This window comes from Equus asinus, chromosome 2 (assembly GCF_041296235.1).
Source record: "Equus asinus isolate D_3611 breed Donkey chromosome 2, EquAss-T2T_v2, whole genome shotgun sequence".
NCBI lineage: Eukaryota > Metazoa > Chordata > Mammalia > Perissodactyla > Equidae > Equus > Equus asinus.
The window spans coordinates 101,232,559-101,302,280 of record NC_091791.1 but is presented as its reverse complement, the minus strand read 5'-3'; the positions used below and the strand labels follow the sequence as shown (position 1 = coordinate 101,302,280).

Here is a 69,722-nt window from a genome sequence, read left to right as displayed (position 1 = left end):
AAAAACAAAGGCAGTTGGAATTTTAATAAGGATTGTCTTGCCTCTGTAGATCAATTTGGGTAGTATTGCCGTTTTAACAACATTAAGTATTCTAATATATGAACGTAGGATGACTTTCCATTTATTTAGGTCTGTTAATTTCCTTCAGCAATGATTTGTAGTTTTCAATGCATGTCTTTCATTAAATTTATTCCTAATTTTATTTTGTTTTATTCTTTTTGATGCTATTGCAAGTGGAATTGTTTTCTTAATTTGACTTTTGGATTGTCCATTGTTAGAAGGGATGTTGTATATTAATATCCTGCAAGCTTGCTGAGTTTATTAGCTCTAATAACTTTTTTGTGGATTCCTTAGAATTTTCCATCAAAAGACCACATCATCTGCAAATAGAGAAGTTTTGCTTCTCCCTTTCCAATCCTTTTATTTCTTTGTCTTGCTGACTAGCCCTGGATAGAACCTCCAGCACAAAATTGAACATAAGCAGTGAGAGTGTACACCCTTGTCTTGCTCCTGATTCAAGGAGGAAAACTTTCAGTCCTTCACTATTAAGTGTGATGTTAGTTGTAATTTTTTGCAGATGCCTTTTTTCAGGTTGAGGAAGTTCCTTTCTGTTCCCAGTTTGTTGAGAGTTTTTATCAAGAAAGTGTGTTGAATTTTGTCAAAACTTTTTCTTGTCTATTGAGTTGATCTTGTGGGATTTGTACAGTGTTCTACTAATATGGAGGGTTACATTGATTGATTTCTAGATTTTAAATCAATCTTGCTTTCCTGGAATAAATCCTTTTTGATCATGGTGTGTAATCCTTTTAATATGCTGCTGGATTTGGTTTTCTAGTATTTTGTGGAGGATTTTCGCATCTATATTGATCAGGGCCATTGATCTGTAGTTTGCTTATGAAATCTCTTTCTGGTTTTGATATTAGGGTATTACTGGCCTCAGAGAATGAGGTTGGAAATGTTCCCTCCTCTTCTATTTTTTTTTTTTTTGGAAGAGTTTGTGAAGGATTGGTGGTGTTAATCCTTCTGGAAACATTTGATAGAATTCACCAGTGAACCCATCCGGTCTTGGGCTTTTCTTTGTGAGAAGTTTTTTGATTACTGAGTTGATCTCTTAACTCATTACAGTCTGTTCAGATTTTCTGTTTGAGTCAGTTTTAGTCATTTGTATGTTTCTAGGAATTTGTCCATTTTATCTAGTTTATCTAACTTGTCAGCATACAATTGTTCACAGTATTCTCTTACAACATCTTTTATTTCTGTAAAGTTAATAGTAGTGTTCCTCTTTCACTTCTGATTTTAGTAATTTGAAATTGTCTCTCTTTTCTTTGGTCAGCCTAGCTAGAGAGTTGTTAATTTTGATGATCTTTTCAAAAAACCAACTTTTAGTTTCATTGATTTTTTCCCCAATTGTTCTATTGATTTTCAAACAATGATGTTACATCAAACAACCTTATTGGTTTACAGCATTTGTCTGTAGATTCTCTGACATAGTCTGCATAGATGATCCCATATTCTGAAATGAGGACAATTTGATATCTTCATGGTCCAACCCAACAACATGTTGATTACAAGCAGTCACATTCCTGACTTCAGAGAGAATGTTTCTCATATTTCAATGCTAAGTGTGATGCTGGCTGTGAGTAGACCCTTTATTAAACAGTGGAGATTTCCTTTCCTTGCAGGTTAGCTAAAAGGCTTTATCTTAAATCAATATTAAACTTTATAAAATGCCTCTAGATTTATTCTGTTGCTCATAAGATTTTTTCCTTTAATCTATTAAAGTTGAATGAATTTACATAAATAGATTTTCCAGATGTTAAACATTCTTACATTCCTAGAATAAATTTTACTTGCTTACTACATGAATTTGGTTTACTAAAAATTTATTTAGATTTTTTTTGCATCTATGTTTATAAATTAAATTGGCCTATACATTTTCCCCCATGTTTCTTGTGATCTGTTATTATTGTTTCTTTTCTTTTCTTTTCTTTTCTTTTCTGGTCAGAGTGGTTCCGTAATATAGCAATAGTCTGTTCCTTAAAGTTATGGCAGAATTTGCATGTAAAACCATCTGAACCTGATGGTGTGTTTTGGGGCAGAACATGGTAGATTTTTGTTAAAGATTCACTTACGTCTTCCTGGCCAATTACTCTGTTTATCATTAAAATCATTGTCATACCCCATTTAATGTTTTTTTTTCTTTAAATTCTACAGTAGTTGTTATACCAGGTTTGTTTTGGTTAGTATTTCCTATTGTACTTTTTCTCAACTCTTGATGTTTAAAGTTTCTATATCCATAAGATTACATATGTATTTTATAATTGAGTAATAGCCAGATTTTTTTAAACTATCTGAAAATCTCCGTCTTTTAACTGGAAGATGTAGTACACAAATTTATTGTGATTAGTAATATTAAAATTATTTATACCATCTTATTTATTGTTTTCTATTTACCTTGGTTTTCTTTATTTTTTCCAGTCTTCCACTTGATGGAGCTAGTTTTCTTCATTCCTCCTTTTCCCTCTACTGGTTCAGAAGTTAAACCGATACTTTATCATTTTAGCCATTTTCTTAATATATTAACATATTCACCTAATTTAGCACAATATAAGGTTAATAATTGCAAAAAGCACTGGAATAAAATGAGAAATTTAGAACTCTTAAACTCTATAACCACTGTCTCATTTTTTTGTGTGGTCTGTATGATATTCATTCTTCAGAATTCGTTGAGTTATTCTCATATTTTGGCTCCACCTTCCAAATTAGCCATTATTATTCTTGCACTTTATAATCAGCACCCTTTAAATTTACGAATGTATTTTCTTTTTTGTTTTTATTTTTATTATTTTTTTTCAATTTGTGTACAATAAAAGTCCCCTTTTGGTGTACAGTTCTATGGGTTTTAATTCATGTGTAGGGTCATGTGACCATCACCACACTCAAGGTACAGAATAGTCCCGTCATCTCAAATAGTTCCCAAATGTTGCCCCTTTGTCGTGAAACCCTTTCTCCACCCCTAACCCCTGGCAAGAGCTGATCTATCCCTATAACTTTGTCTTTTCCAGAATACTATATAAATGCAAGTATACAGTGTGTAATCTTTTGAGGATAACTTTTTATTTTTTTTAAAGATTTTATTTTTCCTTTTTCTTCCCAAAGCCCCCAGTACATAGTCGTATATATTTTAGTTGTGGTTCATTCTAGTTGTGGCATGTGGGACGCCGCCTCAGTGTGGCTTGATGAGTGGTGCCATGTCTGCACCCAGGATTCTAACCAGTGACACCCTGGGCTGTCAAAGAGGAGCACGTGAACTTAACCACTCGGCCACGGGGCCGGCCCCTGAGGACAACTTTTTAAACGCAGTATAAGGCCTTTGAGATCCACCCAATTTGTTGTATCAGTAGTTCATACATTTTTATTGCTGAAATAGTATTCCATTGTATCGATGCAAATATTTTCTCCCAGTCTGTAGCTTATCTTTTCATCTTTAAAGTGTCTTTCACAGTATCAACATATTTTCTAATTTGTATTGTCATTATTGCTTTTTTAATCTCATTCCTTCCCTTTGAGTTCTATTTTTTTAATTATCACAGCCCATTTGTTTGTGGCTCTTGCAATGAAAAAGACTGGTAAACTCTCTGTGGTCTTAGGTTCTTTAAAATGGTCCTCATTTCAAATTTACTCTTAAATAATAGTTTAATTGGGTATAGAATTCTGGGTTGATTTTTTCTCCCTGAAGCACTTTGAAAATGTCATTTTGACCTTAATTGTAGCCAGTTAAAAATAATAACAATTCATCTATTGTTTATTATTAATGTGTCCTTTATCTTTAGTTATGCTTATAATTTTCATTTTGCGTTTGATGTTCTACAGGTTCACTATTAAGTGTCTAGGTGTGAATTTACTTTTATTTATCCTTTTCAGAACTTATGGATTTCTTTAACCTGAAGAGTCATTTTTTTGTTTTTGTTTTTTAATCAATTCTAGAACATTCTTCGTCGTTGTCTTTTCTAATATTGCCTCTCCCCAGTCTCTCTATTTTCTCCGTCTGGAATAACTAATAGAAATCCCTTAGGCCTTCTCATTTAGTCATTATTGCCTCTTAATTTATATTTCCTATTTTCTATCAATTTATCTCTCTGCTAAGTTCAGGATAACTTCTCAGTGCTTTCAACTAGTTCACTAACTCTCTCTTCAGCTGGGAGTAATCTGCTGTTTAACCTATCCATTAAGTTTCATTTCTTTAAGTTCTTTGTTTTTTCCTAATCTACCTGTTCTTTTAAAAAGTGATCACCTACTCTTTCATTGTGGTTTCTATTCCTGCTTTTTGAGACCTTAAAAAGTCTTAGGTAGGGGCTGGCCTGGTGGCACAGCAGTTAAGTTTTCACATTCTGCTTCGGTGGCCTGGGGTTCGCTGGTTGGGATCCTGGGTGTGGACATGGCACCGCTTGGCAAGCCATGCTGTGGTAGGCATCCCACATAGAAAGTAGAAGAAGATGGGCATGGATGTTAGCTCAGGGCCAGTCTTCCTCAGCAAAAAGAGGAGGATTGGCAGTAGTTAGCTCAGGGCTAATCTTCCTCAAAAAACAAAAATCTTAAGTACATTTATTTTTAGAGTTTACTGATTGTCCCACTATCTTGAGTTCTTTGGGAATCCTTTATACAGTGTCTGCTGATTCTCTTTCATGACTAATCATTCCTTTTTTAAAAAAAAAAAATTGTGAGCACATCTTCAGTCGAGATTTTCATTTCCCTCTGCTAGGATCCAGGGGTTTCCTGTCCTCACTGTAGACCTAGGCTAATATCTTAGTTGGGGATTTCAGTACCATGACATGGTACAAATTCAGATCCCCAACAGAGCTCAGGCTTGAAGTTTAATTTCTCATGGGGAGACTTTTTAAATAATTTACATACAGAGCCTGAGTACTCAGTGGGCTTCCTTGCTGTTTCTGTGGGTCCTAGATGGAGCTATTCTTGCTTCATTTTCACTAAGGGAGCAGCTATTCCAATATCCCAGCTTGATACTGGCACCTTAGTTCTATCTTTTTACCTTCTTTGAGCCTTGACCACCTACCCTGTCCCAAAGCTAGAATTTTAAGGCCCTAGTTCCCATAGCTTATCTCCAGGTTTATTATCCCTCTGAACTACCATGACATCAACTCCTGTGCTCGCCATTTCAACCAGGGGTTCCTTCTTTATTTCTACCTCTTAGCGATTTCCTGTATTTCTCGTGAGCTTAACTAAACATTTTTGTTTATTTTCACATTTTATCCACTATTTGTAATCCATGTTTGTTGCAGGAAAAAGGGGTCTGAACCAGCTTACTTTACTATGATGCCTGAAGTTGACCTTCTCCTTGTCAAATTCATCTTTGTCTTGAGGTCCCAGTGCAGTGTCTGGCACGTACCATGCACTCAACAAATATTTGTTGAACAAATTATTGAAAAGAAATAATGATTGACACCTGCCCTTCTGAGTCCTCATTATGTTTGCCTCCAAACAGAACAACTCAAAGTTGGCTGGACATTATAATTATAACCACCTCCTTTAAATTTTTTTAATTGTGATGAAATACGTATAACATAAAATTTACTATCTTAACCACTTTTAAGTGTACAGTTCAGCGACCTGAAGTATATTCACATCGTTGTGCTACCATCACCATCATTCATCCACAGAACACTTGTCATCTTGCAAAACTCAAAGTCTGTACCCATTAAACAATAACTTTCCATTCTCTCCTCCCCTCAGCCCTTGGCAACCACCATTCTACTTTCTGTCTCTGTAAATTTGACCACTCTAGGTACCTCATATAAGTAGAAGCGTACAGTATTTGTCTTTTTGTGACTCGCTTATTTCACTTAGTATAATGTCCTCAAGTTTTATCCGTGTTGTAGCATGTGTCAGCATTTTCTTCCTTTTTAAGGCTGAATAATAGTCCATTGTATGTATACATCACATCATCTTTATCCATTCTTCCACTGATGGGCACTTAGGTTGCTTCCACCTCTTGGCTATTGTGAATAATGCTGCTATGAACATGGGTGTAAAAATATAAAATCGCCTCCTTTTTAACTTTAAAAGATCTCCCGATCACGCAGTTTTCCACATTTGGGAAAAATGATGAATTTTCCATTCCTGACAATGATTATATTATCTAAAAGGGTGTCACATTTAGAATTGCCCAGATTAGGTGAACCATCAAAATTACCTCAGAAACCAAGGAAACAAATATATTTATAACTCTCCATGACTGAATTTTAACTTTCCAAAGATAAGTATAGTCCAAATTTTAGAAGAACTGATTTCCAAAGAACTAGTGTTCATGGCCAATATTATATTTTCTTTTCAAAGAACAGTCTTCTGTCATCTTCAGATGTGATGACTTCCCACCAGGCATTGGGTTAATCCTTGAAATTAGATTTTAAAACTCTTTTGGTAATCTGGCAAGGGTTGAGAAATACTTGCTACTCAGTTGTGGTGAAAGCCGAGAGATGGTTAGTTCCCTGTGATGCCCGCCATGTATGTGAAGTGGGTGAGGTGACTGCATGTGCTGTACTTGTTCTCTGATCCCACATTTGGGATGAGTGGTTGTTCTCATGGGACCGGTGCCTTCTTAGTCACCCACAGCAAGCGAGTCTCTCAGCACCTGTGATCTAATCTCCATTCCAGTGAAGCTTCATCCTGAAACATCAACCCCCCTGGAAACTCAGTAACACCTTCAGAATGCCTGACCCTCACATCTCTTTTGACATCTGGTCCAAGGTTTGCAAATTCCAAGAAATAAATGGATGAGAATATTGAGGAAACCGGCAGTGCCCAGGGTCATCTCTATTTGGCTAATGGTGATGGAAGTCAGGTCAGCTGAGCTGCCAATGTGGCCAACAATTAAATTCTAATCTGAAAAAGAACTGAAATCCATAATGAAGATGTCTATTTCCTGTGAAGAGGGAGGGTCTAGAAGTCAAACTACAGATGGAACTATCGCTTTTCAGCTGTGTGGTTTCTGTGGTTTAACAGAGGTTAAACAAAACTAGAAAAAATAGCACTCAACCTCACAGGGTTGTCGTGATAATTAAATGATGCAACATTTAAGTGTTTGGTTTTTCGTGAGTAGCTGTTATAAAGTTATGTAAAACATTACATGTGAGAGCACTGAAAAATGTGAATACTGTTAAAAATGTAAGGGAAGTGTAATCATCATCATTCCTTCAGGTTTGGGAGGAAGCATGGTCAGGAAGTAGACACCAGGAGCAGAGGGAAGCTTATTGGAGAAGAGGACAAGGCGAGCTGGGCTGATGACGTATCTGAGTCTACTAATGACCAGATGTCCCTCATCAGCCCTCTGCTGATAAAGTCAAGCCATCTTGTGGTCACTGAACACCCCAGGCAAGATCTGAAGTAACCCACATAGGGCCTGAGACCCAGTATCTACACCTGTCCCAATTCCACCCATCTGGAACAGTGCTAGACAAGTAATAGACGCCTAATAAATACCACCTCCTCCCATATTTGTATCATATTACATTTTACTCATAGGAACTACACAACCACATTTCAGAAAATTTGGAAAACATGATAAAAAGAAAAAATTTAAAAGCCACCTGCAGTCTCTTCACTTTAGCAGAAACTTTATCACACTTTCATGTATCTCTGTCTTATTTTTTCTAGATGGATGCTTTTTATTTTTTAATATGCATGCTTTTTAAAGCCATAACTTTCATCGTAACTATAAAGTTAATTCTACCTTCTTCTCGCTTCCCTCCTTAAAATTATATCGCGAGCATTTTTTTTGCTCCTGTGTCAGCATAAACATAGATTTTAGAGTTGGTAGAAAATTTCATCCATTCAGTAGATGATGTAACTTTGCTCTTGTTGGATATCTATGTTGCTTCCATTTTTAAAAAAATTAAGAAATGACACCATGGACTTAAATGCAACTAGATTTTCCTGTAGTTAAGATCATTTTACTAGAATAGATCCCTAGAGAAAGAATTCATCGGCCAAAGGACGTGACTATGTTTATGGCTCTTGAAACAACTTGCAATTTTGCTTTCCAAAGAATTTAACCAACTTACAACCTCCACAAGTTACTGAGTGCCCATTTCATCATACCCTCTCCAGCACTGGGAAGGAGACATTTTTTTTTGGTATAGAGTTAATGATAGGTTACAATCTTGTGAAATTTCAGTTGTACATTAATGTTTGTCATTCGTGTTGTAGGTGCACCACTTCACCCTTTGTGCCCACCCCCCACCCCCCCTTTTCCCCTGGTAGCCACTAATCTGTTCTCTTAGTCCACATTTTTAAATTCCTCATATGAGTGGAGTCATACAGAGATTATCCTTCTCTAACTGGCTTATTTCACTTAACATAATTCCCTCAAGGTCCATCCATGTTATTGAAAATGGAATGATTTTGTTCTGTTTTGCAGCTGAGTAGTATTCCATTGTATATATATACCACATCTTCTTTATCCATTCGTCTGTTGATGGGCACTTAGGTTGCTTCCATGTCTTGGCTATTGTAAATAATGCTGCAATGAACATTGGGGTGCATAGGACTTTTGGAACTGCTGACTTCAAGCTCTTGGGATAGATACCCAGTAGTGGAATGGCTGGATCGTATGGTAGCTCTATTTTTAATTTTTTGAGGAATCTCCATACTGTTTTCCATAGTGGCTGCACCAATTTGCATTCCCACCAGCAGTGTATGAGGGTTCCTTTTTCTCCACAACCTCTCCAACATTTGTTACTATTAGTTTTAGATATTTTTGTCATTCTAATGGGTGTAAGGTGATATCTTAGTGTAGTTTTGATTTGCATTTCCCTGATGATCAGCGATGATGAGCATCTTTTCACGTGCCTATTAGCCATCCATATATCTTCTTTGGAGAAATGTCTGTTCATGTCTCGGGAAGGAGACATTTTTAAGTTTTGTTAATTCCATATGCGGAAAATGGTACTCCATATTGTCATAATTTCTATTTCTATTTTAAATAAAGCAGAAAAAATTTCCAAATGTTGGAATATCAGTTGTTTTTCTACTTTACTTATTTATTTGTTTATTTTTTTGAGGAAGATTGGCCCTGAGCTGGCATCTGCCTCCAATCCTCCTCTTTTTGCTGAGGAAGATTGGCCCTGAGCTAACCTCTGTGCCAATCTTCCTCTATTTTATATGTAGGACACCTGCCACAGCACGGCTGATGAGTGGTGTGTAGGTCCACACCTGGGATCCAAACCAGTGAACCCCGGGCCTGCCCAAGCAGAGCTCGTGGACTTAACCACTACGCCGCCAGCTGGTACCATGTTTTTCCACTTTTGTAAATTGTCTGTTTAATCCTCTTAACAGTTTAATGAATAATTTTGATGATTCCTGTAAGGGAGACAATTAAGTCTTTCCAGCAGAAAGAGCATTGATACCTCAAGGTGAATTAAACAATGTGAGCACTACTGCTGCTTCTGTAAAGTGGGCAACTGCTAGAATCAAGTGAGATACACCATGTGAAATGGTAAGCACTTGATAAAGGTAATGAATGCAGCCTTAATACTCGTACTCGCATTTCATCTACAGCCCAGAGCTCTGACTCACAATAGAATGGCTCCAAGAAAAATATGCTGGGGGAAGGGGCAAAATCAGCCCACAGGAAGAGACGTTGGAGCACTCCACATACTAGAAACCCAACAAGTTCCCACCAACAGATAGATATGGAATCTTCTCCCTGCCCTAATTTTCCTGAATAAGCTAAAGGTGATCCACATCACGCAAGACTTGGAGTTGACCTAGTGCAAAGTTGCCTTTGCTTTCAACCACAATTATCCAGACACTTGGCTGGGACAGCTAGTGCATATAAATAAAAACCTCTTCTCCTTACCGCGACCCCTATGCTAAGGGGGAAGCAAGATGACCCCCTCCCCAATGGCTATATATATTCAAAATGCACCTTGAATGACTGTCACAGAAAGTGTGACTGTGTGAAAGAGAATGTGTGAGAGGCAACTCTATGGCTCTCCTGTTGATAGTGTTTTTTCGTTTTTCATTTGTATGTTGGTTGGTTGGTTGTGTTCACAAGAATATTTTTTACAGCTATATTTAAACAGCCAGTCAGAAAATGTAAAACATTGTTATATTTAGGTGATGAGTGAATAAAATTTTTTTCTTCTCTCTATTTTTCTATATATTCATTAATGAGATATTATTCGATAGATTTAAAAATGTAAAGAATGTTCTCTATGACCAAGCATCTGAGTGATCAATGAAAAATATGATTTTTAAAATGTTTCCAAATACCTACATATTTTGAAATGTGAAAATGGAAGGAAAAAAACCCCAGCTTTACCAGCAGGAACTCTCCGGCTCTCTGTGTCGTCAGGATGCGGGCAACACAGAGGTCTGCCAGTCAGTCCAAGGTCGGACCTTCGGTGCACCTGCCATCCAGTAGAGAAGCAAGAATTTCAGCCTGAGTGAAGCCATTGCCAGTTCCTGCCAGGACACAGGGGGCAGGAAACTCACATGCTTACAGGACCTGACGGGTGACATTAACGAAGTAAGCAGGTGAGGGGGGGACAACAATATTTCACTTTCCTCTCTACTATTAAAAAAAAGATAACGTTGATGATAAATGGCCTTGGTGACTCTGACAAAGAGGAGAGGAGAGACAGGATGGACAAGACCCCAGTCTTTCCTGCAGGGGTGAGTGCTTCTCCACCACAAGCAGAACGGCAGCCCCATGTCCAAGAGACATAAAAAGCCCAGATTTTTATGTGAACGCTTTCAAATTTGTTGACAAGTACTCCAAATTTTTAAAATACTGTGGGAGACCACTAAACATGTCTGTACCCATTTGGCCCCTTGGCCACACAGTTTGCAAACTCTAGATTCACCCTAGATCCGTGGTTTGCTATTTTCTCTTTCATTTGGCAGTTTTCCAAAGCAACAGGGTAGGTTTGGAGCCTCAGTTTACTTGCGTGTATGTGCCAGGATTCGGGCGGGTGGTTCTGCGTGAGCACCCCCTGGGTGTGCTCGCTCAGGCACGTGAGGTGGTGAAGAGTGGGTGAGAACGGTGAATATTCACCTCCTTGAGTTCAGGGAGAACAAGCACGTGTGTGGTCAGGTAACCAGGGTGGACCAGCCAAGGTGGGGTGTTGGGGGGCAAAGGGAACTATCAGAAATGTCCCTGCATCATCTCCCTCCAGGAGTCTCCCTGGGGTCAGGCAGTCCCTCTCCTGCCCAGCTCAGCCAGGGCTGCAGAACAAGGATGAGGACAGAGCGGTGGACCCGGGTCTAGCTGTAGTGCCTCGCTGGCACAGGTAAGGCCAGCTTCAGCACCCAACGCCGATTCCCCAGCATTCACCCCAGGGAGGTTCGACATCCCGGAGCCCGAGCAGACCACGCCGCAGGAGAGAGAAAAGCGGCCAGCTGCTGGCCTGCGGATCTCCCAGAGCTGTTGCCATGGCCACAGGGACTTTTGATGTGAAGCGTCGTGACACCGCCCCCTCCCTTCCCGTCTCCACTCTCCTTCTGGATGACGTCATGGACGTCCGCGGCCCTGACAGGCCACCTTGGCTTGGTCTAGGCTTTAAAGCAGCTGGTCGCCCCTGGACCCCGCAGCTGCGGCGACTGTGTCTACACCGGAACGACCGTGCCCGGACTCTGGACCCACCTCCAGCCCTGGCAGCGCGGCCACCGCTCCGGACAGAACAGATTGCCTGAAAGAGGTAAGTTTTCAAGGCGTGCTTCACGAATATCTTCCTCAAACTCCAACCACCCCCCACCCTCCCCCCACCCCACCTCCTCGCTCTACAGCTCTTGGGGGAGAAGCGACGAGCTGGCGGCCGGGTAGTGAGGGGGTTTTCTTCTAGAAAGAAGTGGAAAGCAGCAGTCTTCCTTCCTGGCCGTGGCGACCCATGCCAGGTAAAATCCCGACCAGGGTCCCGGTCCGGTCCTCCTCCGCTCAGGTCAAGGGCTCGTGAATAGACCGGCAGCTGACCGGAGCTAAGATTCACGAGCCTGAGCCTGGGGCTGCTTCGGAGGGCAGGAGGAGGGGGCAGTCGGGCTTGGCATCTGCCAAAGGTACCGTGCGCGCCGCCAAATTCACGCAAAGGAGGGAGGGCGGTGGGGGCCCTGGGAAGAGGGAGGCGGCTCCTCAGCCCGGCAGCCGGGCGTTCCTACGGGGTGCTCCGCCAGCTCGAGTTGTGGGGGCGTCTAATCCTCGTACCCACCTGCGGGGCGATGCCAAAACCCGGCTTGCCGTTTGCCTGGCTCGGTCCGGCGCCCCCTCGGAGATGCGCGCTCTCCAGACCCAGACCCCCAAGGCCACTACTGCCGCTCGCTCGTCTCCCGCGCTGCTCGCCCTTCCGATTCCAGACGCAGCAGACCTGTTGCATGCCGAAAAGCGGCGGGGTTTAGTGTTCCAAGGCCTCTCCTCCCTGCCTTGCCCGACGCGACCCGCCACAAGATTTGAGCGCCAGGAGTCCCAGGACTCTGCCTGCAGATGCCCACAGAGCCCGGTGCCGAAGGAGAAAATGTGGTAAGTGCCAGGAGGAAACTGGGTAATCACCCTAGTGCAAAGGGGTCTTCCTATGGATTGTGGCAAATAATTCCACTAATCCGGGGAGGGAAAGGAGCGGCGCGGGCGATTGCGCCCCTGAGGGAGCCAAGTCTGCTGAAAAAGCGCATCTGGTGCCGACACGTCCTTGTCGCCCCTTTTCCCCCAGCGGACAGAGCGGCTGCCCTTCGGGTCCCTAGCTCGGCGGTCAGATCGGGCTTTGGGAGATCCCCAGAGCCCCTCCACCGCGAATCCGAGCTCCTGCTTCAGCACCAGAGGCCGGACAGCGCCACGGCCCGCGAGCGCCGGGGGTGGGTTCCGGCGGCTGGGCTCCCAGCCCCACGCCGCGGGCTCGTGGTCCTCAGTCGCCACGCCGAGGAGGCCAGGAGGCGAGGTAGGGCTTGCCGAGGAAGAGGGGATTCATCTTCCTCATTTCTCCGGGGGTTTAGGTGTCGGATTCTAGGAGGGCAGTCCATCTCCTCTTGGCTAAGACCGGGTGGAATAACTTGGTGCCAAGCGCCGGTAGGGTACAGAAGAGCAAAAAGGCGCGCGTGTAAGTGGTCAGCGTAGGGGCAAGCGGGACAGTGATCCACGGGGAGCCCCATTCGCTGGTGTGCTGTGAAAGACCGCCGCATCCAAGTCCTGTACTCTCTCAACCCCTCTCCCGCCCCCCACTTCCTCCTTCTCTCCCTCTCTCTCTCTCCCCACAATCTCCATACGCCTGAACCGTGGGCGAATGAAGGGAAAAGCGTGGGATGGAGAAGATACTGAGAAATTTGAGGCTGAGGTAAGAAGTATATTTTATCTGGGTCGCAATATCTGGGTGAAGATGAAATCTGTCCAAAAGGGACATCAAGGTTGGCATTTTTAGCGAAAGGAGCCCAAAGTGCCCTTTGTATAAGAAGCAGAGATGACTGTTTTGCCAGCGAGGGAAAAAAGCCTCGGAAGGGCTTTCACAAAAGGGCAAGCGGAGATGGGGGAGGAGGGAGGGGACAGGACCCGGGCACTAGAGGTGGTTACCAGGCAACCAGTCGCAGCCCCTGCCTCCTGTTGCCTTGGTTACAGTGCATGGAGGGCCTTTGACCACTGATTATCCGTGGGCACCTTGATTCTTTAAAATATCTGCCTTCCCCGGGCTGGGCGGGGGTCACAACCGCTCCCCCCAAATCCCCGCGAGTTAAAAGGAAATCCTAGAAGGTGAATTTTTCCTTTTAAGTCAAGGTGCATAGCGAAGCAGCTACCTTTCCACCCTGGCAATCCTTCCCACTGCCCCCTCCCCCCCTTCAGAGAAGTCATCCTATCCTACCTGCCGTTTCTCTCTCTGAGATTTACAATTAGGGCTTTTTTTTTTTTTTTTTCATTTAGTCCTTCAGACGGAGAGATTGATCCGCCTCCCCCTTTAAATGAGAAAAACACATTTACTCTTCGTGGATGCACAGAAGGGAGTTGGGGAAACCGTCCAAAGGGGTCTCTGGCAGAGAGAAGCTTTCTCCTTGATTCACAGTGGTTCCCCCACCCCCAAACACTGCCTTCATGGGGGGCAGGGCTGGATTCTAGATCACCCCCTTCTCACTCTCCCCACAAACCACACAAGAGAACACAGGCAGGTAGAAACAGGGCTCCCTTAGCAAATAGCCACTGGCATCACCCACATCTAATTCCTCAAGATTCTCTTCTATTTTCTTCCTCTCCAGCACTGCCTTCATATTTAGCAAAGTCAGCACTTAAAGCTTCCAACCCTCTCATCTTTTCCGTTTCCCTTGATTGGCAAATATTGCCTCCATTTTTCACCTGTCAGCCGTGTCCGTCTGTGCTCATTCGTAATATCTGGGTGGGGAATAATTTTAATTTTCCAAAGGCAGCTGTAACATTCTCAGAATGATTTAAGGGGAAATTGCTAGTAAGTTAATAAAGCAACCTGTGTTCTGTGCATTATTTCACCTAGAATACTTCTTAAGAGCCATGAACTTTTTCTTTCCAAAACAATACCTTGTTTTAAACCTGGCTATCACTTGACAACACAAGAATGTGGGAAATCTATTTCAGGCGATAACAATCATATCTTCATCTACGAGGCCCTGCATCGTTAAACACATATGTAGTTCCCTTTCTCTTCTGCATCTTTTCCTTCACTCATTGTTAATATAAAAAGATTTAAATCGTTACAATTTAATCCAAGAAGAAGGCCAAAATTACCCTCTGTGGACCGGCTAGATATAGTTTTGGGGACATTTACATCAAAATGCTTTTCCCTCATACGTTTCTATAGAAACTTCTTTTTAGTCCAGACCAGCAGCTGGTCTGCTTTTTGTACTTTTCTCCCCAAAGAAGTGCCTTCCTTTATGAATTCTCTGGGGCTGCTATCACTGATCACATCAATAATGTCCCATAGCAACAGTGGTGTGTGTTTTTTTTAAATTATTATTCCTTTTCTGCTCATTTTGTTTATGGACAAAGAGTCTACTTTCCTTTCAAGAAGAGAACTGAGATCTTATTGGCCAGAAAGGGAGAAGCATTCTTTCATTGGTTGGTGAGTATTGCCTCGTCAGCCAATCAGAGGATGCCATTTATCCTTTTCTGACTAGCTGAGTGAGGAGAGTACCTAGAATGGTTGAATCTGCCTTAGTGCCATTAAGTAGCAAAGGATGGAACACAGAGTTCTGGGACCCAGGATCTGGGATTTGCTTTGGCTAATGCAGATTGCATTCGGTTTGCAAGGATGAACTTCGCTACTTAGTTGTTTGTAGTTTTCTTGAACACACCTGCATAATACACTGTTCTATGGACTTTTTCTTTTTCATTTTAAAATATATCATGATAATCTTTCCAGGTCAGTGCAGGTTATCGGCATCAACACACCAAGGGGCCAGGGCCCACTTCCCCTAGAAGTACAAAATTGGTTCCCACCCTTGGGGATTTGGTGAAAACTTTTGGGGATGAGGATGGGAAGCTAGAAGAGGAGAGAGTTGTGTTACCTATGATGAATCGACATATCAGCTTTTGGATTCATTCTGTCCAACTTTGGTGTCCCCGGTAGTTTTGTTTGCTTGGTTTTCCACTTTAATTCTTCACAGATGCCCTTCTGGCCTGCATTTTCAGTGACAAGTAGAAAAGCTGGATGGATGATGGAGATGATGGCCTCCTATTTGGTGTAAGAGCAGACCCCTCACTTTCAAGGAAGGTTTGTGGCGCGGAGGTGGCGGTGACCCATGGGAACTGGAGATTGTCCGAGTCCCTCGTGGCCCTGGACTTGGGTAGGTCTTTTAATTTTTCTTTCTCCCTGCACCAAATACTGCTATTTAGGGATGCTGGCATTAGTCTCCACTTCTTTAAAAGGCAGAGCTGTCAAGTTCCCTCCCTTCCAAGACGGAAGCTCTCTGACAACACCCTGGGAGAACCTTTAACCTGACAAAGCCTTAACATGAGTACAGACCCCTGTGGTCAGTCTTGTCTTGGTTCTTGGCTGGAGAGGATGCTGGGAGTGCAAAGATGCTTGAACATAATGGTGCTCTCAAGAGCCACCTCCTTTAGCGGCCCCATCTGTGCAAGGGTTTCCATGGGACCATGAGCCCCAGTGCTAGACTAGAAGCCCTTCAATATCAGGGGCTATGTATTGCACCCCTTTGACTCCTTGGAGATTAGTTATGTTTAAGGTAGGGGCTCAACAAATGTTTGAACTGAATCCTACAGGCTAGTATTAGGACTCGTCTCTTCACTTCCTCTTTATGACAATGGCGGCTCTAACCCTAGACCCTCCCCCACCAGTCCCTTCCAAAAGCTTCATATTCTCTAGCTCTCTTCACAAAAGATAAATGAAGGCTCAGTTAATTGTTGCCATGGTTACGTTGAGTGGCCACACTGAGGATCCCTATCACCCATTACTGTGAGGAGGAAAAAGAAAGGAGGGGTTCGGGGATCATTGTCAGGGAGGAAACCATGGAAACAGGCATTGCTAAGGGGATGTCTTCAAATTCAGAGGAAAGAAACCAGAAGTGGGGAGAGGGAGTTGGCGGGCTCAAGGGCAGGTCATTTTTTTCCAGGTATGTTTCTCTGAGACTATAGCAGCCTCTTTTGCTACTTACATCTTCCCCCAACCCGGACAGAGCCCAGAGTTACAGAATTTGAGAAAACAGGGGCCACTGTGAGGCTCCAGTCCATCTTCATTGGTCCTGGAAGGAAAAAGCCAATGAAAATGGATCTCTTGTATTCACATCATGATCACACTTTATCCCTGATCTCTGCCTTTTTGCCAACCAGTTTCACATACTATGAGCCAGGCTCGGAGCTAGGCACTGGGCTATAAGGATGAGCAAAGGAGCCCCTGCTCGCACGCTGAGCTTACATCAGGACAGCCACTTGGTGGCTTTAGGGCCAGGGTGGCTCCCATGGGCTGGACTGGACAGTCCCATAAGGTGGTGTCCAGAGGGCTGCCAGGATTCTCTCCAAATTCTCTGTGTAATACCTTTTAGCTTATTTATTACTGCCTGAAGTTTACTGAGAGCTCCCTGAGGACCGCCTGCTTCTCCTGGGAATATCTGGGTTCTGACTCCTCTGGGGAACCCCTGGCATCTCACTGAGACTTCTTCTCCAACATCAGCACTCAGGTCTTTTTCTCTGAACCAATACACCGAGGAGAATGTCCTGGCCCTCTCTCCACACTGCCAAAGAGACACGATGTTTGTTGTTGTTGCTTTAAAGGGAAATACGAGACAACAAATACTCTCCTCCTTGAGGGGTTTACATGGGGGGGTGGGGGGGGGGGTGCTCAGCCCCCTGCAGCCTGGAGCAGCATTGCTAGCCCCTCACTGGGACTGGGGAGAGGGAGTCTGGGCCTCCTGGGCGCACCTTCCTTCACATCCTCCACAGCAGATCTCTGCATTTTCCCAGGCCCACCTGCCTAGAGCTGACAGCTGGAAGAGGCTAGGCCCCAGAGCTGGGCCCTGCCAGCTTTCTCCATGGCCTTCACTGCCCCTCAGTTGCTCCTTCTCCAGGCAAGCCGGTCCCCACTCTGGGTGGAGAGAACACAGCGAAGCACGGAGGGGTGGACGACAGAGGACGAGTACTCAATTAAAAAGGGAAAGAATTAAAAGCAGCACCAATAAGGAAGGGTAATTATCCTCCGGCTGCTGCAGAAATACAATTAGGGCCGTGCCCTCGGAGCCGCCAGGATATTGCGGCTTTTGCTAATTAACAAGCGGATATGCCCTGCCAGTGCAATTAGCGGCTGGCAAGGCAGCGGGTGCCTGGCCTCGCCTGCGTCAGGGGCGAGCGGGGAAATGCACCGGGGAGCCCAGCGCCAGGCCTGGGGGGAAGGCGAGGGGGCCAGGATGCCCCCTCGCCCTCCCCTGCCCCGCTGCCTCTCCTCTCCAGGCTACTCGCCTCAGCACCCACTTGCATCCTGGGCTGGGGCTCAGTAGGCTTTTCGGGGGCTGGGAGAGGACCTGGGAGAGAGGGGTCCCCATTGCCTGGGGCTTTTCCTTTTTTCTCATCTCTGTGATTATGATTACTGAAGAGGGTAGAGAAATGAGCAGCCTGCTCGCCTCCCCTTAAAACTAAGATCCCAATGATAAAGGAAGTGTGTTCATTGTAGAAAATGGAACACTCTGGAGAAAAGAAAAAGAAAATAGGCCCCCCCCCCCCACACACACACACTTCTGAGCAGAGGTTCGGGAGAATTCCGAGGGGGGAGGGTGGTGGGAGGATGGGCGGGGCGGCAGGGGCGCCGGCCCCGCGGGAGCCTCGAGGGCGGACGGTGGCGGCCCCAGGTCGCCGCAGCCGCGGGCAGCGGCCGGGCCAGCCCCATCTGGAAGACTAGTGATTTTGTTGTTGTCTTGCTGCGCCCAACAACAAGTCCCAGTCTGCCGCATGGTGCGGGCCACCGCGGCGGGGGTGGCGCCGGGCCGCGCACCTCTCGCGCGCTCCTTCTCGGGTTCCCTCTGCACCTTCCGTGTCTCCCGGAAAACACCTGCGAACACCCCTGCGCAGCGCGCCTCAGGCAGACTCTTCCAGAAGCAAGGACACACTATAGAGTGAGAGGGGAAGCCTGGGTGGGGCGTAGGGGGTACAGGGTCTCTCTCCTCGGGGGCCCTGGGCTGCTTCCACGCCGCTGACCAAGCGCAGGGAGAGGAGATGCCCTTCCTAGGCTGATGCACCCAAGCGCCCTTTTCGGTTGGGCACCCGCCGTGGGAGGCGCCATAGGCCTGGGTGACACCCAGGCTCAGCGGTCCGATGTCCTCGGCAGGAGGGAGCCACACGTGTGTGCAGGCGCCAAGCGGCGCGGGCTCAGGACCCAGGTCCCTCGGATGCTTGGTGACCCGGCGGCAACGCGGAGGACACGCCTGACCCGGGCTGCCTGGAGCTTCTCTGGTGCCCACCCCAGGGCTGCGAGTGGACTCGTGTGTGTGAAACTTCTTCTCCGCCCCAGAATCTGCCTCAGTGCTGCTGGGCCCACAGGTGTCACCAAGGGAGAAACTGGGGTGCCGAAGCCCAGTCCCCCAGCTGTGCTAGGGGGCCGCCCCCCAGCAGAGCAGAAGCAGGCATCATAAAAACCATTTGCCAGCCTTTCCCAAGTCTCCGAGTTGGGGGGAGGCATCTTGCCCTAAGATGGTCACCAAGTTCCAACAATGAGATTGTCAGTGGGGATAAATTTTTCCATGCCCCACCTAGTCCTTTCCAAGTCTATTCCCACCCGCCTTCCCCTTCCACATGGCAGGCACAAGGGACCCCTGGGGCCCTTGGGTGGGAGAAGGGGAGGGTTGGTCAGCAGGCACAGGAGGCAGAAAAGGCAGCCTTTCTTTCAGAACACTAAAGCATCTTACCAACTTAAACTGGGTTGGGAGCTGTACTCCTTTAGGGAACGCTAAAAATGCAACCACGAGCTGAGCTTACCCTCCCCCTACCACTGTCTAGCTGTGTGACCTTTGGCAAAGCACTTAACCTCTCTGAATCAAATCAGCCCTTCACTTCCACCCAGAGGCTGCTGCCATCACTGATTCAGCTGGTCCCTCCGCTCCTCCACACGGGCTCTCTTCTCTCTCATTTCCTGCCTGAAACCAGTGCGCAGCCAGTCCTATTAGAAATCTCATTCACACTTGAGAAGGCTGCAAATTGGTGTCACTCAGCAGGTGTCTGCCCTTCACTGGGGGCGGCGGCCAGGATTGCACAGAAGGGGCAGAGAGAGCTGGGAACAAGAGAAGGCAGTCAGACCTCCCCCAGGCAGCCCTCAGCATCCCAGGCTGGTGTGGAGACAGAAGGGGAGAGATCCTACCTCTGGGAAACAAACATGTGGGGAGGGGAGGGGGGTGCCCTCCTGATCTGAGAGATGGATGAGAGAGCCCTTGTCGGTATGTAGCAGGGTGTAAAACGAGCCAGACACACCCCAGTTCCAGTCCTGGCTTCACCTCTTACTGGCTGTGTGACTTGGAGCCAGTCACTCGACATCTCTGAGCCTCAGATCCCTCACTAGTAAAATGGAATTTATCACATCTACCATGCTAGGTTGTTAGGATAATCCAGCAAGAGAAGTGTCATATACATAATGGCACATCTAAATACTCAACAGTCGTCTCTTTGCCTCCTCTGTCATGGTTTTTCTCTTCCCAGACCTGGGGCACCACGGGTGCCCTTCCCAGAGTAGGAACAGTCTCCCCTGTCGTGTAGGAGTTTTATCCCATTTAAATGTTTATCCTTCCTCTCCCCAGATCAGTATCTTGCCCATTTCAGGAGGCTCAATATATACTGAAAGAATGAAAACAGGCCACATTCCCACCGAATCCCATTTTTAAAAAATGCAGAAACCAAGGCTCAGAGAGGTTGTGTGACTTACCTCTAGGTCACTCAGCAAAATCCACAGCTGACTGCTTCTTAAAGTAACTTTCTAGGCGTCTCAGCACACAAGAGGGTTGGTGACCCAAGGGTCAGGGCATTTGGGGTGGGGTGTGTCTGACTTCACAGCCAGGACTCCCTCCCCACCCCCTCGTCCCCCCGGGGAGTGCTCGGCTGCCTGTATTTTACACCCTGCTGCATATCAACAGGGGCTATCTGGGCCTCCTCGCCTTAATTAACTGCGTGGACCGGGGTTATGCAGCCCGCAGGCAGGTTTCCAAGCTAGCATCAGCTTCCCTGGATGAGCAGGGAGGCAGCGCCCTCTGCTGCATTCTCTAGGGAGCTGCGCTTCAGCGGCGATTCTCACCCCAAATCTCCACGTTGGGGCGCCGCCCCGGACCCGTTCAATCAGAATCTTGCCGCGTGACCCAGGCGGCCAGGTTTTGTTCAGCTCCGCAGGCGATGCCAATGTTCAGCCGAGACTGAGGACCAGCGATTTAAGGATTAACGTTATAGGGGAAGAAACTGTAGTCTAGCATGGGACAAGTAACGGTGGGGGATAAAAATTCCTCTGGATCAAATCCTTCCAATTTGGCATGAAAAATCAGTCATGTGAGACTTAACCGGGGCCTAGGAAACCTGGAAATTCTCAGAAGTTGAGGGAAGATATAAAGCTATCATAGGGGTCTTAGTGACAGGCTGTGTCCAGGCGGGTCCAAAGTCACTACTGCATCAAAAGTGCTAATAGAGAGGGAATCTGCTTGAATAAAATGAGTGAATGATTTGCATTTGGCCTCCAGAGTTTTCTCAGCTTCATACCCTCTAAACAAGGAATCTTAAATTTGAGCATGCATCAGATGCTGTTAATCATTTTGTTAAAGCACAGATTGGGGGGGCCCCACCCTCTGAATTTCTTTCTGAGGAGTCCATCAAATTCCCAGGGGATGCCTAGACTGCAGGTCTAGGACCACGCTTAGAGAACCACTGTTGCAAAACATGACCAGACCGGCAGCCCACTTCGAGTCTGTACCTGGTCCAACAGCGTGGGAATCCCATAGCATCTCTATTAGTCCTCAAAACGGGTACACTAGCCAGGCAGAGTGACGCTTTGACTGCGGCAATAATGATTTGTAAGCACAAAACAGATCAAATCCTAGGTCTCAAGGGCTTCCAGACTGACGGGGGGAGGGGGACGGACGGGGGGGGGGACGGGGGCGGGGCTTGGGGTCCATAGGGGCGGGGCTTGGGTTGTGGGCTTTCCTCCCCAAGCCCCAGCTCAAGGTGGTTCTGTTCCAGAGGAGCCTCAGACTTTGTGGAAAGAGGAGATATTTTCGCTCCAGGAATGGGAGGGTGAGGTCCCTAAAGGGGGGTTGGGGCACTGCCATGCACAGTCAAGATGCCACTATTGGGCCACCCATACTGTATACCTAGGGACCTTCAACTTTTTTGCTTGATAATATTTTTTTTACCATAAGTCTAAGTAGTCACAAAGGATGTATTGTAAATATTGACATCTTAATAAAACGTGTCCATAAATGAATGCAATGGAGTCTAACTATCATAGCATTTGATACCAACATTATCCATTTTTAAAGTACATGATAAAACTCTTAGGGACAATGTTGAATTTTACTTGAGCCCTGTGCTCCTGGAAAACAGCAATGGTTAGGAAATTCTCTCATCCTTTTGTGCTCTGGAAACGGGGTACTGCAGAGAAGCACACAGCCCCATCTGACCGAGCTGAGACTCACGGATTCCCCCATTACGCGCCCAGGACGAGGAGGGAACCCATACCCCAAATTTTGGCTCTTGGCCTCATCAGTGAGTAGCTGAACTGGTGGGCCCACTGATCAACGGGAACAAAGTGCTTGTTAACCAAACTTTGGTTAAGCTTCTCTTCTTCCCCCAGCTCCCGAAACGATGGCCCACCCTCAACCAGAGCCAGTCTACGCCCCTCCTTAAGGACCCCTTCTGAGAACAGGCCGGCTTCAGGGTACTCTGATCTACTGTCCGCATAACAGATCCAGTCATGCTGTGCATCCCCCTCCCTATCTCTGTTCTTTCTAGCCTTGTCGACTCCTCCTTATGAAAGACAACCTTTGTGCCTAACTTTGAGTTGGCACATCTTATGATCAGAGCATCCTCCCTATTGCAGTGGCTCTTCCCTCCCCTCCCTGCTAATCATCCTTTCCAATAAAGTCTCTCCTTACTAAACCCAATTTGTTTTGTATTTACGTTATACGCAACATTTTCTTTTCTCCTTGAACTTGTATTTCCATTCGACATCTGCTGCAGAGTTTTATCCCGGCATAAAGTATTTTCCTGCTTGGCAGTATTTTCTGCAGTATCCACTCACACAAAATTACGTCAATTGATTTGAACTTGTTAACTCGTTAGCTCTAAAAAAATGTGCTGTGGCCCATAAGGTTCTAAGTGTTAATTTTTTTCCTACTGGATTGAGATATCATTGCAAATATTTGTAATGTATGTGATCAAATAAAATATATATACCATTCATTATATGAGTGATAATTTTTAAACATAAAAATTAATTTGGGGGCTGGCCCGGTGTAGTGGTTAAATTCTCATGCTCCACTTTGGTGGTCCAGAGTTCGTGGGTTCAGATCCCAGGCATGGACCTACACACCAGTCATCAAGCCATGCTGTGGCAGCGTCCCACATATAAAATAGAGGAAGATTGGCACAGATGTTACCTCAGGGACAATCTTCCTCACTAAAAAAAAAAAAAAAAGTAAATTTTTATTAGGAATGCCGTTGAAAATATGTCTCTTAAAGAGATAGAGTGAACCAGTTGTTTCTCCATTAAGTTTATAAATCCAGGGATGAATATTGCTTTTCTACAAGAATGAGACAGACTTGGGGCTTCTATTTTGTTTTTATGGATATAAACATCGATAAACATCATTCACATGAAAAGCAGACAGAAGTGGAAGGAGGTTTATTCTAGCAACGTCTCTCAGTTCTTTTAATTCCTGACAATTATCTATCCTCAAGAAGAAATATTTTTAATGGCCTATTAGCTGACAACGTGATTGAATCCTCTCCTTGGATTGCAGTGAAAGCAAAGAATCAGAAAGTGCCTGCCTTGTAGAAGGCTTCCTTGCCCAGACCTCAATAATAACCCAAATATAGAAATGCCTTATTGTTTTTCCTCCCCAGGCACTGCTTTTATGCCCCAGGGTAACGCAGCAGAGTGAGGTTTAGAATGGGGGTGTGTGTGACTTTCCTTTCTAAAGCGGGAGACAGCTGGTTATAAAGGGGCGAGGGAAGCTGAGCCCCAAGGACTCCAGGCACATTCTCAGGTCCATGCCCACAGGAACTCAGGATCTGGGTGCTGACTCCCTTAAAACCCTCCTGGTCCCCAGAGTTTCGTCTCACAAGATCTCCATGTCTGCAGACAGCTGCTCTCTAGGCCCTTCCTTCCACCCTCTGTCCTATGGATGTTGCCTCCTAGGACGCTCTGGAATCTGACCCAAGCTCTTTATCCTTTCTACCACTCTGGCCCCCGGAATCTTATCTTGCCTAAATGTCCACCATCGCCCCCCACCCCCTCTTTCTCCAGGCCTAATCCACTTCTCTCTATCCTGCGGCCAGAGTGAGCTTCCCCAAATGCAAATCTGCTGATGAACCAGCTCTGGCTTCAGCTCCTCCCAGCTTCCCAAAGCCTTCGGGGGTCTGAGTAGGACTTACCTCTCCAGTGGCCTCGTCCTTTGTCCTGCTTCCCTCAAATCTACACTCTGGTCAGAAATAGCGGATTCCTCCACACGTGCACCCCTGGCTTTCTGGGTACTTTGCAACGCCACCACCGCTTCCAAAATGGAGCTAGGAGGAGTCGGACTGCTTCGCTAAGGGTCTTTGGACCCGAGCGGTTTCTCCTTAATTTCTTTGTGTCAATTCCCTTAACTGTAAAACATAATAATAGTACACATCTCAGAAGGGTTCTTGTGCAGATTAAATGCATGCATGCCCAGGCACAGAATGAGTGCTCACATAACAAATATGAGCTGTTTATTATTGCTCTTGCTGTTATTCACGTTGCACTGAATTATCTGTCAACCATTGTTACCGTGCCAGACGGCGAGCGCGAGTCAGGGCTTGTGTTTTATTCTCAGTATCCCAGGGCCCAGCCCGATAGTAGGAACTTAATACTTATGAGTAAAGTATTGCAAAAGAATAAATGAAAAAATAGCACCAAAGGAGCAAGTCTGACCTTAAAAATCTTTCCTTAGTGCCCATCACGAGTATTATTTCACTGAATCCGCACGACACCCGAAGAGGTAGGGGCTCTTATTCCCATTCTGCAAATGGGTGTACTGTGTTAAGTCCTTCTGCCTTTGGTGACACGACGCTCATAGAGGCCCACATCCCGACCCAGGAGGCGGGGTGGATTGGAGCCGGGGACACAGATGGGACCAGGACAGGGCGAGAGCGGACCACGCTCTCCTCCGGTCTCTTTAAAATTTCCCGCCTGCTGGGCACGCGCGACGCAGAAACCACGCCCCTTTAGAATCCCCGCCCCTTGGGCTGGCGCGCGCCAACCCTCACAGAGCCAGGCTCCCGGCCAATCAGAAGAGGCCGTAGGCGGGAGCTGCCGTTCAGCGGGCCAATAGGCGGGCGGCCGGCGCGGGGCTTGCCCAGGCATGTGGGAACCGCCGGCTGCCGGGGCGCCACGTGCGGGCGGCAGGAGAGGGACCCGGCTTCAGGTGATTTCGGGGACCCTCCCGGGGCCCGCGGGGTCGCGCGGGCTGACGCGGTGTGTCCCCGGCCTCCGGGGTCCGCACGTGTGTCCACCATCGGCCTGAAGCGGGGGGCGCCCGGGCCCAGCCGACCGGCTCTCCGGGCCCGCAGGTGTGCAGGCTGGGCCCAGGCGCCGCCGGTCGCGCGTCCCCGCCGGCTGTGGGCTCTGGGACCCGACGGGGCGGCGCAGGGCGATGGGACTCGGCCTGGCTGGCGGCGGCCAGTGAGTGACCAAGGCCCGAGTCCCTCCGGGGTGAGGTCAGGCCTCCATGCGGCGTCTCTTGCGCACGCCGGGCTGGGAGATGGCGCGGGGCTCTACTCCGACTCTCCCTGGCCGGGAACTTCTTAGTGGGCGGGGGGAGGGGGTATCGAGCCAGGTTTTCTCAAATTCGGGCGAGTTTTACTGTCATGGCTTGGGGGTGGGGCCGCGCGCTCTTTAAAATGCAGATTCTCAGGCCCCGTTCCCCCAAATGGCAGTTAAGGTGTCGGGGCAGGCCTGGAAATGCGCGTTTTACGCAGCCGTCGTAGTGGTTTCTGGTACTGAACTGCTTTCGGGAAGCCTCTGCCCTGGGGACGTTCATCTGGCGCTTTAGCGCCGGAGCAGGGTCTAGAACTGCCCACTGCCTCCCGCATCAGCCGGCAGGTGGGTGGCCCTGCTGCCACTGGTGCCTCTGACCGCGCGGTCCCTTCGGGGCCTGTCCCCAAAGGCCTGCTCGCTGCTGATCCCCACAGTGCTGGTTCGGGGCTGGAGAGGATCTGTGTGTGTCCTTCCCGAAACGGTTGTGTCATTGGGGTGAAACTTCTCCCCAGCCTCAGGGAGCTCCATCTGGGGGCCCAGGGTTGGGGCAAGCCCTTGATAACTAACTGTCCGTTCTGACGGGCGTGTAGAAGGGGACTGCTTTCATCTCTTGAAACACAAGGCCAGAGACCTTTTCTCCGGGAACCTAATTTCCGGCTGCTTTGAAATCTTGCCAGCAGGTCAGGGAGGTCAGCGACCCTAGTCCTGGCTTTAGCTCCTGAGCTGCAGGGCCCTCCTCCCTGGCAGGAGTCAGTTATTAGCAGGCCTGGTCTCCCGGTTGCTGGGCTGAGGCCAACCGAGGTTCTCTATTAGTCAGCTCTACTCTGTGACTTGTCATTATGAGGAAGTCGATTATAGTTAAGAGCCTTTTTAAAAGGGAGGAGCTTCTTGGGGACCAGATGAGCAAGCAGAGGCAGGATGAGTCAGGATGGGTCACCATGCCTCGCCCTGGCAGGGTCATCACCAGATGGCACTCCTTCCCTCCCCCCCATTTCTCTTCATTGCTGCTGCTCTTGCTCAGCGTCTTGTCGTCTCCCAGACCTCTTCCCATGAGGCAGTTGTGCTCCTGTCACCCTCTCCCTAAACCTTGAGGGAGGCCAATGGTTCCCCATCAATCTCAGGATTAAGCCCAGACTTACAGCACCCTCCAGGAGCAGATCTCTCTCACTGTCCCGTCTCCATCAGCCTTTTCGCCCCCCACCTCCTTGCTTTTCAACTGCCGCACCAAACTCCTCGCCTTCCCACGTGGGTGTACTTTGCCTCCTGGACTTTGTGTCTGCGTTTTCTCTGTCTGGGTGACTTTCCCTTTCTGGGCGGCCTGGCAGACCTTCCTGAAGCCCTTCAGGGTCCCCTCCATGCCAGGTTTCTACCTGCTGGAATGCCTGGCCTGGTGAGTTAGCGCCGGTCCTCAGTCCGTCACTCCCATCCTGAGCGCAGCCTTGTAGGTTTCTGATGGCCTCTCTCCCCACCAAGCCAGGAGTTCCCTGAGGACACAGTCATCTCCGGCTCTGTAGTCCCCACGGTCTGGCAGATAGCAGGTCTGGCATCAGCTCCCTTCACACACTTCCCTACTATGCACTGGGTCCTGTGCTGGCTGTGGGGAAGGGACGGAGACAAACGAGGCTCTATCCTGCCCTAGGAGCGCTCCAGGGCACAGAGGGGTGAACTTCTTCGTCTCCAGCTAGGCTGGTCATGTCTGGGGCAGGGCTGCTGTGCCACTTCAGTGCCCTCCCTGGGTGCCTTTGGGTTACCTTCACTCGACCAGCAGAGACCAGTCTGGAGACACCAGCCTGGGCTGGGGTGGCTTGTGGACGGGCCCCCAGAGTGTGTTGGGCTTCCCAGAGAGGGGCAGGTCCTCCAGCCGTGGCCCACCTTGTGCCTCACGCCCCAGGCACATCAGGCTTCTTGTGGGCCCGTCTTCCTCAACCCTGGGTTACCTTTGCCCCTAACATGGCCACTGATCCCTCTCCTTTCCGCCTGGAGGGTTGCTCTTCCCCCTTCATGTGGACTTAACCGCTTCCAGCCGGTTCTGCTTCCCTGGCACTGCTGAGGCAGCCCTTCCCATGCTTTCTGCTTTGTTGCTCCCTCTGTGGTGAAACTGAACTCCTTGAGTCCAGGATCCACCTTTTAACTGCCCCGCGTCTGGCCCAGCTGGACCCCGGAGAGCCTCAGTGCAGCACTGGCCTCTGAACCCAGTGGGATAAAGGGTGGTTCTAGAGGGCTTCCTGGGGAATGTGTGAGTAGGGGGGACGGGAGTGGGAAGGGAGGCAGGAGGAAGGCCTGTGGGTTGGGAGGGGACAGTGAGTCCTGGCTGAGGCAGCTCTAGCCTGGGAGAGCTGGTCACCAACCACGAGCAAGAGTCTTCACCTCTGGGAGAAAGGGAGCAAGTGGCTCTTGCGCCCCTACTGTACGTAATACATGCAGATCCCAGCACTCGGATATTGTGTCATTTCCTCTTTACACAAGAAGTGGGGAGGGGCCGGCCCGGTGGTGCAGTGGTTAAGTTCACACGTTCCGCTTCTCAGCGGCCCGGAGTTCACTGGTTCGGATCCCGGGTGTGGACATGGCACCGCTTGGCACACCATGCTGTGGTAGGCGTCCCACATATAAAGTAGAGGAGGATGGGCACGGATGTTAGCTCAGGGCCAGTCTTCCTCAGCAAAAAGAGGAGGACTGGCAGTAGTTAACTCAGGGCTAATCTTCCTCAAAAAAAAGAAGTGGGGGGTCTGGCCGTTTTACACACCAGGACCCTGAAGGCCAGCAGTTTAGGTAACTTAGAAAGAGCTAAATTGGACCCTGCTCTGCCCTCTTCAAAGCCTTGGTTTCCTGGTCTCTTAAAAATGTCCTGGCCGACTGAGCACAGCAAATGTGAGGAGGCTTTCCAGGCCGGGGCCTTCACTGCTGGGAGGAGGCTGGCCTCACTGCACGGGATTTGCAAACGCACGGGAACACCAGACCTTTCCTGGAGCAGTGGGCTGCCGCAGCATCTCTTCTCGGCCCGCAGTCAGTGATGGAGAGCTTGAAATTGGCCAGGGTTGGGGGTGCCCCAGAAATCTGCGAGGGCTACAGGTCAGGGCTTTTTCTGGTTCTCCTTTTTTTAAGTGGAGCTGGTTTACCAGCACACCACTGCCTATAGCTTATGGTGACTATACAACACGCCCCACTATTTAAAAATGTTTGTAGATGCTGTTGTGATTGAGTTAGAAAATAAGTAAATAAATTACCTCTTTTTGGTTAATATATACCAAAATAACTATGGTGGGCTTCCTGGGAAATTTTTTCTCCAGGTGCTACTATAGGTCTTTGCCTTCACATTTCATAAAGGTTTTGTTTTTCTAATGGGATTATATAGTATATATTGCTTCTGTGACCTTTATTTTCCCATAACTGCACCTCTAAAAATTTTTGATGCTAACAGCATTGGAGGTGGGCTGTAGCTGGGAGGCTGAGAGTGGATTCTGGGCTCAGATCAGCCTTTCTCTCTTAGTAATTGGCCAAGTTCCTTAACCTCTATGCCTCAGTTTTCTTACCTGTAGTGTGAGGATAATAATGCTTTGGCTTGTTGGGAAGATTGAGTGATTCCATGAAAAGTACTTAGAACAGCACTTTGCGTGTGGTAGTGACTGTCTCGCCAGCCCTGGTGCTCTAGCGGTTAAGATTTGGTGCTTTCACCGCCATGGGCTGGACTGGTTTCCCCGTCAGGGAACCACATCACCTGTCTGTTGGTTGTCATACTGTGGCGGCTGCGTGTTGCTGTGACACTGAAAGCTATGCCACCAATATTTCAAATACCAGCAGGGTCACCCATGGTGGACAGGTTTCCGCACAGCTTCCAGACTAGACAGACTAGGATGAAGGACCTGGCCACCCACTTCCAAAAAAGCCGACCATGAAAACCCTATAAATAGCAGCAGAGCATTGTCTGATACAGTGCCGGAAGGAGAGGATGGAGACCGGGCAAGAAGACCGGGCAGGGTTCCACTCTGCTGTACACAGGGTCCCTAGGAGGGTTAACGGACTCGACAGCACTGACAACAAATGGATTGTATTATCACAACTATTATTAAAATAGGTCCTCGATTCATTCTGGGAGGCTGAGACCAAGTGGAGCACTGCAGGAGGGAGAGAGGGAGGGAGGGACAGCACTGGCTGGCTGGGCACACTCCTCACCTGACCCCTCTGCCCTGTGTGTTTTCTCTCTAGCGTGCTGCCCTGCTGCCAGGTTACCTCCCAGGCCTCCCTTGGCCCGAGCAGTGAGCTGGTTGGAATGGTGACCCGGCAAGCCCCTGAGCCTGCCCAGTGTCTGTGCCCCTCCCTGGCCAGCCCGACTGTCAAGGATGTGCTTCGGAGAAAGCACAAGAGGAAGAGCCGACAGCACCAGCGCTTCATGGCCCGGAAGGCCTTGCTGCAGGAGCAGGGGCTGCTGAGCACGCCCCCAGAGCCAGGATCCTCCCCAACGCCCGTGCCGGCGGACACACCCCTGGGCACTGAAGCTGCCAGTAGGGAGAACCAGCGCCCAAGGACCGAATCTGGAGGGGTCCCATGCAGCAGAAAGCCCGCCCCCTGGGAATCTGCTGGGCCCTTGCCCAGCAAGTGTGTGGCTATAGACTGTGAGATGGTGGGCACAGGACCCCACGGGCGGGTGAGTGAGCTGGCCCGCTGCTCCGTGGTGAGTTACCACGGTGACGTCCTCTACGACAAATACGTCCGGCCTGAGATGCCCATCGTGGACTACCGCACTCGCTGGAGCGGCATCACTCGGCAGCACATGCGGAAGGCCATCCCCTTCCAGGTGGCCCAGAAAGAGGTGAGGGCAGGGCTGGGGGCTTGTTGGGTCACTGTGATGGGCAGGGAAGAGCACCCCTGGGTTTGAGTCACCACTCGGCCCCTGGCAGTGAGTGATCTTGGGAAATAGAACAGGGTGCGTGAAGTCCTGACCTACCTGCACGGAAGGGTCGTGGCGTGTTCTGTGTGATCACGTTTCTGGGAAGCCTGTGCCAACTGTAAGGTGTAGAGCAGCTTATACTCGACGTTTCCTTTTCTGTTGTAAAAGTATTACCTGTCCGGAGAAAATGGTAAGTCCCACTGTGCTGTCACGATCACCTTCAGGTGTTAAATGTCTTGGTATATTTCCTGATGTTAATTTTTTAGTGTTTTGAAAAAAAATAAATTAGTGTGTGCCAAGAATTCCCAAATGTGCTTGAGAATAGGAAACACCTAAAGCCTTATTAACAGTCTGGGATCCTTGTGCCCGCATCTTCCATGGAGATTCTGATCCTCAGCCTGGAGAGGGCTCTGATGGGTGCATCCCTAACAATCATGCTGTACAAACTTGCGCCATAAAAGCCTCAGAGCTAGGGGCCGGCCCGGTGGCGCAGCGGTTAAGTTCGCACATTCCCCTTCTCAGTGGCCTGGGGTTCGCCGGTTCGGATCCTGGCTGCGGATATGGCACTGTTTGGCACACCATGCTGTGGTAGGCGTCCCACGCATAAAGTAGAGGAAGATGGGCATGATGTTAGCTCAGGGCCAGGCTTCCTCAGCAGAAAGAGGAGGACTGGCAGTAGTTAGCTCAGGGCTAATCTTCCTCAAAAAAAAAAAAACCTCAGAGCTTATGGGGGAAAGGGGTTAGGGACACAACATTCAAAAAACGTCATCAGCGACACCCCAAAAATGAAAACGTAGAAACCTAGTGAGAGTGGGAGCACAGGTTTGCACATGCTAAGTGGTTCAGAAATGCATAAATGCACCAGTGCACGGCGCGTTGAAGAAGATCTGAGGTTTCCTTCTGAAGTGGGTGTCGGGAGGGCTGCAGCTTGCGTTGTGGTCGAGTGGTCAGAGTTCTCTGCAATTAGGCGGAAAGAGGGAGTGCCAGTGTGGATGGCGGCTCATCACAGCTGAACTAGGGCGCTGGGAGAGCCTGTGGTGGCTGTGTTCTGTGCATCCCCGCGGGGCCCAGCTCAGCTGGGTGCGGTCTTCTGCATTCACAGTGTTTGTCAACGGCAAATTCGTGCGTAAGCCAAGGCGAAATTTGCATTGTTCTCAAATTGCGTCCTAATCTATCAATCACGTTGGAACCTTCTGCATTTTCAAAACAGGCGTTATAGCAGAAGCACCTGACGTTTCTGGGTTATTCTTGGGATTAGGGAAATTTGGGAAATACTGCTCTGTCATCTTGTGTGGTCCTTTTTCACATAAGATACGGCCTAAGCATTTCTTTCACACGATTTGGAGGTGGTTTATCCAGCAGGCCTGTCAGGACCAGAAGCAACAGGAAGGGAGGCCTGTGGCAGACCCTCCAGCTCCCCTACGCGTCCCTCATCTGGGTTGCAGGTGCTCCCAGGGGTAGGACCACTTCCTGTCTGCCTGGACTCTGAGCCAGTGTGGAGTGTGCTTGATCCCTTCCACCCCATGGCTCGTGGGGGGTGTGACTAGAGTGTGCTGGCATGTCCCTACGGCTAATCTGAATGCACCGTGTCCATCTGCTGTGAAGGCTGAGTTTAGCGATAAACCACATGATGCCAGCAGAGGCAGGCTGGAAGGGCAGCAGCTAGTGCTGAGGAGAGCCAAGCCCAGCAGAGAGGGCCGGAGGGGGCTGCCGGCCCGTGGTTATGGACGTGGCCTCCCTGGGGCCTGAGGAGGGCAGAAGGCAGGGAGGAGAGAAGTGCATTGTGTGGATGGTCAGGGCTGAGCAAGAGAGGTTCCGAGGGTGAGAAGTAGGAGTCCTGTGCAGCACTGTGGCGGAGGGCCAGAATCCTGAGGACAGCGTCTGTTAATACAACAGCTGCTGTGGATGCTGTGTCTCCAGTGCTAGGCACAGTGCTGTGGACTTCCCCAGCGGGTCTTCATCAGTCATCTGTGTGCTGAGCTTTCGCTGAGCATCACCAGTCGAGTCAGACATGGTTCCTGCATGTTTCCAGTGAGCTTACACGGGGGGGCAGTGGAGAGACCAGGCCAGAGCTAAATGTATACTTGAAGGAGAGAACAGCGGGTCCTGATGTTGATGGGGAGTCCTGGGGAGCCATGACCGTGAGATGGTCAGCTCATGCCACCACCAGCCCTGGGAGGAGTGGGGAGAGTTGGGTGGGGCAGGGGGGCTGGGTAAGTCTTCCAGGCCGAGAGAAGAACGTGTGCCAGCAGGAAAGAGCTGCTTTTTTTGAGTAACTAGAAGACCTGGCCCATCTGTCATCTCCTTTGATGCTCATAAGCACCCCACGGAATGCTCTCAGCAGCGTCCCCACTTTACAGGGCACAGCCTTAAGTGTGCCCCTGGTCGCAGTATGTAGTAAGGAGAAGGGCCTGCATTCAGACTTTGGGAGGGCCGCTTGGTGCACTGTGAGCTCCTGGTCTTCCCTCTCCGGGCTGCCTCCCTCCGGACGGGTCCGTGTACCCATTGGTTAGGGCCTCAGGATGTGTCTCCTGCCAGCCTGAGACGGGGGCCGTCCTGACTCTTCTCTCTCCCACAGATCCTCAAGCTCCTGAAGGGCAAGGTGGTGGTGGGGCATGCGCTGCACAATGACTTCCAGGCCCTCAAGTATGTTCACCCTCGGAGCCAGACCCGGGATACTACTTACGTCCCCAACCTCCTCAACCAGCCCGGCCTCCACACCCGGACCCGGGTCTCTCTTAAGGACCTGGCCCTGCAGCTGTTGCACAAGAAGATCCAGGTGCGTGGTGCAGGAGCGGTTGGGGGGAGCAAGAAGGCCTGCTTAGGCCACGGACAGGGCTGTGAGGCTGCCTCCAGCCTCCTCCTCATCTTCCTTCCCCTGCCCAGGTCATGGGGTCCATGATAAAGCGCAGGTCGCCCGCATCTACAAGCAGCTCTGGATGTTTTCTCCATCCTTCCTCCCAGTGCATTGTGAGAGCCAGCCACATTCTTCCAGGCCGATCTCTTCCCCGTCTGTGCCCCCCACCCCAATTGCAGGCTCTGTCTGCATTGCATGTAAACCTCCGTCTCCTGCAGGCAGAGCTGGAGCCTTGGGTCCGGCGGAAGCCTCTCTTGCTCCCACTGGACTTCACATTCACTGTTCCGTCTGCTCATCAAGCCTTTGAAGGCAGAGATTTTTACCATGTTTCCTGTTTGAGAAGACGGGCTTGGAGAAGCTAGATGGCTTGGTCCAGCTGAGATTCCAGTGCTTTGCTGACTGATAGAAGCCATGCCTTCCCATGTAGCGAGCTCTACACCCTGTTCTGAGAGTGCACATTCTTGGGCCTGCACCCAGAGCCGGCAGTGACGGGCCCCTCACCAGGACCTCGGGCAGTGATGTGGGCTCTCGTCCGCAGGTGGGCCAGCACGGGCACTCGTCGGTGGAAGATGCCGTGACGGCCATGGAGCTCTACCAGCTGGTGCAGGTGCAGTGGGAGCAGCAGGAGGCCAGCCGCCTCCGCACCCACCCGGAGGACAGGGAGCCCGACAGCAGCACGGACACAGAGCAGTATATGGAGGACCAGTACTGGCCAGAGGACCTGGCCACCAGCGGAGGAAGTGGGGAGGCCCAGGACAGAAGAGAATGAGGGAGGAGAGGTTCCTGGCCAGCTTCCGAGGGTGGGGAGAGGGGCCAAGAGAGCACTGGGTGCCTCCTGAAGGTGGCCGGATGCAGCCAGCACCCCCAGGGCCCGGAGAGCTGGGGCCCTCTGTCCTCCACTCCCTCTGCCCACAGCACAGCCCCCTCTCTCCAGGGCTGTTGTACCCCTTCTCTCCACTCCTGTGGTTTTACTAACAGCACTTTATAGACACCGTGAAAATGTCAGGTGGACAAGCTGCTAGGCCCCAGCAGGAGTAGGAATGTGCCAACACACTGTCTCAGGCTGGCACTTCCCCACGCCCACGCCGTGCTGTCTAAAGGGATAATGTCTCCCTCCCGGGGTGGGGCTGTCAATATCCAGGAGCTCCCTTATCTCAAGTCAGTGACTTGGGGTGAAGTTCTCTTCCTGTTGTGGCAATCTACCTCTTCCTCCAGAGTCCTCTTCCGGTTCAGAGTAAACACGCCCTGCAGCTGTAGCCAAGGCCCCTCCAGGAGATGGTTCTTCTGTCTGAACTGGCGCTCTGGCTCAGCCATCATGGGAGCTCAATGTAGGCTGGGATGGAGTCAGAGCCCGCTGGGGAGCTGCTCCTCACGTGCTTGGCACCAGCAGTCACCAGGCGCTATTCTGGGAAGAGGGACAGCGGATCAGCTTTGGGTGGAGACTGGATATTTATTTTGACCCAAATCAGGCATTCCTCGTGCCTACTCAACACTAGACTCTCTTAAGCAAAGTCTGAGAAAGAAGACAGTGGCTTGAATTCTGGGACCTCTGCAGAATTGCACTGAAGGGGCCTGCCTGCCTTTATTAAGAGCAAGGCCACCAGTCTGTAGAGGAGCAGAGTCCTCGTGTCCACTGGGGCTGGGGCCCCATTAGGCACTTTGATTGACAATCTCTTTGGTGCTTGGGTTTCCTCCAAATTTCTAAAAATGTTCTCTGTCAGGATTTCATCCCCCATTCCTCTTTCTGTGTTTCCTAAAGGCAAATTTGGGGTGTGGGGGTAGCTAAGAGCTCAGGTCACACAGACCTTTGAGCCCCATCTTTCTTGCCACTTAGAGCTTGGACACCTTAGGCAAGTCTGTGGCTTCCCCCTCGAGCCTGCTCCCTCCTCTGTAAAATGGGGGTAATGAGATGACCTACCTCAGGTGGTGGTCATGAGGATGGAGTGCCGAGTGCTCAGCATGGGGCCTGGTGAGGGGTGGGCCCTGGTGAGGGGTGGGCCCTGGTCAAGGGGACCTGCTGGGTTTTCTCGAAGGATTAGTTTCAGCCTCTGCAGGGTAACACACCTGAACACACCCCTAGGGCTGAGCGGCTTTGGCCCAGACAGAACCGCGGTGGCTGTTCCAGCAGGTGGGGCTGGGCCTGGGGTGAGGACACAACGTGGGGGCCAGGGTTCTCAGTGCTCCCCACGGCTGCGTGACCTGCATGGACTCTGGCCCTCTGCTGTGTGCAGAAAAACAAGGGCTTTTTGTGTCAGTCTGAGCAAAGCAGCAGGGCCAGGAAGGGTGAGGCACCCCTGAACTCTAGGCCACAGATTGTCCTGTCACCCACTCCCTCCCCACCTGCAGAACAGGGAGCGTCTGAGTCATGGCCCACTCCTGGCCCGCCTCCAGGACTTTGTTCTGGATTCCTTAAAAGTCTGTAGCTGACGCCCCACTCACTCACAGCTGAGCAGCAGTTTCGGTTCTTCGCCTGTGGGTTGAAAGAAGCTGGAGCTGTTAGCAGTGGGGAGGTGTGCTGGGCTTACAATCAGCTGTGTTGTAAAACCGTTTCTTCTGGAATAAAATTCAGTTGGAAAAGTGGGTGAAGCGGCCTCTTCTGGGCAGTCTGCAGCCAGGGTCAGGGCCTGGGGTGCTGGCGCTGAGTCGTGCAGGGTGCTTTGGCCTCGGAGGCGGGTGGCTTTCAGGATGGCGCTTGGGATGTGGCAAGAAAGTATCAGACCTCCAGAGTTTGTGTTGTTCATTTTTTAAAATTTTATAACTATATTACAGAGCACAAATTTATTTAACTTGTTTCTTCCTGAAGCTGCATACTCATTTTTTTATCTTAAAAATTTTTAGTTTTAATTGTAAAATATACAACATAAAATTTATCGTCTTAACCATTTTTAAGTGTGGAGTTCAGTAGTGTTAAATATGTTCACATTGGGCAGCCCATCTTTTAGCTTGTGAAACACTATACCGTAGTCCCCCCTTATCTGCAAGGGATGCGTTCCAGGACTGCCAGCGGATGCCGAAACCTAGACAGTACCAGCCCCTATATGTATACTGTGTTTTCCTACACATACCTGGCTGTAATAAAGTCTAATTTGCAAATTAGGCACAGTAACAAACAACTGTTCTCTCTGGCCTGTCCAAATCGCCAGCATCACGACTTGGGCTTTGGGGCCGTTACTAAGCACAGTGAGGGGGACTTGAATGCAAGCACTGGGAGACCATGGCAGTTGATCTGATAGCTGAGAGGGCTACTAAGTGACTCATGGGCGAGCGGGTAGCATATATGCTGGACAAAGGGACAATTTATGTCCCAGGTGGGACGGAGAGGGACATTGTGAGATTTCATCACATTGCTCAGATGGTGAGCGGTTTTAAACTTACAAATGGTTTATTTCTGGAATTTTCCATTTAACATTTTTGGATTGTGATTGACCACGGGTAACAAACCATGGAAAGGAAAACGGGATAAGGGAGGACTACTGTACTCATTAAACCGTCGCTCCCCATTCCCTCCCTCCAGCTCCTGGCAGCCCCCATTCTACTTTGTTTCTGTGAATTTGTCTAGATAGCTCATATAAGTGGAGTCCTACAATATTTGTCTTTTTGTGATTGGCTTATTTCACTTAGCATAATGCCCTCAAAGTTCATCCGTGTTGTGTGTCAGAATTTCCTTCCTTTTTAAGGCTGAATGATACTCATTTGGAGGTATATGCCACATTTTGCTTATCCATCCATCCATCCATCAATAGACATGAGTTACTTCCCCCTCCTTGGTTATTGTGAACAGCGCTGCTGTGAACATGGGGCTGTGATATCTCTTTGGGATCCTGCTTTCAATTCTTTTAGGTCTACGCCCCAAAGTGGAATTGCTGGATCGTGGTAATTCTTTTTGAATTTTTGAGGAACTTCTATACTGTTTTCCATAGTGGCTGTACCATTTTACATTCCCACCAACAGTCCACAAGTCTTCCCCTTTCTCCACATCCTCCCCAGCACTTATCTTCTGTTCCTTTTTGGCAGCCATTCTAACAGGTGTCAGGTAATATCTCATTGTGTTTTTGATTGACATTTCCCTAATGACCGGTGATGTTGAGCATCTTTTCACATGCCTATTGGTAAATAGTTTATTTTTAACTTTCTTTTTATGTCTGTTTTTAAAACATATTCCATTAGCACAGTTTTACATCTGTTAGATTGAACCACACGAAACAGCTGATATTTATGATTCCATCTGGAGTATATAATTTAGAAATGCATACACCCATTCTCAGAGTATGTGCCCAGCTAAGGCTGGAGATGGTGAGCTGGGATTCAGAGAGCAGCTTGCCTATAGGGAGCGGCATCTGACCCAGCATTACGAATTGTTAGCTCAGCCTGGGCACCGTGCCCAGTACCGGGGGTCCAGGGAAGCCCACACAGTGGCAGCCTTGGTACCTGCTACGGTCACAGGAGGTAGGCCAACTGTGACAGGATGCGCATCTGTAAGGCTGGGAGGTTTGCCCTGAGTGATTCACTTTTTTGCTGTCACCTGACCCAACAAGATTTGTGGGCTTGGTCTGGCCGATGGGTGACTCCAGTTAAACCCAGGACATTACTATTGGGAACCCCTCGGGCCCATCCCTGTGGCTGGGATCACGATTCTTGCCCTAGGCTCTGTTACTCACCGGTGCCTGTGTCCAACACATTTGAAAAACGTTCAACCTGACCCAGGCAGGTTCTAGGTGCCGGAGGTCGCCAGCAAACCAAGCAAGTGGGAAGGGGAGAAGAAAACGACCCGTAAAACACAAGGTATTTCAGATGGTGCTGATTCCTGTAGAAGAAATCCAGGAAGGGGGTAGGAAGTGCAGCTCTCAATAGAGGCCAGGGAAGGCCTCAGTGGGAGACCTGAGGAGAGGGAGCAAACCGGATTGCTAACGACGAAGAGCTTTCCAGACCGTCCAGCAAATGCTCAAGCCCCAGGGCACAAAAGCAGCCAGCGCGGTGGACGGAGGTGAGCAGCGGGAATGGTGGCCGCCTGTCTCTTCACATGCAGGCAGAGACCCGACCTGCCCTCTGGCCCCAGGGCCCAGCACTGGGTGAGTGGGTGAATGCGAGTGTAGGACTGGCCGACGGGGACTGAAGGAGTCAGGGAGGGCCTGCTGAAGGTTTGGGAGGGGTCACCACGGGAACACAATGGCCCTGAATTCCGGTAGAGACCTAAAAGAGATAGTGGTGCAGGTTAAATTGGAAAGCCTGGTGGGAGAGAGGAAAAAGGGCCTTGGGAACTGCACGGGAGCTGAGGTTTGATTTTTCTTTGGGACAACGGGAAATCACTGTCAGTTCTTGAGCAAAGTGCTGTGAGCATGCAAGAGATTAGATTTGGGACAATTAAATCTGTTAGGATTCGGAGGACACTTTGGCGCAGAGTGTGAAGGTGGAGGCGGGGAGGCCAGGAGCTGACGGGCAGGTGAGGGCCCGGATAGGCATGCGGAGAGATGGGGAAATGCAGCAAAGACTGGGGGATGTGGGTCTGGACCGACCGCGGAAGAGGCTCAGGACCCGTGGGGGAAAGAACAGGAAGGGGTTGAGCATAGGTTCTGTCTGAATTCCAGCGAAAGTTGCTCATTTAGGATGGGAACCAAAAACAACCTCTTATACCCAAATTTGAACCAATCGAACGCCAAACAGGAGCAGCGTCTTAGCATTTAGACATATTTTAGCATTTGGTTTGATTTTTGAAGTCTAAGTTGAACGTCACTTGGTGAAAACACCAGGGATCCGGGGAAATTCCTTTCCAAGCACAAATCTTTGTGACAGTTGGGGGCAGTCAGATGGGGCTGCTCAGTGCTTATTCAAAGTGGACCTGGGGTTGGAGGCAAGATGGGAGACGGGGGAGCTCTCAACTCATCACTGAGTCTCAGCACAGTATTGATGGACGACTTCCTCAGTGAAAGCCGAGTCTGTTTCTCCCCAGTTATAACGAACTCGTTCATTTATTCAGTAAATACTGAGTGTTCCCTACATACCAGGCACTGTTCTAAGAGGTCAAAGTTCTAGGCTGGGAGAGTGTAGCCCCCAGGACATAAGGCTGGGTGGTGGGGGCTATCCCTGGGACTGCTTCTCCTCGCCTTTAAACAGTGTCAGCCGAGCTGGAGGCTGAGCCCCCGGAGGGCAGACAGATAGCTGTTTCCGAGGTCCCCCTGTACTCCCTGAGCCTGGAGGGCTCCCTCACTGCCCCCAGCCTTTTGCCCTTCCCAGTTAATAGCGTCAGTGTCCCCAGAACCAGCTCCCCCTGGCCGCTAAAAGACCTCGCGGAGTGTCAGATTGGTAGTGGCCCCGGAAGTCGTGGGACATTCCCTGGGCTCCAGTCCTGGGATGTTTATTCTACAGACGGGGCGGAGGGTGAGAAAGGAAAGGAAGATGTTGCAATCCACTCCATCCACGGCAGCTGCGTCATCTGAGGAGGGGAGGCAGGGGCAAAGGCGGGACACCAAGACGTGGAGCCTGCCAGGTCTGTCAGCCCTGACTGAGGCCGCCCAGCTCTCCACCTGCCGGCAGCCCAAGGAGATGAAGCAACCCGGCCCACATGCCCGGCCTCCCGCCCCTGACTTTACTTGATGACAAACTAGAAACTGAAACAGGTCGGGATTCCCCGCTTGAAGTCGGAGATGAGTCACTGCTGAGAGCAGCTGCAGTAGCAGAGAAGTGGCACCAGAGAGGCAGGCGTGAGCAAGGCTCTGAGGTGGGCAGGTGAGCAGGGGACCGAGGCAGGCGTGAGCCCAGGGCACTGAGGAGGGTGTGAGCCCAGGGCTCTGAGGCAAGCAGGTGAGAGCGGGGCCGAGGCAACTGTGAGCCCAGGGCTCTGAGGCAGGCAGGTGACTGGGGGACCAAGGCAGGCGTGAGCCAGGGCACCCAGGCAGGCAGGTGAGCGGAGGACTGGACAGTGGGTTCAAGGAGCTTCTTGGGGGTAGTGGCCAGGGGAGGTGATGAGAGGGGCCTCCTGGTCCTGAGGCTGCCGGACAGGACCAGAGGCCCTGGGACCTCGGGGCTGAGGAAACTGGGTGGGGTAGCAAGAGACCAACTTCCCCCTTTGTCAGGTGGTGTTTGGGACAAAGGGCAGGGCAGAGGGTGCAGGCCGGCCGGGCGGTGGCTGAGGACACCTGGGTCCTCGGTTGGCCCTTGAATGATGCCCCTCCTGCTGCCCCCTCTCCAGAACGTCTGAGGGTCCCAGCGGAACATGGCAGGTGACCGCGAGGTGGTGGCCATGGACTGCGAGATGGTGGGCCTGGGGCCCTTCGGGGAGAGCGGCTTGGCCCGCTGCAGCCTCGTGGACCTCCATGGCACCGTGCTCTATGACAAGTTCATCCAGCCGGACGGGGAGATCATTGACTACAGGACGCGGGTCAGCGGGGTGACACCTCGGCACATGGAGAAAGCCACACCATTCACCGAGGCCAGGCAGGAGGTGAGTGATCAGATCTGTGACCTGTGCCCCCAGCCATGTAAGATTCCCCGCCTCGCCTGCATGGGGAGCACCAGGGTGTGGAGAAGCCTGTTGGCGTCTCCATCACATCCCTGAGACGGCTGCCTGCCGTCAGACATCCTTAGACTCACGTCTGGGAGCAGCCTACGGGGCAGCTGGTCTACCTTGCTGATCTTGTGATGGGGAAACTGCGTCTCGTCTGATGTTCCACACACACTATTTTTGGCTAGCGTCCCCGTTCTCTCCTCTCCCCTGGGCTGCCACTGGTGAGCCCTGCGGGGAAGTGAGGGACTCTGGCTGGGCCCTTGGCAGTGGCCCTCCTGGTCCTGGAGGACAGGCCAGAGCCCCTTGGGCCAAGAGGAGATATCGCTCCCAGACGCATGTGAGGCCACCCCGCAGTTTGAGGTCAGCCTATGGCCCCCGGTTCCCCACCCTCTGTGCTTTACCTTGTTGTGGTGTCTTCTCCAGGTCTAACTTTCGGTTTCTCTGAACCACTAAACAGAAAGCAAACTCAACTGCTCTCAAAGTGCCACCAGGGTTAATCACTTCTGGGAAGGTGTAGAAGGGCATGTGAACTCCTCGGTTCCTGGGCTGGTGGGGCTTGGGGAAGTTCAAGAACACAGAGAATTGCATTTCAAGGCCACACACCGCGCACAGGTGCTGGCCCTGAAACACTGGCTCCTATTTTCGGCATGCTGGCCCCTCGCCGGATGCTCTCCCAAGTGCCCGCCACCCACCAGCTAGGAGCCTGCCAGGAAGCTGCTCAGGGGCCTAAGTCAAGGTTAAGAGGCCGGCTCTGGGTCCCGGCTGCTTGCTTCCCAGCCAGGTTACCTTGGGCAAGGTTTCCCAGTGTCCCCAGCTGTCCAAGAAAACGGGGATAACAATCAAGCAGCTTCTCAGGGTTATTCTGAGCGTCGAGAGAGCGCGTCAGTCCTCAGAGCAGGTTCACCGTGACGATCGCTTCCCGTCGTCCCCTGTGGCAGGCGAGGGCACAGGCTGACTAGGGCTGCCGGCACAAGGGGCCACAGGCGGGGCTGGAGCACAGACGACTACCGGCCCACGGTTGTGAGGCTGCACGTCCCAGATGAGGGTGTTGGCAGGCTGGGTTCCTCCGAGGCCATGAGGAGCCTGCTCTCTGTCTCTCTCCTGGCTTCTGGCAGCTTCCTGGCAGTCTCTGATGTTCCCTGGCTTGTGGGCGCTTAACCCGTCCCTGGCTTCACGTTCACACGGCATTGCCGCGTGTGCCTGTCTCTGACATCAGTCCTGCTGGGTTAGGGTCCACCCTGATGACCTCCACCTTGACCCTATTTCCAAATAAGTCACATTGTGAGGTGCGGGGCGTTAAGATTTCAACCCGTGAATTTGGAGGGACACAATTCAACCCGTAACAGTAAGCAACTCACACGAGCTCGGATAAACAGAACGTGGGCAAGCTGATCAGGATTCAAAACTCAGGCCCCCAGCTCCTGAGCTGAGTGTCTGGGAGGCGCCAGCAGCCATGTGCAGGAGCCAGCCCTGAGAAGTGGCCGTGCTGAACGGCCACGTGCTGTGCCTGTAAAGCGCACGCTGGGCTTCCAAGATTTGGGTAAACATCTCATAAAGCACCTCAACAGTTCTTTATATCAATTACATGTTGAAATGATCACATTTTAGATATATTAGGTTAAATAAAACATTAAGACCAAGTTCCCCTATTTCTTTTTACCTTTTTAAATATGGCTATTAGATGACTTAAAATTACACTTGTGGCTCATGTTATGTTCTGTTGGACAGCACTGTTCTTGGGGTACTACGAGAATACTGGGAGCCCTGAGGAGGGGGCACAGTACATCAGGGCGGTGCTTGAAAGACTCTAAGAGGCTGATGGTATTTGTGAGGGTGGGGAGGAGTCTGTGTATGCAACTCAGTAGGCCATAGGGAGCCATTGAAGACTCTTGAGCAAGAGCATGGGAGGATCAAAACTAATTTCAGAAAAACTAGAATGGGGGGAGCTGCGGGGGAGAGATGGGAGTGAGGAAAGAGATGACAGCAGGGAGAAGAGTGAGAGCCCCTGGGGAGCAGTTGGGAGGCCCTGAGTCATCAGGAGCAGACAGAGGATTGGAAAGAAGGAAATGTTAGGATGGAGGAGACCAAAGGAGAGTCACCAAGAAGGGGGGCAACATGAAGAAGAGGGGGGTCTGTTCAGGTCTCATGAGGGACCAGGGACACTGCACAGAGCTCCCCACACTCAGCTCCCCACAGGTCAGGTAGACAGCCCATCCCCATCCTTCCTCCTGGTCCCCAGCCCCCTCCCCATCAGTGTGACAGAGAGCAGAAGGGCCCAGGGGACGGGGAGGGGCAGCAGAGAAATGCCTCTCACACCTCCAGTCTGGAGAGGCAGCCAGTCCTCTGGATGCCTTTGAGCACTGGCCTGGGAGTCAGGACGCCTGGGTCCTCGCCCAGACATACAGAAGCACTCTTGTTTCCCAGTTGGAGACTCTGCCAGGCCCAGTGCCTCCGGTGTGCTACACGGAGCCTGCCCTCGGAGGCACTCCACGGCCGTCCCAGGAGTGGGGTGGGGACCCAGAGGCCAGGCAATCTTGGGAACCACAGCTGGGGGGACCATTTCCTGCTTACTTACTTACTTACTCACTTACTGGTTTGTGTGACCTCTCGGAGCCTCAGTTTCCTCCTCCGTGAAAGGGGAGTACTAATGCCGCCCCCCTGGCCTCGCGCAGGCTGGATGCAGCGACACCGCCTACACCCCTGAGCACAGTGCCCAGCTCCCGGCTGATGCCGCTGCACGTGCCTGTGGCGAGGGAAGGGCCGCAGCCCAGACTGTGCCTGAGTCCCCTTTCCGACTCCCTCGGGAACCGCGGCCTCAGATGCTGGCCCTCATTTGCTGCCAGCTGCACCAGCTACACCGGCTGCCAGAGGAAGCACCCCGGGCCTGCCTCAGATCTCAGCCTCCCCACCCTGCTGTTGATTCTGCCTGTGGTGCAGGGGTCCAGCATCAGGGCCCTCCAAACCCCTCCCTCCCTACCTTTCCATGCTTCTCATGGCTCAGCCATCGTCCACCCTGGGCCTCAGCCAAGCTCCTACCCTCCCCGCCCCTCACCCCGGCCCCTAGGGATACCACTGTCCCAGCAGGCCCAGGCCAGAGGAGACCTTTATGATGCCCTGCCCCACCCCTGCCCCGCTGGACCCACCGTGAGGGTCCCCCACCCTCCTTGCTGTGGCCCATGCGCTTTCAAGGTCGCCCGTCTACACATGCGGTCTGCCCAGCCCACAGCCCCTGCTCTACGCGTTGTCTGCCCCAGACTGGATGCTGTGCTTGGCACTCAAGGTGCCCTGAGGATGCTTGTGGGATTGGAGTTGAGTTGATTTTCACAAAATACAGGAGTTCTGGCTGCTGTGTGGAACAAAATTGCCTCTGCCCTTGTGCCGGCCTTTGCTGTCGAGATGCAGTCACACACACAGCCCGGGGGGCGGGGAGCAAGCCCACTGTCTTTAGACTTGGCTGGATGTCTGCCACCTGATTGCTCTGTGTCCCCGGCTTGTTGCTAAACCTCTCTGTGCCCCTCAGTAGAATCCTCTGTAACACAGGGGTGAAGAAATAGCACAGGTGTATCCAGCACCATATCCAGGGACTGTGCTAAGCCCCTTTCACACACCGCTGCCTCCACTCCCCGCCACAGTGTGGGAGTAGTTAACTGGTCTCATCGCTCCATTTTGTGGATGAGTAAGCTGAGGCACAAGGCCGAGCCGGCTGTCCAAGGAAGGGTGGAGCAGAGACTCAATTCTGGCTCCAGAGCTGGCCCTGTGGTGTTCAGATCCCACGATCAACGTGTGCGAGGTCGCTCCATGCACGCTGAGTGTCCCGTACACGTGAGGGCAGTGGCTGGCGTGGAACTGAGGGAAGCCGTGGAACAAGGCCACGGCTGTCATTTGTCTTCATGGAGGAGGACTCTGAGGCAGCTTGATCCCACTCATCATCCCTAATGTTTTAACCCCAAAGACAGAGGCCAGGGTCACAGGCCCCAGGATGTGCTGGGGGCCCCAAAGGGCAGAAGCCTGTGAGCCACCTATCAGACCCCTGAGGCAGGGGGACCCCTCTCAGGTGAGCCTGGGGCCCTCCAGGCCTTGGTCTCTCGCAGGCATCTTTCAGGGGTCGCTTGCCAGCCTGACTCCTCCTCCCACAGGAGCAGTGAGCCACAGGGCAGCCCGCAGCAGCCAGGAGGGCTCTGGGCAGCCGCTGACCCCCGAGCCCCCCAGGCGTGCGCTGCCACAGGGCAAGGACCGTGGGTGGGCTCCTGCCATCCCCTCTCTCTTTTGTTTTTTGTGTGTGGCTACATTACTTTGCAATGGGAAGCATTTGCCTGTCCCCTGACATCGCTAGGTCTGACCGTCCTCAAGAGCAGCGGTCCTCCATGCAGGGTGATTTTGCTCCCCGGCGGACATTTAGCAAGATCTGGAGACATTTCTGGTTGTCAAAAGTAGGGTGGGGGGGGGCCTGCTACTGACATCCAGTGGGTAGAGGCCAGGGATGGTGTGAAACATCATACAGCACATGGGACAGCCACTCCCCCACCACATGCACACCAAAGAAGGATCGACAGTGCCGAGGCAGAGAAAGTCTGGTCTATAGAGGGCCCCGCAGGGCAGACTGTCAGTGCAGGAGGGAACCTATGAGACTGAAGTCCAGAAAGGGGCAGTGATTTGCCTAAGGACACACAGCAAGCTGTGCTAGAACTCAGTGCTCAGATCCAGGGCTCTCACCTGGCAAGTTCATGATCCTTTTCTCTTTTTTTTCTTCTCTTTTTACTAACAGCAATTTTTAATAGCTTGTAGCTCTCTTTCGTAAGTGAATGAACGCTCTTTCAGTTTCATCCCAGGATGACAAGTAGCACTTCCCCAGGATCATTCCATTTTTAGTCTGCAAACAGGGAAACTGAATCCCGGGAGGCCTCGTGGCTTAGGAGGGAGACAGACAGGAGGCAGGCCGTGGGAGCTGGTGAACAGGGAGTTAACGGGGCTGTAGCCAGCTCAGCAGCCCTTGCCTGGGTCAGGGTGCCCTGTTGGGGCCCTGCCACTGGGCAGGTTTCTCTGGGGCTGGGCCAGAGGGAAGAGGACGATTTCACCATCCAGGTTTCCCCCAGGGTACAGCCCTGTGGGAAGCAGGCACAAGCTGGGGGCAGGGGCCGGGAGGAAAGGGGACTGGGGCCACTCCTGAGGATGACAGCAAGGGATCTGGGCCTCTGTAGGGACGACATTCTTCAAAGTCCCTCACAGCCACCTCTTCTGGAAGCGCGAGTGTGTGATAGAAGCGGCAGGCTGAGCTGTTCTTTGACAGGCTCAGGGCAGAGATGTGCAAACTGACGATGCGGAGAATCCCCCGGAACATTTGCTAACACCCCCCAGTGATTTGCATGCAGGAGGCCTGGAGCAGGGCCCGCCCTCTGGATTTTTAACAAGGGCCCCGGGTGATTTTTTTGATGAGGCCCTTGTGGGAAATGCCCCGCCATGTGACGTGGGCACACACCACTCTGTGCCCCACTGGCCCTGTTGGTCAGATGGAATGATCACCCCACCTTCTAGGGGCTGTATCCCCAATTCAGGCGATGCTCACTGGGTGCCAGTGGGCCCAGCACTGCTCTCCGCTCTGGGTTAATCATGCAGAGACCGTCCCCAGTTCTCTAAAGGCGTCATAACAACAACTGGGACACTAGTGACAGACTCAGGCGGATCCCGACACCTCTCAGCTCGCAGCTCACTGGCTGTGTGACCCGGGCAAGCCTCTGAACCTCTCTGATGCCCAGCACCCTCCTCTGTAAAGGAAAGTGAGTGTGTTCCTGTTAAGAAACCTCAGGAGGTGAGGAAAGCACTTGACACAGAGCCAGGCCAACAAGAGCCGGTCGATGAACGTCCCCACTCCAGTTCTTTCCAGGAATTCCAGAGCCTCTGCCCCTGCTTCTGACACACCTGCCTTGTGACGCTGACTCAGGGCGGTCCCACAGCCAGCAGGTCACACAGCCCCGAGGTCCTGCCAGCTGGCGCCTCAGCACCCCTCCCTGGGCTCTAGCAGGTCCCCCAGCCCTGCCTCAGCAAGTCGGTGGAGCTCACCTCTCCAGGCCCTCACCTTACACATGGCGAAACTGAAGCCCAGAGACGAACTTTGACATCCCTGAGGCCACACAGCAAGTCCTGGCAGTGTTTTCCTGCCGAATGCCCAGCATCTTTGTCCTGAGGAGTTGTTGGCGTCTCTCTGCCAAAGAGACTGTTCTCTTTTCCCTGCTTCTTCTTCCTTCCTTCTGCCTGTCCATCCACCCCTTTATTTTTATTTTGTGTGTGTGTGAGGAAGTTTGGCCCTGAGCTAACATCAATTGCCAATCCTCTTTTTTGCTAGAGGAAGATCAGCTCTGAGCTAACATCTGTGCCAATCTTCCTCTACTTTGTATGTGGGACGCCGGCACAGCATGGCTGATGAGTGGAGTAGGTCCACACCCAGGATCCGAACCCGAGAACTCAGGCTGCCAAAGCGGTACCCAGGGACTTTAACCACTCGGCTGTGGGGCCAGCCCCGCTCTCCCCTCTTATTTGTTTCATGATGAGTCCTGTGTATGGCACGTAGCCCCGCCCAGGAACACTCAGACTGGGGAAGTGATGCATTTTCCAGGAATCCACAGCACAATGATTTGGCCCTCTCGTGCCTGGGACTGGCCTCGGCTGTCTCTGGGATGGCAGACGGTTCCCTCGGGGCTCTGTATGAACTGGGCCTGAGCCAGCTCCCAGCAGGGAAAACAGGCCACATTGTTTGGAAACAGAAAGGACGTCAGTAAGAGGAGGCGCATAACCCACAGCCAGCCACACAGCCTCACTCCCTTGCCCCTCCGCCTGGGCCGGTCTTTTCCTCCACGCACGGGAGCCCCCTTAAGCTGCTGCTCTGAGGTCGGGAGCCCTCACCACTCAGGGTGAGCCCCGGACCAGCAGCAGCAGCACCACCCGTTAGAAACACAGAATCCAGAATCTGAATCCAGATTTCAGGGGGCTTCACCCGCTGACTCTGAGGCCCAGTGTGAGAGAACCGGCGTCCCTCAGGAGCGGCACAGCAAGCTTCCCCCAGTCCCAGGTCTAGCGGGGCTCCATCCAGAGGAGGCCCCCAACAAAGCCACGTGAACGGCGGGGCAGGCTGGTGACACTGCCAGTTGACGGTGGACGGGGAGACCCCTCTTCCAGCACCGTGACCGTGGGCAGGTCACCTCCCCTCTCTGAGCCTCAGCTTCCTCTTCTGTACAGTGGCCACAATGACCTGTGGTCATCAAAGGGATCGCGTACCACAGGCCCCACATGGGGTCCCGGGAGGCCACTAGAGGCATAAGCAGGACGTGGGAGGGTGTTGGCCATCCAGAAGGCCCCTTCCCCGGGCACAGACTACAGTCCTCGGCGACGCACAGAGGCAGAGACGGAGGCTGCTGAGAGATGTCCAAACGGGCCAGAGAGTCACGAGCTGCCCCTTCCCCTGGGCCGCGTACGGCTCGCCCCATGGTCCCCCAGCCCATCCTCACAACGGCAGCCAAATAAAGTGGCCAGAGGCAGGAGGTTGTCCGTGGGGCCGCCGTGGGAGAGGAGGCGAGAACGGAGGCAAGAGGGGAGCTTGGGCACATGCGCAGGGCGCCAGGCCGGGGCCCTCAGGGCTGCTGCTCGGAGCTCGGCCGCTGGGGTGGCGGAGGCCTGGAGCAGGCCTGCTCTTTCTGGTGACAAGCAGGTGCTGGCAGCAGCCCGCTGGCTTCTAAGGCTGGCTCTGCCACTAACAGTCATCTAATGGTCCTTAGCAGATCGCCCCAAAATAGTGGTTCAGACGATGTCAATATTTCACTCATGCACCCGCAGTCTGGGCGGGACTTGGCAGCCGGGGCCATGGGGCAGCGGGGGCATCCGTCCTGCATGCCGGGGGCTGGAATCATCAGGAGGTTTGCTCACCCACCCACCTGTGGCTGGGGTTCCTCAGGTGCGTCCCCGTCCCCACGTGGTCTCTGCAGCGTGTGGCTCTGGGGGGCTCATGGCTCCTGGGCTCCCGGCCCCACAGAGAAGGCAGAAGTGCCATATTCAGGGCGAGGGGAACGAGACAATCTTTTGTGAGAGGGCGTCAGGGAGTCTGCAGACTTGCCTTAAAACCTTGGGCTAATTATTTCACTTTCTCTGTGCCTCCGTTTTCTCAGTTGCAAACTTCCGTTAAATACGGCCCTCCCTCTCTGCTGTTTTAGTTTTCAGCGGTAGCGAAACCATAGTCTTAGTGGTTTACAACACCACGTTACCATCTCCAGTTGTGTAGTTTGGCGGTCCCGCCCGGGTCTCACCCTGCGAAGGCCAGGCGTCAGCCGTCTGGAGCCTCTGCGAGGAAATCCGATTCTTCTTTGCCTTTCTCGCTTAAGGAGGCCGCCCGCGTCCTGGGCCCACGGCCCTTCCTCCCTCTTCAGAGCCAGCAGCATGTTGAGTTGCCCCATTAATCACTGACCTCCACACCTGAGGACCCTTGGGATTATGTTGGGCCCACCTGGATAATCCAGAAAATCTCCCTGTTGTGAGGTCGTCTGATAAGTACCCTGAACTCCGTCTGCAGCTTTCATTTCCCGTTGCCGTGTAACCTGCCCACATGTCCTGAGCATTAGGGCGTGGCACCTGTGGGAGGTCAGTACTCAGCCTGCCGCAGTGGACTGTTGAAAGGACTAAAGGACATAATATATGTGACATCCTTAGGTGAGCGCCTGGCATATGGGACATACTCAGTAGGTGCTAGCCATTGCTATTACACATGGAAACCACTCAAGGAGTCGGGGGGCCCTTTAGCACAGACCTCAACTATTCAGTGGGAGGAGGGACCTGGTCCAGTCTCCTCGTTTTATGAACGATATGTTTAAAACCCAGAGAGGGACAGAGATTTGTTCAAAGTCACACAGCAAGTCGAGGAGGGGCTGCTCCTTGTCTGCCCCATGAAGGCACCAAGTTGCCCCAGACCCACCCAGAGGACCCTGGGTGATGCGTGGGTGTGTCTTCCTGGCCAGATCCTGCAGCTCCTGAGAGGCAAGCTGGTGGTGGGTCACGACCTGAAGCACGACTTCAAGGCCCTGAAAGAGAGCATGGACGGCTATGCCATCTACGACACGTCCACCGACAGGCTGCTGTGGCGCAAGGCCAAACTGCAGAACTGCAAGCGGGTCTCCCTGCGGGTGCTCAGCGAGCGGCTGCTCGGGTGGCACATCCAGGTGAGCAGCCCCTTCCCTCCCAGGCTGGGGGCTGGAGAGCTGCTTCTGGGGGCCGGGCCTTCCCTCCAGGACTCTCAAAGCCCTCAGTGGCTGCAGAACAAATGTTTGTGTTATTATTAGTATCTCCTTTTAGGTCTGTTAACAATTGCTTTATGTACTTTGGTGCTCCTGTGCTGGGTGCATGGATATTTATGTGTTATGTCTTTGTGGTGGGGTGTCCCTTTGATCATTATATCCTGCCCCTCTTTGTCTCTCTTTACCTGTCTTATCTTGAAGTCTACTTTGTCTGATATAAGTATTGCAAAACCTGCTTTCTTCTGTTTGCCATTAGCTTGGAGTATCGTCTTCCATCCCTTCACTCTGAGCCTGTGGTTGTCATTGGAGCTGAGGTGTGTTTCCTGGTGGCAGCAAATTGTTGGATCTTGTTCTTTAATCCATCTCGCCACTCTTTTTTTTTTTTTTTTTGAGAAAGCTTAGCCCTGAGCTAACTGCTGCCAATTCTCCTCTTTTTGCTGAGGAAGACTGGCTCTGAGCTAACATCTGTGCCCATCTTCCTCCACTTTATATGTGGGACGCCTACCACAGCATGGTGTGCCAAGCAGTGCCACGTCTGCACCCAGGATCTGAACCAACGAACCCCGGGCTGCTGAAGCAGAATGTGCGCACTTAACCGCTGTGCCACCGGGCCAGCCCCTCTGTGTCTTTTTATTGGAGAATTCAATCCATTTACGTTTGGGGTGATTATTGATGCATGAGGGCTTAACTAATGCTGTCATTTTATCACTCAGTTTCTAGTTCTCCTGCATTTCCTTTGTTTCTCATCCGGTGTGTTTCGGTCTACCCATTGAATTATGTAGTTTTTTATGTTATGTTTCTTTATTTTCTCCTTATTTATTTTTGTGTCTCTGTTCTGCTCTTTTGTTTAGTGGTTGCCCTGAGGTTTGTATTCAGAATCTCGTGTATAAGATAGTCCCTTTTCTGATGGCGTCTTATTTCCTTAGTCTAAACTGATTCAGTCCCTTTCCTCCTCCCCTCGTAAGTTGTTTTTCTCACATCTTATTCCATCTTGTGTTGTGAGTTTGTGGTTAAAATGACAAGATTATCTTTGTTTTTGGTGTTTTCCTTCCCTTTATCTTTGATGCTACACTTGAGTATTTGCTATCCTGCTCCGATTCTGTCTACCTATTTATCTCCTTATTCTGGGCTTTGTGACCCCTTTCTCCCTTTTTTATTTTTCAGGTATGAAGGCCTTCTTGAGGATTTCTTGTAGGGGGGTCTTGTGGCTACGAACTCCCTTAGCTTATGTTTGTCTGGGAAAGTTTTTATTTCTCCATCATATCTGAAGGATATTTTTGCTGGATAGAGTATTCTTGGCTGAAAATTTTTGTGTTTCAAAGATTTGATTATGTCATTACATTCTCTTCTAGCTTGTAAGGTTTCTGCAGAGAAATCTGCTGAAAGCCTGATGGGGGTTCCTGTGTAGGTTGTTTTCTTCTGCCTTGCTGCCCTTACTGTTCTTTCCTTGTCATTCATTTTTGCCAGTTTTACTACTATAGGCCTTGCAATAGGTCTTTTTACATTGACATATCTAGGAGATGTGGAAGCCTCTTCCTCACAGATTTCCCTCTCTTTCCCTCGGTTTGGGAAATTCTCTGCTATTATTTCTTTGAACACACTTTCTGCTCCATTCTCCTTCTCTTCTCCTTCCTGAATACCTATAATTCTTATGTTGCATTTCCTCAGTGAGTTGGCTATTTCTTGGAGACTTTCTTCATTTCTTTTTAGTCTTAGTTCTCTCTCCTCCTCTGTGTGAAGCATTTCAACACATCTATCCTCAATTATTCTGATTCGCTCCTCTATGATGTCCACTTGAGTGTTCAGGGAATCCATATTTTGTTTTATCTCTTCCATTGTGTCTTTCATCTCTATTTCTGATTGATTCCTCTTTATAGTTTCAATCTCTTTTGTGAAGTATCTCCTGATCTCATTGAATTGTTTCTCTACATTTTCTTTTACCTGTTGAGTTTTTTGATGATAGCTATTTTGAATTCTTTGTCATTTAGCTTACATATTTCTGTGTCCTCAGGACTGAATTCTGGGTACTTGTCGTTTTCTCTCCGATCTGGAGATTTGATATAATATTTGATGTTGCTAGAGGGGGTGGGTCTAGTCTTACGCATCCTCAAATTATTTGGTTGCAGTTACTGCCTATTGCCACTGGGTAGGGGTCGAGAGCTGTGTATTATGAGCCCTCCACCATCAGCAGAAAGAGGCCCCATACAAGGATTGGGCTGCAGGAAGCTTATATGAGAGGGAACCCCAGCAGGTGCTGGCAGAGTGACGGGAGGTGGGAAGGGAAGGCACCTAATAAAGGTTTGTTTGTTTGTTTCTATAATCAAGCCAGTTACCCTGTGGATAACTTAATCCCACTGTGGAACTCTGGGAGACGGTGTAAAACACGGACCTCAGATTTACCCAGGGAGCTAGGATATTTACACACAGCTCCCCTTGGGCATTGGCCGGTGCTGCTCCTGGGGCTCTAACACCCCAGCCCTAGTCTCGGCAAGCCCCAGGCGAAGGCATGTGGCTGGGGCTGGGAGCTCAGCAAGGCAGAAGGGCCCAGGGAGGTGGGCAGATACTAGGAGCCACCGCTACATGCAGGGCCCTCCAGGGCAACACATTTGTTAAACACCTACTCTGGGCCAGGCCAGACCAGATGCTGGGGACACAGGTGAGCAAGGCCTGGCCCTGTCCTTGAGCAACTCTTGGTTGAATAGAGGGTGGCCCACAACCAGATCGCCAGCACCCGCTGTGGGGAGAGCCCGATGGAGGGAAGGGCAGGTGTCCTGGCATCAGGGAGGGAGGATAGGTGGCAGGACGGGGGCCAGATCTGAATGGTGTGTGAAGGTAAGTCTTGGTGGAGGTGGGCAGGGCAGGGGATGCGGGGCGTGGGGAGTGAGGGGCTGCTTGGCTGGACGAACAGGCATCATGGAGGAAGCAGGGCATGGGCCTGAGTCTGGCCACTAGGCTAGCCTTGCAGCACACAGGACCGAGGACAGCATGGCCAGCCCCTCGATTCAGTGGATCACACTGTTTCAACCTGCTGAGCACGTAGCACTTTAGAACCAGGGTTTTGACGTATACCTTTTTAACAAAGGCCCCGGGGCCCTGGGATCCCCTGTAGAGCTGCCTCAGCCCCTCTGTGTCAGGGAGCAAGTCTGTAGTGCTGGCCACATCCCCCGCCTCCCCCTACCCCGGATTCTAAGCCCCTTGAGAGCACAGCCTGGCTCTCAGGATGCTGGGGGTGGTGCCTGGCCACGCCTGGGGGCTGACGGGTGAGGCCAGGCCTGATCCAGCCACCTGCTGAGTCCAGGGCATCAGAGGCCTGGGGACTCTCACCCACTGGCCCACAGCGGGGCCCTGGAATTGGGGTGTGAGCAGGGAAGGCCCAGGTCACCCAGAGCATCTGGATTCAGCCCTGCCCCAAGTCCCCACTCTACCTGTGTCTGCAGAACAGCAGGTCAGGACACAGCTCGGTGGAAGACGCCAGAGCAACCATGGAGCTCTACAAAATCTCCCGGCAACTTCGAGAGGACTGAGGGCTGCTTGCCAGGCGGTGTGGGACCGAAGCTCCGTTCGGTCCTTTCCCCAGGGACTGGAGGCCTGGGTCTCTTCGGGACAGGAACTCGCTTGCTTTTGGAAAATGCATCTTTAGCAATAAAATGACTATATTTTGTTTACTCCATCGTCAGATCTCCTCTTTTCCATTCTTCTCTCTGAGCCTGGTAACGGGGGACAGGACCCAGTCTGTGTGATGCTGAGAAGGGCGTGAAGACTTGAGCTGGGGTGGGGGCAAGTGTCAATGTCCTTAATACCTCTAATCCTGTGCATCCATGAAGAAGCTCTAGGAACCCAGGCGGCATGTGACTTAATTAACAACCCCGGCTTCTGCCTCCCTTTTCCAGTTGCATTTATGCCCAGAGGGGTGGCATTACTTCCTGGGGGTGGCACCCAGCTCAGAGGTCCCGGTCCCATTCATCCCATCTTGAAATTGGTGTCATGGCACTGGTGAACTTCGAAGCAAAGGTACAGGAGGTGTGATGGGTGCCACCCCTGGTGACCCTCAGCAAGTCATCCCTCCTTTTATTTGTAAAACGAGGAAGTAAAATTCGTGGACTCTGGAGTCAGAGGGAACTAGGTTGGAATCCTGGTTCTGCCATTCAGCAGCTGTGTGACCTAACATGAGTTACTTAACCTCTCTGTGCCTCAGTTTCTCCATCTGTAAAATGGGGAATTCTAACCGTTCATAGGGTTCTTGTGAGTTGTTGCATACAAAGTCCCTAGCACCGTGCCTGTCACAGCTTAAGCACCCACCAGATGTCAATAACTGGTGACTATTCTCTGCACCACCTGCCCATCTAGGGGACCCCAGGGGGAGCAGTGCATCCTGCTGCGGGCCCCGCCCTCTGAAGGAAGGGCGTGCATAGTGTGTGGGGAGAGGGGTCCAAACCAGAGCACCAACTGCTCAGTAGTATCCGCTGCAGGGTTGTTATTTGAATCTAAGCCCGGGTCCCACTTCAGCCCCACTAAACCAGAATTGTGGGGCAGGGGCTGGGAGAGCAGGGTGGGCACCTGCTGTTTTTTTGACCCCCATGGGTGATTCTGATGCGGAGGATACCTGAGGCGTTTGTAAGCAACCCCAGCAGGACCTAAGGACAGCTTTCTCACCTTTGACCCCATGGGCATTACCTAGAGGGCCCTGGGCCCCACCCCCGAGTTTCTGATTCAGCAGAACAGGGGTGGAGCCCAAGAATCTGCGTTCCTAACAAGGTCACTGCTGATGCTGCTGCCGCTGGTCCCGGGTCCATCCTTCGAGAAGCGCGGCCTAAGCATCAGGTGAATGTAACAAGCAGCCCCAGTTGAGAGGCTAAGGGCTGAGTGCCCCCGGGGTGGATGCCCATTGCTGGTCCAGCCTCATCCCCTGCCATCCCCTTGGCTGCCTGCTTATGCAGAGAGAGGCCCACAGCCCTGCAAGATGTGTCGTAAATGGCCCACTGCATAGATGAGGGACTTACCATAAAGTTAAGTACCCAAGGATTCAAATCCAGGACCGACAGCCCCCAAATTCCAGTGCTTTTCACTCAGACCACTTCACAGTGGCGGTGCCTCCTGTCTGCACCCCTACCTCTGGGAACCTGGCGGGCTCCCTCCCATGTCTGCGAGGTGGGGAAGAAAACGCCCCGAGTTTCAGGGCAGTGATCAGGCCCTCTGTGGTGAGGATTTGGATGGACCGTCAAAGCAGTGGGTACGATGGCCTTGTGCGGCCGTGACTGGCCACCAGGTGGTGCCCCTGGGCCGCTGTTGGCCAAGCCGCCTTGCAGGCCGAGCCTGCTTGAGGGGCGCCAGGGCATGAGGTGCAAGGGGCTGCCTCTCCAGAAATGGCTAGAGGGCTGCTTGGGGGCCCTCAAGGCTGCCCTCACCCAGCCGCTGAGCTGAGGCTCAGAGAGGGCCCGGGACAGGAGGCAGCCTGGCCTGGAAGGTGACCCTGGGCTCTCCGACTCCCGGCCCAAGCTTCCTTCCATGGCTTCCAGCTTCCCTGGAAGGAGAGACAAATGGATTCCCAAAGGGAAAGTGTTCCCAAAGGAACCCTCTTATGCGTCTTCATGCTCCTGGCTGCCGTGCTTGGATGTCCCCAGGAGAGAAAAGCTGGGGAGGCGCCCACCCCTCCCAGGCGGGGGCCATGTGCCGGTCAGGACCCCAGGGGCCTCGTGGGGGCTGCACTCACGGGCTCCCCGGCTCCGCATGGCCGGGTTTCCAGTGGAGAGAAACACAGTCGCGTACAGAACACAGCCATGGAGCGCTAGGGAGAGCACCAGCTACAGGGTCGGGCAGCTGGCTGGAGAGTCTCCTCTGTGAGGCTCAGGGTCCCCGTCCACCAAATGGGCTGAGGAGAGCACTGAGGTCTCCTAGCGGGGTGCCCAGCACCAGGCTGGGGGGTGGCAGTGACCGTGGACATAATAAAAATAAAGGGCTGCCTCTGGGCTGCCCGTCTGGACTCCTGACCCACCCCGGGCCCAATGCAACCAGAGCGGAGGCCTGAAATGTTGGGTTCTAAAGGATGGAGGAAGGGAGATGATGTTTGTTAAGTGGTTCCTTTGTGACTGTCCCGTCATCCCCAGCAGGCCCACTCCCACGGGCCTGGAGCAGCAACTCAGAAAGCGGACCCGGTAAACACGCAGATGCCCACTGTCACCTGGTGGCTTGACTCATCCCTGGGCAACTTCTGCCTCAGTCTCCTCATCTGTACAATGGGAACATTAGTCCCAACTCCCACAGCTACCGTGGAAACAAATGGGACCAGGGGATGCGAAACCGCTCTGAAATCTGCCGCAGCCTTCAGGCGTCGGGTGGAATCTCGTTCCCCATGGAGGCTGCTCCCTCCTGGTCTTCCGCCCTCAGTTCTGAGAAGTGCAAGTCAGGGTCCAGCCCAGGCTCAGAGGGAGAAGGCAGAGCTGGCCTCACCTTCTGGCCTCTTCTTCCCAAGCCCTTTAGCTGCCCCACCTGGCTTCCACAGGTCTGTTTCCAATCCTTCCCGCATCCTACCCATCCTCCCTCCGACCCACTGCTGCTGTGGTCTCACCTGAGCGCATGGGAGGGTGCTGCCACCTCCACCTCCCGACCCAGGGGAGCCTGCCGCGGGAACCCGAAGAGGGAGAAGGGGGAATGTGGCCCGGGCCTCTGCTTCAAGGTTCAGAGACGTGATGCCCCAGGGGCCAGGCCAGGACAGCAATGAGCGGCCCAGGCCTGATGCGCCATGCGGAACTGGGGTGCATGCCCAGCCAGAACAGGCAGTCGCCGCTCAGCCCCAGCTGACTGTGGCCGTGCAGAAATGCTGGCCAGTGGGAACATCTTCAGGGCTGTGTCTGGCCCACGGGCCACCAGTTGGAGACCTAAGCTCTAGTCCACCTCCTGCCTGACCCCTGACCTCTTTCAGCTGGGGGCCATCCACCCTAGGCCTGGATACGTCCAGTGACAGAATTCACTGTCTGGAAAGCACTGCTCGGAGGATTGGGGTCCCTGATTTGTACACACAGGGCTGGCCCTACTGGAGCTCCTGCCCAGGATAAATTGAATCCCACCTCTATATGGTGACCGGTCACCCATCTTCAGATCATTTTCGTGACTCCCATCTCTACCCTGAGTCTTCGACTTTCCAGGCTAAATGTCCCCAATTTCTTCAACGTTTTCCCCTTATGTGGAGCACCCCCCCCATTTCCCCTTTGCCTCACGACTCATCCCAATGCCCTAGCCACCTTGTCCCTTCTCTGCCCACTGCCCCCAAGCCCCATTCTCAGTGGATTCTTAACAAAAGGGGAAAATGTGGGAAGAGAAGCAGGACTCAGTGGTGCCAAGGAAATGAGCAGCATCCTCCAGCCCAGGACCGGCTTTGGAAAGACCTGTACCTTCCTGTGGCTCTGGGGGAATAAACTAAGGCCCCAGGGATGGGATGGGACGGGATCACCTCCTGCCACCAAACCCCAAAGGCCTCCAGGAGAATTTGGGGGTGGGTGGGAGTGACAGTCTAAAAATGGCCCTGCCTCGATGAGCACACCTGAGTCACCCCTGACTCAGACCTGTTTGCTGCCGGAGTGAGGGGACTGGAAAGGTCGCCTGCCACCACAACCCCCTGAGCCCTCCCTCCCTCCCTCCCTCCCTCCCTCCTCCTCCCCTGGCCCGGCCTAGCCAGCTCGAAGGGAGAAAAGGACTTCATTCAGGGGAAGAATTCTCTGCCCCGACCTGCTCAGCGTCGTCAGGCCCTGCCCACCCAGCTGCCCACTGCCCGGCCCCATCCATCCGAAGGCCCACTGTCTCCGAGGATGAGAAGCCAGCCCAGTCGGGCTCCAGGAGAGGTAGCGAGCGCTGCCCGCTTCCAGCCGGCGGGCTGCGGGCTGGGCCAGCTCCGTGGCCAAGAGGCTTACTCACTCGTGGAACAATTTCTCCTCTATATGGAAAGAGCATATGCTTTTCCTGCTGGGGGAAGACAGGGTTTCGAGCAGCTTTGGCTGAGACGTGGAGGAAAAGGCAGAGGCTGGCCCGGCCCCAGCAGCCTGATTTCAAGCAATGTGCTGTGTGTTTCAGGGCAGAACCCACTGGCATCTGTTCCCAAGCGCAAGGGGAGGCCCAGGGAATGCTGGTCGGGACCTCGGTTTTAGGACACTGAGCTGGTCCCTCGCTCAGGGCTGGACGTCCTCATCTCTTCACTTTCCTGTTCCATCCCCCAGGGTCTAGAGCTCGGACAGAGGGAAGGGGATACAGGCTCAGCTCTGCCAGCCAGTCCCAGCTCAGCCCCCAGCCGTGTCTTCCCGTGGGGGCTGGAGCAGCTCTGCCTGACTGACCCCAGCCCAAGACCCTCCATCTGGAGAAAGAGCTCAGGCCAAAGTGAGAGCTGGTGGGGCCTGGCTGTTCAGATCTAACTGCACCCGGGACTGACTGGAGTCTAGAGAAGGGAGGGGCAGGTTAAAAATAAAAATTCTTTCTCTGTGAGCTAGCATCTTTCCTCCACAGAACGGGAAAAGGCTGGAAGACAGTGACCAGGGCTGGTGCTCTTCGGCAATGAGGCAACCCCGGGAGCCTGGACCGTGGTGCAGCCGAGGGAAGGGCAGGACCGGGCAGGTGGCAGGCTGGAGGCCAGCCCGGCTCAGGGGCTTCTGGACTGGGTGGTCCTGAGTGGTAAGCCCTCCGAGGTTCTGGTCCCTGATTTGTAGATTGGGGATGGTAATATCCTCCCCCAGGGTTGGTGCGAGGGTCAGAGATCCATTCAGTCAACAAATATTTACTGTGTTCCTACTATGTGCCAGGTGCTGTTCGAGGTACTAGAGAGAGAGCAGAGAACAAGACCTACAGTGCCTGCCCTCATGGAGCTTACATCCTAGTCCGGAAGACAGATAATATGCAAATAAATATATAATATCATGTCGGTTGGTGATAAAAGCTATGACAAAGTAAAGCAGATGAAGAGAGAGTAACTGGAGTGTAGGGGTGGGCAAGGCTGCCGTTTTAGACGGGTAGACAAGGGCGGTCTCTCTAACGATGTGACATCCAAGAAGTTACTGAGTGAAGTGAGCATTGGCCTTATGACGACAACTCCCAAAGTCCTATCTCCAGAGCCGACCTCTCCACTGAGATCCAAAGTCACGCCCCACTGCCTGCCCTACGTCTCCGTCCGGCTATCTCCCAGACACCTCACACTCAGCGTGTCCAGTCCCATCTCTTGGATCCCCCAGCCCCAACCTTGATCCTTCCTCATTTCCACCATCTCAGTCAATGGCGCCACCTTCACAGATACTCTTCCTAAAATACTTGTGAATACTTGTGAATCCACCCACTCTTCTCCATCTCAGAGCCACCACCTTGGTCCAGATCCATCATCGCTCTCACCTGGACTCCTGCCATAAGCTTCCAGCTGATTCCTCTATTTCTGTTCCTTCCCTCAAGGTCTGCTGCGGAGTGAACTTAACTAAGATACCTTTGAAGGCTTCTCTGTGCTCCTTCAGGAGACAACGCAAACTCCAAAACGTTGCCTACAGGGCCCTGCCAGCTCAGACCCCTCGCTTCCCCTCCAGCCCCATCACCTCCGTCTCTGCAGCCACTGAGAACGTCTTCCAGTTCCTCTTTGTCATCTCAGGGCTTTTGCAAATGCAGCTGTCTCTGATCGGCACGTTCTTCCCCAAACCTTCCCCTGCCTCGGTCGTCCTTCAGGTGACTTGCTCAGAGAAGCCTTCCAGGACCACAGGTTGTAATTATATATTTATCTGGTTAAGTGACAATAGGGACCAAGTGTGTTTTGTTCGCCCCTTCATCTTTTAGCATGTAAAACAGTGAATAATATCTGGCCCATGGCAGACTCGATAAATACACGTCAAAGGAGTGAAAGGATGAGGGGTGCGAATGACCCTGTGGGGCAACGGGAGTCACTGGCCTGGGAGACAAAGGGCCTAGTCCTGAGTGGTGACCTTCCTGGGGCTTTGTTCTATTCGTTTTTCATGTCCCTGCATTTTCGGCCTCTCCCCTCATCACTGCCTTGGTCTATAAACATGAGCAAGTCTGTCCCACCTTAAAAAATAACCCTCCTGTCTTGCATAAGTTGTTAAAAGGATGAGGAAGGGTCAGATTAATAACATGGGGGGTTTCAGACAAGATGGCGGCCCCCTATGGCCTGAGAGAGGACTCCCATGCATCAGGGGTAGACCATGGTTCAGTCCATCATGGTTAGAGGGCAGGGAAACAACAAGCCAGAGGAACCATCAGAACCCCAATCGGGGAGAGGCTTTCTGCAGAAGAGGATGGCTGCAGCCCACTGGGTAAAAACTTCACCGGGGCTCAGGGGCTGCTGGAGGGAGGTGGTGGGCGTGAGGGGGAAGGGAATAATTGCGCCCGGCAGAGCTAAAGACTCCATTCTGGGATGGGCCCCCTCCCAGCTCACCCAAAGGTAGACGTGCCCTCTCCCTGGAAAGATGGACCCAGCCAAGGCAGCCGATGGTTCCTAAAAAGGTCAAAGATGAGTTTGCAGGGGAAAACGCTGAGACACCTGAGGAATTTAACTACTCTGCCAAAAGGCTGCAAAAAACATATGCTTTATCAGAAAAAACAGAACTAACGGGAAAAGACTAAACAGAAACTTTAAATAATCATAACAAACACCTACTAGGGGCAGACAAAGAATAACAACACATATATCAGACTAAGGACTTGTATCTAGAGTGGATAAAGAACATTTACAACTCAGTAATAAGAATTTTGGATTCTGGGAAGATGGCGGCAGACAAGGACTTGGAACTCCTCTATTCCCATGGACATAACAAATCTACAGCTACTTGTGGGAAATTTCCTTTGAGAGAGATCTGGAAACTGGATAAAAAGAAGCCCCACAACAAGGGACAGCGCTGACGGGGTGGAAGAGGCAGAAATACACCTCTGCTGAGGCAAAAAACCCACATCCTAGCCGTGGCGCTTCACGGCCAGGAGCAATTTCAAAGGCACGAAGCTTTCCCGGGAGGTGGGAGGGCTCTGAGTGGGGGATCTATACCACAACAGGCACCCCAGCCTTTAGATTCAGCACAACCGAGAGGAGATCCCCCCAAAAACCAATTTAAAAATGGGCAAAAGACTTGAATGGATGCTTCACAAAAGAAGATCTATAAATGGTCAATGCAACGTCATTAGTCAGCAGGGAAACGCAAATTAAAAACATGATACCACTACACACCCATTGAAATGCCTCAGATGGAACCGTCTGCCCATACCAAGTGTGGGAGGGGATGCAGAACAACTGGAACTCTCGTGCCGTACTGGTGGAAAATAAAATGGGACGCCCGCTTGAGGAAAACAGTTTGACGATCTCTGGAAGAATTACACATCCACCACATGACCCAGCCACTCCACTCCCAGGTGTTTACGCAGGAGAAATGAAGGCAGATGTCCATATAAAGACTTGCACACAAACATTCGTAGCAGCTTTCTTTGTAAGAGCCAAAATCTGGAAACCACCCAAATGTCCATCAACGTGTGATGGATAAACAATTTGTGGTATATAGACACTGTAAAAATGAACGAACTATTAATACACGTAATATAAATAAATCTCAAAATACTTATGTTATAAAAGAAATCAGACAAAGAAAGAGTATATGCTGTATGATTCTGACTATACAAAATTCTGAAAATACAAACTGGTCTATAGTAACAGAGAGCAGATCAGAATCACCCAACGTTCAGGGAAGGGAGGATGGAAGAAGGGACATGATGGAGGAATGAAAAGGGACATGGGGAAACTTCTGGAGGTGAGGGATACGCTCATTATCTGGATTGTGGTGGCATTTCACTGATACATACATTTCTTAGTCTATAGACTGAGTGGCTTATAAACAAAGGAAATTCACTCCTCACGGTTCTGAAGGCGAAAGGCCTGCAGATTTGGTGTCTGCTGAGCCGGCTCTCTGGTTCATAGACAGCTATCTTCTCACTGTGTCCTCACCTGGCAGAAGGGGTGAGCTCGCTCTCTGTGGCCTCCTTTATAAGGGCACTAATCCCATTCATGAGGGCTCCCCCCTCATGACCCATCCACCTCCCAAAGGCTCGATCTCCAGATACCATTGCTCTGGGGGGAAGGTTTCCACGTACAAATATTAGGGGGGCAGAAACATTCAGTCCAAGCCAGTGCATATGCCCAAATGTATCAAGTTGTACACTTTATGCAGAGTTTGTCGTATGCCACAATACACCTCGTGGGAAAAAAGGAGAGTAAGAGTGGAGATGCAATAGGCTGGAGGGAGGGGTAGGCTGCAAACTGGAGGGTTGGTTGGAAATTTGAATATGGAGCAGTTAACACCCCTAGAACCCTGTCAAGTCTGGGCAGGCTGGCGACTGCTGCCCCTCCCCCATGCACCTTAGTGGAGAGCTGGGGGCTTGGGCTGCAGGGGGGGTTCATCCAGAGAGGCTCTGAACTGGGAGACGCCTCAGTGAGAATGCTTACATCCACACGCTTTTCCATACGCTGCCCCCAAAACGCTTTGTCAGTCTCTCACCTCCTGGCTTGAGAATAAAGGATTTCTCTCTAAGGAAACCAACCAAGCCGATGGCAAAGACCTACAGATACTGCCATCTGGGGCTCCCAGTGGACCAGCTGGACCCCCAGCCCAGCACCCTACAGCGAGGCCCACAGTGGGCGAGTCCTTCCCGCCCAAGGAAAGCTCCCCAGTCAGACCTGAGCGCCCCGCTCTTCAATGTGAGTGGACAGCTGAGGATCACTTCGGCCTCTGAGGAAAGTCTGTGCTTGAAAGTTACCCAAATAAACAGAAGGTGAGAAGCAGGAAGGAAGGGACTTAAGGCAGGGAGAAAACTTTTTAAAAGCATAATTGATATTCCCAGAAAACTAAGAGAAGATACCACATCCAAAAAGTAAGGAACAATATTTCATGTAATTTTTTCCCCAGCTTTTTTTGTTGTGACTGCTGTCGAACTGATTCTGACTCCTAGCGACCCTGTGGACAGCAGACTGCAACCCTGCCTGGGTTTTTGGTGCCATCTCTCCCCTTCCGGCGCTATATCAGACAATGAATGCTCGACTGCTATTTGTGGGGTCTTTTGGAAGTGGGTGACCAGGCCCTTTGTCCCAGTCTGTCTGAGTCTGGAAATCCTGCTGAAGCCTGTCTACCACGCCACAGTGTGACAACTGACAGACAGGTGGTGTGGCTCTCTGACTGGAAACAAACCCGGGCAACGGCAATGAGAGTGCCAGATCCTAACCCCTGGACCATCTTTCCACCTTTACCGAAGACATAACTGGCATACAACATTGTGTAAGTTTAAAGTGTACAATATTATGATTTGATCCATGTATATATTGCAAAGTGATTACCACAATAAGGTTGGTCAGCACGCCCACCGCCTCACATAAGTACCTCTGTTTTTCCTGTGGTGAGAATAAAGATTTACTCTCTTAGCAACTTTCAAGTCTATCACACAGTATCATTACCAATAGTCGCCATGCTGTGCGTTAGATCCTCAGGACTTATTCATCTTGTACTGGAAGTTTGTACCCCTTGCCCAACATCTCCCCGTTTCCCCCAGCCCCCGACAACCACCAGTCTGCTCTCTGTTTCTACGATTTCAGCTTTTTTAGATTCCACATATAAGTGAGATCATATAATATTTGTCTTTCTCTGTCTGACTTATTTCACTTAGCATAATGCCTTCAAAGTCCATCCATGTTGTTGCAAATGGCAGGATTTTATTCTTTTTAATGGCTGAATAATATTCCAGTATATGTATATCGTATATACATATCACATTTTCTTTCTCCATTCATCCATTGATGGACACTTAGGTTGTTTCCATGTCTTGGCTATTGTGAATAAGAATACTACTTTAAAAGGAATATTTAAAGAACAAAAAGGGTTCTTCACAATTAAAAATACCACAGCATCAATTTTAAATTCAGTAAAAATACTGGAAGGTGAAGGTGTGTAAATCTTTTGGAAAATCAACCAAAAAGTGAAGAGAAAGGAAATAGGACAGAACAGGGAAGAAAATTAAAGGGTCCATCTCAGAATTTAATATCTAACAAATGGGAGTTCTAGAAAGATAGAAGAAAGAAAACAGACAGGAGGAAAATTGCTCAGAGTTGCAGGATGTGAATTACCTTGGATGACGGGCTCACAGGATGCTTGGCAAGATGACTGAAGGAAGACCCACATGAAGGCACGTCGCTGTGGAAATAAGATCCCTGGGCATAAAGAGAAGACCCTCGAAGGCTCCAGAGAGGAATAACAAGGCACGTCCCAAGGACCGGGAGTCAGAAAGACATGCGACTTCATAAGGCTAAAAGCTTGAAGATGATGGTGTAATGCCTCAAAACTCTGAGGGAGAATGATTTCCACCCTAAAACGCTATACCTAAGCAAACTACGGGTCAAATACGAAGACAGGATAAAGATAGCTTAAGAAATCTACACTTTCAAACATTTATCTTCCACATCCCTTTTTAAAGAAGTTATTGGAGGATGCGCTCCACCCAAATGCAGGAGGAAACCAAAAAAAGAGGAGATCCAGTACGAAAGAGAGGCAAAGGGTATCCGCGGAGGATGGGGAACAGATGTCTTCAGATGAAAATGTGTATTGAGCCCAGGGAAGAAGCAACCCAGGACTGTGCAGAGTCCTGGATTCCTCGTAACCAAGGGAAGCAGCCCAAAAGGAGATCTGCAGTTCTATTGGTTAGTTTGAGATGAATTAATAACAGGCACACAGAAAACTAAGCAAAAGAAAACACAAGATGATTATTAATGCCAAGAAACAGAAAAACATACAGCAATAGTAGACATATTGCTTTTTATCAATATTTATGTAGTCATAACAATACAAACATTGAATATTGATTTAACCCCCCAAAATGGTGATATAACTATTTTGGGAGAGTGGGGAGAGAGTGTGAGTGTCTGCATACTTATTACCTTCGTATCTCATAGGAATGAGTCAGTAAATAATATTCCAGATGGAAAAACAAACATCTATTAACATAAGCATGCTATTTAGAAAAACAGAGGTATCTACCAGACAAAAAGAGTTAAGGGAGTTGAAAATGCTTATCATCGAGAAATAGCTATTGCATATGGAAGAGTTTGACCACTGTTTTTTTATTATAAGCCTTGTTATGTTATTTAATTTTTTAAAAAATTGTTCATGTATTACTTTTAGAAGAAAAGTAAAATTAAATAAATGCGAAGGGGACGATAGGTGAACGGGAATGGGGGAGACACGCACTGGGGCTGCATTGTCTTGATAACGTTTTATTGCTTACGTGACCGGTACACGTGTCTGTTGTATTATTCATATGGATCTCAAATACTTCAAATCTTTTCTGATTATTTTTAAACAGCAATTGCAAAGCAATGCTATTGAGAGAGGGCAAGTGAAGGCCCAGGGTTACGGAGTGTAGGAGAGGAGACAGAGTGAATGCAGAAATGAGCTTTGGACGGAAGGAAGCACAGCTTTGGCTGTACCCCGGGGGGAGGGGCTAGAGAAGGTGGAGAGACGGAGAGATCTTGAATTACGGTTGGGAGAAGTTGAGAAATGACCAACTCCACTGAAGGAAACCGAGTCTTGCGTTCCGGTTTTCAGCTGAAAATAGGGAAGTTATGGGAGTATATTCATTTCCTAGGGTTATTGTAACAAATTCCCATACCCTTGGTGACCTAAAATTAGAGAAATTTACCCTCTCACGTCTGGAGATCAGAAATTTAAATTAAGGCATCAGCAGGGCGATGCTCTTTCTGGAGACTGAGGGAAAGTCAATTCCTAGCCTCTTCTCCCTTCTGGTAGTTGCTGGCATTCCATGGTGTTCCACAGTTTGTGACAGCATCATTCCAATTTCTACCTCCATCTTCATCCAGCCTTCTCCTCTGTGTGCAGTGGTGTATAATCTCCTTCTGACTTGCTTTTATAAGGATGCTTGTGGTCACATTCAGATAACCCAGGGTTAGTTACTCATCTCAAGATCCTTAGCTTAATAACACCTGCAAAGGCCCTTTTCCCAAATAAGGGAACATGCACAGGTTTCAGGGCCTTGATGTGGTTATCTTCTGGGGGACCATTTTATGGCCTATCACACTGGCCAATCAGGGAGTGAGTGGATTTAAAGAAACCGAAATTTTTGGAGTACTCCCCAGAGAAAATTCAGTAAAGAATCAACAAGAGCAGAAAAGGGATTGCTGAATAATAAAAAACTGACCTGAATCCACCAGCATAAATTTTTTTGTGGACTTTTTCAACAAAGCTGGTAGGCTCAATTTTGTGTCAAAAGTCTTATTTCCTGTGATTCCCCTTATCACTTTGGTTAGCAAAAACTTTGAAACATTTGTGCATGTTGGGTAAATTTGAAGTTTGGAAGAGAGTAAACAGATACGGAGAAAAATACTCTAGGTAAAAGTAAATCAATTAAAGCCTGGGTTACAAATTTAAATTCTGACAAATAGAATTGGAGATGGCAAACATCATAAGGGACAAAGAGATATTTTAAGAATTGATAAAAGGAACACAGAGAAAGAAGACATAACAAACACAAACACATATGCCTCTAACAATATAGCCCTGGAATACATAAAGCAGGGCAGTCCAATGGAACTTTCTGCAATGATGGAAATGTTCTATACCTATACTGTCCAGGACAGTAGCCACTAACACCAGTGTCTAATGAGCACTTGAAATGTGGCTGGTGTGACTGAGGGATCGAAATTTTAATTCTATTTAATTAAAATTTAAATAGCCACATGGGGCTACTGGCTACTGTATTGGACAGTGCAAATAAAGCAACTGAAAGAATTAGGAGGAGAAATAAACAAAGCAATGATAATATTTGGAAATATTAATGTACTCCTTTCAGAACTGGGTTGATGCAGCAAGCAAGAAAGATAACTCTGAGGAGGTAGTCACAAGTTTCTTCACAATAATAACCTTTATCACCTTTGTTTTTATTTCCTGTTTTGATCCCCCAAAAAGCTGGACTGTTTACACAGTTTGATAACAAACAGGCATATTCCACTATTTACTTAACTGATTTCATCCACTGTCATCATGATTCATGTTTTATCATTAAAAAAAATATTTTTCCCCTTTGGGACTCTGGGTCAATATTTGGATGTTCCATTGGATTGAAGTCAAGAAACTGTAAATTGCCCTCTGCAAACTCTGTATCTATGTTTCCTTGACCCTGGATCCTTCCCCAGCTCCTGTCATATCTCTCCTTCCCCTCGCAGGCAATATTTTCCCCAAGAGAAGCCTATATATTTACTGCTTTCTCTTCTCCTTCTTCTTCTCCAGTGCACTGGCTTCTGTCCTAAGGACTTCACCAAAACAGGCCTAACCAAGGTTCAGTGACCTTCAAACGGTCAAATCCAATGGACCCTTCAGTCACTGTCTAACATGACTTCTCTGCAGCATTTAACTGTGTTGACCTCACCCTCCCAGAACTCTCTTCTCTATTATTTTTTTGGTGGCACGAGCCTCTCCAGATGCTTTCCAGCTCGCTGCCTACTTCTTCACAGATCCCTCTTCTGCCTGCCACTTAAAGATCAGTGTTGCCTCAGCTCTTCCTTCTCAGCCATCTCTGCTTTCCACTCAGCTGGGGGAATTTTACTGACGTCCGCAACTTCAATTACCCCCTCAGGTGATTACTCACCAGCCTCCTTTCTAATCTCTAAACCTGTCCAACTGGACTATCCATAGGCTCTTCAAACTCAGCACGTCCCCAAATTCTACCAGCACCATAGCTCCAATTTTACCCTCCTCATGTTTTCCCATCTTGGTTTTGTCACTCCTCTATCCATCCGCTCACTTAAGCCAGAAACCAGGGCTTTCCTTGGCTCCTCCTCTCTTTCACTTCTCAAATCATTGTCCACATTCTAAAGAATCCATTCTCCAAATCCTAAAGGTTCCATTCTCCAAATCCTAAAGATTCCGTTCTCCAAATCCTAAAGATTCCATTTTCCAAATACCTCCTGCCTTTACTCTCTTCTTCATTGCCTTAGCTCATGATTTCATCATCCTCTCCTGGATTATTTAAATTTTCTTCCACAGACCACTTACCTAACAATCTTGCTTTCCTTCACTCCTTATTTCACTCTTTCTTCCTAAAAGTCAAAAACTCATCATCCTCCTGCTCACAATATCTTTTATGATCAAGTCTAGTGGGTATTTGTTATACAGTCTTAATTTCTCCTTCTTTTGGAAATAACACTTCAATATTTCTTTGAGATCTACTCCTTCTCTATGGTATGCAGACGTGATGGGGTCATAAATCAAGAGTTCCTGGCCGTCCCAAGCCAGACCCATGGGTCTCTGTGTCCAAGAACTTTGAATCTTGTGTGGATTGATTCAAGGCTGCACAAATATTGCTCATTTATTCCAGCAGCAGTAATGTTCCGACAAACCAGTTCTCACTACCTAGACTCTTGGCACCTCCTAATTTCTGTTCTTTTCCAAGCCTAATTCATGAGACTTTTTTTTTTTTTCAGGTCTGTGAGTTACCGGATATTCTCCAAATAAATCCTTTTTCTGATGAAATTAGCCAAAATCTATTTCTGTTGCTTACAACTAGAAGCCTGCTGCAAAATCCAAACTCATTAATAAGGCAGGCCAGGCTCTTCAGTAAGTGGCCTCCTCGTTCTCCTGTATCACCTCCTGTCATGGTCTCCCGTGCCATTTACTCTAGCCTCCAGGATAACGTGCCGTACCCCAGCACACCACACCTAGAAAATTCCTGCCTTTCCTCCGGCTTCATGTCTCAATTTGTGCCACTCCCCCACCCCCGGGCACTCATCCTTCTATGGCCCCTGGGATACCCCTCTTCACATTTTACTGAAACTTCCCCCTTATGTGTCTAATCTCCCCACCCACGACCCCCCGAACTGAGACAGAGCATGGCCTGGCACACAGTAGTACTGTGCTCAACTGATGGCACTCGAGGCCTCAGTTCCCGCATCTAGAAAATGGAGACGATAGCATCTGCTTTAGACATCAAGGTTCTGGATTATAACCTGCAGAAAACATCTCTGGCCACTTAAGCAGAGAACGGCGCTACTAGAAGGATGCTGAGTAGCTTGGACAATTGTCAGGGAGGGACCACGCTCAGAACAGGCTCAGAACAGGAAGGAGGGGTGCTGGGGAGCCAGGGCACCGCCAAGGGAAAGCCAGTCCAGGCACCACGGCCATTGGCAGTACACACTGGACACCACTGCAGGCCCCAGCAGGCCGAATTCTGATCTGACCTGCATCTGGGCATCGCTTGCTCCTTAGGTGTATGTCCAGGCCCTGCTTATGGCAGCAGATCAAACATGTATCTGGCCTTTCAAGCTTCTTATTGAGAGTGAGGCCCAGTCTTTCACCAAGGCTCACATGAAGGGGACATCCTCAAACATCGGGGGAATTCAGGTGCTCAGTGGTTCTCCTCCGTGACAATGTCCATCACACGGCTATGGGGTTGTTAGGGGGATTAAATGAGATAATACGTTCCCCAGAGATTCTCGAACATTTCCACTACAGGCAGAGGGACGGGATGGATCCCGACCAGGAGGTCCTGCCTGGAGCCTCAGGCTGTAAGCTCGTGTTATAGTCACTCAGCATCTATTAAGCATCTGCCATGGGCCAGGCCCTCTTCTCAGCACTGGGAACACATCAATGGACCAAAGAGACAAAGCCCCGACTTGGTGGATCTATATTCTAGTGTTTATCTTTGAAGCCTCACGTTTTACTCGAAAGTGAGTACAGACTTTTGCATTCTATTCTATAATGGGACCATAATAATA

General features: G+C 50.6%; 2 protein-coding genes and 1 long non-coding RNA gene across 12 annotated transcripts; 2 read left to right on the top strand and 1 right to left on the bottom strand.

Annotated features, from left to right (window-relative positions):
- Window positions 1-22,796: 22,796 nt before the first annotated feature.
- On the bottom strand, window positions 22,797-26,660 carry LOC139041679 (uncharacterized). The gene is made up of 3 exons (XR_011497294.1): window positions 26,567-26,660; window positions 24,083-24,295; window positions 22,797-23,105 (listed from the first exon to the last, which is right to left on the bottom strand). It is a non-coding gene; the product is annotated as an uncharacterized lncRNA (long non-coding RNA).
- Window positions 24,999-36,053, top strand: AEN (apoptosis enhancing nuclease). Of its 3 annotated transcripts, none has more exons than XM_014842548.3 (4): window positions 24,999-25,095; window positions 29,631-30,234; window positions 32,891-33,091; window positions 33,708-36,053. In XM_014842548.3, exons 2-4 carry the CDS (start codon window positions 29,695-29,697, stop codon window positions 33,936-33,938), a joined length of 972 nt encoding a protein of 323 aa, XP_014698034.3. In that variant the 5' UTR covers window positions 24,999-25,095; window positions 29,631-29,694; the 3' UTR covers window positions 33,939-36,053. The 3 variants fall into 3 exon arrangements, with proteins under 3 accessions (XP_014698034.3, XP_070351630.1, XP_070351627.1); XM_070495529.1 differs by having other exon boundaries at window positions 25,044-26,817; XM_070495526.1 differs by lacking the exon at window positions 24,999-25,095 and adding an exon at window positions 27,894-28,018.
- A 1,975-nt stretch (window positions 36,054-38,028) lies between these two features.
- ISG20 (interferon stimulated exonuclease gene 20) lies at window positions 38,029-53,607 on the top strand. 8 transcript variants are annotated; one of them, XM_070495564.1, is made up of 4 exons: window positions 38,029-38,153; window positions 40,356-40,607; window positions 49,667-49,867; window positions 53,385-53,607. In XM_070495564.1, the coding sequence occupies exons 2-4, from the start codon at window positions 40,380-40,382 to the stop codon at window positions 53,580-53,582; spliced, it is 627 nt and encodes a 208-aa protein (XP_070351665.1). In that variant the 5' UTR covers window positions 38,029-38,153; window positions 40,356-40,379; the 3' UTR covers window positions 53,583-53,607. The 8 variants fall into 8 exon arrangements, with proteins under 8 accessions (XP_070351665.1, XP_070351663.1, XP_014698035.1 ...); XM_070495562.1 differs by lacking the exon at window positions 38,029-38,153 and adding an exon at window positions 38,214-38,238; XM_014842549.3 differs by lacking the exon at window positions 38,029-38,153 and adding an exon at window positions 39,580-39,892 and having other exon boundaries at window positions 53,380-53,607.
- Window positions 53,608-69,722: the final 16,115 nt, after the last annotated feature.

Excerpts from the sequence above, each read along its gene's own strand:
- AEN (XM_070495529.1), top strand. The coding sequence starts at position 26,783 with ATGCCAGGTTTCTACCTGCTGGAATGCCTGGCCTG. Across the intron at positions 30,235-32,890 it reads TCCAGGTGGCCCAGAAAGAG|ATCCTCAAGCTCCTGAAGGG; the intron begins GTGAGGGCAGGG and ends TCTCTCCCACAG. Across the intron at positions 33,092-33,707 it reads TGTTGCACAAGAAGATCCAG|GTGGGCCAGCACGGGCACTC; the intron begins GTGCGTGGTGCA and ends TCTCGTCCGCAG.
- ISG20 (XM_070495564.1), top strand. The coding sequence starts at position 40,380 with ATGGCAGGTGACCGCGAGGTGGTGGCCATGGACTGCGAGATGGTGGGC. Across the intron at positions 40,608-49,666 it reads TCACCGAGGCCAGGCAGGAG|ATCCTGCAGCTCCTGAGAGG; the intron begins GTGAGTGATCAG and ends CTTCCTGGCCAG. Across the intron at positions 49,868-53,384 it reads TGCTCGGGTGGCACATCCAG|CAGGTCAGGACACAGCTCGG; the intron begins GTGAGCAGCCCC and ends TCTGCAGAACAG.